This window comes from Phoenix dactylifera, chromosome 2 (genome assembly GCF_009389715.1).
Source record: "Phoenix dactylifera cultivar Barhee BC4 chromosome 2, palm_55x_up_171113_PBpolish2nd_filt_p, whole genome shotgun sequence".
NCBI lineage: Eukaryota > Viridiplantae > Streptophyta > Magnoliopsida > Arecales > Arecaceae > Phoenix > Phoenix dactylifera.
The window spans coordinates 762320-814561 of record NC_052393.1 but is presented as its reverse complement, the minus strand read 5'-3'; the positions used below and the strand labels follow the sequence as shown (position 1 = coordinate 814561).

At 39.0% G+C, this 52242-nt stretch overlaps 4 protein-coding genes across 7 annotated transcripts; 3 read left to right on the top strand and 1 right to left on the bottom strand.

Moving 5' to 3' along the window:
• Positions 1-4228: 4228 nt before the first annotated feature.
• Positions 4229-11459, bottom strand: LOC103708441 (protein root UVB sensitive 2, chloroplastic). Of its 2 annotated transcripts, none has more exons than XM_008793369.4 (10): positions 11154-11459; positions 10936-11061; positions 8534-8622; positions 8349-8433; positions 8050-8109; positions 7871-7964; positions 7651-7748; positions 7175-7354; positions 5015-5137; positions 4229-4940 (listed from the first exon to the last, which is right to left on the bottom strand). In XM_008793369.4, exons 1-10 carry the CDS (start codon positions 11166-11168, stop codon positions 4512-4514), a joined length of 1299 nt encoding a protein of 432 aa, XP_008791591.2. In that variant the 5' UTR covers positions 11169-11459; the 3' UTR covers positions 4229-4511. The 2 variants fall into 2 exon arrangements, with proteins under 2 accessions (XP_008791591.2, XP_026660974.2); XM_026805173.2 differs by having other exon boundaries at positions 10936-11050; positions 11154-11449.
• Positions 11460-18792: 7333 nt separating this feature from the next.
• Positions 18793-24560, top strand: LOC103708459 (actin-depolymerizing factor-like). Its single transcript, XM_039116521.1, has 3 exons — positions 18793-18964; positions 19582-19847; positions 24098-24560. Exons 1-3 carry the CDS (start codon positions 18935-18937, stop codon positions 24246-24248), a joined length of 447 nt encoding a protein of 148 aa, XP_038972449.1. The 5' UTR covers positions 18793-18934; the 3' UTR covers positions 24249-24560.
• A 2956-nt stretch (positions 24561-27516) lies between these two features.
• LOC103708440 (cryptochrome-1) lies at positions 27517-41558 on the top strand. Of its 3 annotated transcripts, none has more exons than XM_017843161.3 (6): positions 27517-27836; positions 28206-28627; positions 30963-31184; positions 32154-32866; positions 40026-40715; positions 41310-41558. In XM_017843161.3, exons 2-6 carry the CDS (start codon positions 28315-28317, stop codon positions 41373-41375), a joined length of 2004 nt encoding a protein of 667 aa, XP_017698650.1. In that variant the 5' UTR covers positions 27517-27836; positions 28206-28314; the 3' UTR covers positions 41376-41558. The 3 variants fall into 3 exon arrangements, with proteins under 3 accessions (XP_017698650.1, XP_017698651.1, XP_017698652.1); XM_017843162.3 differs by having other exon boundaries at positions 27943-28627; XM_017843163.3 differs by having other exon boundaries at positions 27517-27859.
• A 5284-nt stretch (positions 41559-46842) lies between these two features.
• LOC103708439 (phosphoenolpyruvate carboxylase kinase 2-like) lies at positions 46843-48254 on the top strand. Its single transcript, XM_008793362.4, has 2 exons — positions 46843-47657; positions 47913-48254. The coding sequence occupies exons 1-2, from the start codon at positions 46871-46873 to the stop codon at positions 47945-47947; spliced, it is 822 nt and encodes a 273-aa protein (XP_008791584.1). The 5' UTR covers positions 46843-46870; the 3' UTR covers positions 47948-48254.
• The last annotated feature ends 3988 nt before the right edge of the window (positions 48255-52242 follow it).

The window sequence follows — 52242 nt, the reverse complement described above, 5'->3', positions numbered from 1 at the left end:
TATCTTCCACTAAGCCTCCTCATGGTAGTCTTCCTTTTTTCTATAATCAATTTTGACTCGCTCTTTCTCAAAAAATTTTGACACATCAACAAGTTCCAACTGCTTTTTAGATATCTATCATCTTATAGTCTTGGTCTTTGTATCGATTATTGTTTTAAATGACTTTCACCAAACTTGTAGACTCTTCATGCCCACTTTCTCTTCCACTTTCACTTCTAATCCTCCAGTCTAACCTCTCCTACTTTCCAAAGATTTAGAGGTAAAGTAGCTGGTGTAATCGATGCTTACGACACGCCCAAGGCTGATAATAGTCATGGAAATGGTCGTCAGCATAAGAGGACATATGCAAATGCAAATAGACCAAGGAAAATTATAAAAACAGCAACATGCTCTGATTAAATCTCCTTCAATAATCAAAACTATAACTAACCATTGTAACCAAGCAGTTTTAAGAGGGTAGCCAATGATGTAAGAAGGGAGCCGGTATACTATGGCCCCATTTAGCAGAGCTGTTGGCGGTAGAGCTTTTATAAAAAAACTATTTGTTATTTGGTAAATATATTTCTAAAGTGCAGGGAGACTTTGATATGTATTTAGTAAACAAACTAAAAAAGTACTTTTGGTATGACAAAATGACTATAAAGGATATTGCATAGTATTATACTATAGTGCATACAAAAATATAATATGTATTAATACATAAATATATAATATAGTATAATATTACTGTAATGTAATATAATACTACTATAATATAGTAATATAATATTGTATATTTTAGCATAATAATATAATATAATTTGATATAATATAACATAATATATCAATGTATTATGATATAATGTAATATAATATTATATTTATAGTATAATACAATAATTAAGATATAAAAATATTATTATTATTATTATATATTAATATTATTATTATCTGTAATTATTATATTTTATCATGAGTATTTTGGTTTTAAAAAAAAATATAACTCAAAACAGCTTTCCGATGGAGCCTAAAAGTATTTTTTTAGAGATAAAACTTCTTCAAAAAAGTTGTTTTAGCTTTCTAGCAAAGCTAAAACATCTTCTCGATTTTTTTACGAAACACCCCTATTCTATCTAAAAATGATTTTAGAGGATCAGAGAGTACTTTTTGGCCTTCCAAAAGCTCTACCAAATGGGGCCTATATGGGAGGGAGGTGGGGACTATATGGCCAGGTGTTGGATCTATCAATAGTAGACATGGTTCCATCCAAAATAAATCTAATTGAGAAACCTTTTTTTCTTTTTCTTTTTGCTTAGATCCTAATCCAACTCTGTAACTGGTTATATTCTTATGTACTCGATCCAAATTCAAAAGTTGGATCGGATTCAAACCGAATTATTGGATTCTGTTGCGGGAGGGGAGGGGCCTTGAATTTAGTTCCACATCGGCTAGCAGCGGGAAGGTTCTGTGCCTTAAATGGGGGTTGAAAAACCTTTCCTCTCGAGGCGCCTTTTGAAGGGCAAAACTGTGAGGGCACTGGTCTCCCCCCGTCTGCACTGGACGCGCGGCCCAGAGCGCCCAAAGGGCAGTGGTCTCCCCCGTCGGCGCTGGACGCGCGGCCGTAGCGCCCAAAGCGGACAATACATCGGGAGGAACGCATTCCTCTTTCTCTGCTAGCTTAATATGAGCTAGGCTGTTGTGTGAGGCTCCGGCAGAATGCCGTCCCCGCAACAGATGGCGCGCCAGGTAGGGGCGCCTCCTCCGACTGTTGACTACCCCTCAGGACTGTGGAGGCTCAATAACCTTCCCACTGGGGGGGCTATGTTGCGGGAGGGGAGGGGTCTTGAATTTAATCCTACATCGGCTAGTAGCGGGAAGGTTCTGTGCCTTAAATGGGGGTTGGAAAACCTTTCCTCTCGAGGCACCTTTTAAAGGGCAAACCGTGAGGGCAGTGGTCTCCCTCCGTCTGCGCTGGACGCGCGGGCCGGAGCGCCCAAAGGGCAGTGGTCCTCCCCGTCTGCGCTGGACGTGCGGGCTGGAGCGCCCAAAGCGGACAATACCTCGGGAGGAACGCAGTCCTCTTTCTCTGCTAGCTTAATGTGGGCTAGGCAAAATGCCGTCCCCGCAACAGATTCCAAGCTTAACCCGGTCCAAAACCTTATTAAATAAGCTTACAGACTTACACCATGTAAGCCCAAGGCAATCTGATTAAACTTTTGCATCAAGTCACACCAAATTAAATTGAACACGTAGAACCCAGACCAAATCTAACTCTCGATCAGCTATGCATTAACTAAGCACTCATTCTGAACGCCAAGAACTCTCAAAACAGCCTTCCAACTTACAAATTGTTGTTTATAATGAGGGATGATTATTTTTAATAACTATGGGAACCAGATAAAAATCAAAATTAACAATAAATCAATAACACCGTTGGTTATAAACATTCTATGCTATGGTCCTCCTGTTTGATAATAACATGAAGATGATTAAGGTTTACCACTGAAGATTAACTTGTGACTGGTCTGGCATGCGCGGGAGACAACTCCAGTCAGAACACATGTTGTGGACTGGCTACCAATGTCAGAATTAAGTCAAAAGAAAGGGGGAAAATGCTACTAAGATTAGAAGAAGACCACCAAAATTTTTCATTCTTAGTAGAAGACTTAAAGATCACGCAACTTGAGACTGACAAGTTGAATGGATTACTGATTAGCTAGTCATCTCTCTTCTCCGGACTCCGGAGATAACAAAGAAAAACTGTTAATAAGAAACTTTTGCTTCACCAAAACCTACCCTTTTCTTTTACCTTTTCAGTGCCACCATTAGCTGAACATCAATTTCCAAATGCTGCATTATGGCAGCAAACTGCTGATTTCAAAGCCTATAATGACCGTTGAAACTAATCGACACTTATGAACCACTAAATGGTATACTCGCAAGGCATGTGATCTAAGACCGGTAAAAGGGCCAAAAAAAACAAACATATGGAGCAAAAATATCTCTACCTTCTTATTCTTTTTTTTCTTTTTGCTATAACGTGTAATTCATACTACTCTAGTACGAGAACATCCAAGAAAATCGGAAAACAACAAATTCCGAAAAACCTCCGGCAACTGCACTTCTTCGGTCCAGAAAAGAAACCATTCAATCCACGGCACTACACCGTTTGCTTTCTTGTAAATGTGCCTCGCTCCAAAAGAAACGCATCCTCTCACCAAGCTCTAGACGTCTTAAAGAAGGAGATGGATCCCTACCTCCCACGCACATCTCTCCTTTCAACAAAATAGCGTCAGTTTTCAATACACGCCTGCTTTCTTTGTCAGAGAACTTTAGAACGAAAATAAAACAAGATTCCTTTCTAGCATGAAACCCAATAAAGCCCATTGTTGAGAATGGTTAGGAGGGCTCTAAAGGCCTATTAAACAAGAAAGCTGTTTGTCTTACAATAACTGACCCACGATCGTGCTTACTTAAAATTTTGGGTACAATCCTTTTGCGACTTCCTATCTTGTCCAACATCAGGCAATCAAGAATTGATAATGAAAACAAATGAAAATTTGCCACAAGTCTTAAAGATATTTGAATTCATAGAACGGATGAAACAGAATTTGCACTTCAGAGAACAAGAATACATACAGATCAGCAACAATACTATTATAGACTGATTTCATGTAACACACTCATTGCAGCATCCCTAGATTCTAAAATGTTTATCACAAGTGCACAATACGAGCAAAACAAAATCAAAAGATGATGGGATTCCTAATACGAAACAATAAATGAACAAGAGCAAATGAGACTGGCATGACAGATAATCCATATTATATTTGTTATGTTTGATTTCAGCATAATGGGCATTGTCACAAAATTCATGATATCACCAAGCGACGGTAGGGAACAAATTATATAAAAATAATATACGGATAGAGAAAATGAAAAAATAAATGGTCTATGTATGTTGAGAGCCTGGAATAAGCATCAAAAGAAAGTCCTCTAGTATATGATGATTTGTAAAATTACTTATTTGACAAATTTGCATAAATTATGAATTGGTATCAGTTGGTAAAAAGTTCGATTATTTGAGAGTTGAGACAGTTTAACCAAAGAATTAAAAAACTGTGTGGAACTTCCATGATGTTTCTAATTTTCTTCATATTCTCACACACCCAGGCTATTATAAGAGCAAATTCAAAGAGAATAACTCAAAAAACTCAAAAAATTAGTAGTTCGTGAATATGTGGAAACATTTTTTAAAAGAGCTGAGTATTATTTTGTAACTATGGCAATGCTTCATGTATGAAAAGAAAATAGCTTCCATACAGTCAACTCAATATGTACATGTCCTCAAAATATGTATAAAAATAATTGCAGAATGCACAACATGGTGAAGTTACAACTCTCACCAGAAAAGGAGGATGTTGAGACCCTTACTAATGCCAAAACTGGTGTGAGATTAAAAAAACACACCTTAAACTAAAATGGGTTCCTAGCTTTCATCCTGAAACTGAAATAAGAAGATGGCACATGCATTAAAATGCAAATCTGCTGCCATTTCCATCTAAAAACTGATCGGTGTGCCATCCTCTTGTCTTCAGTTCAGATAGAAATGAAGGGAAGATACTCTCCATCTTCCCATAGGCCGCAGGGAGAACAGTCTGGCTAGATCCAAGGCCCAACTTCTCCATGTCCGCAGCAAAAGCGGCAACCAACCACCCCCTCAATGCATCCTCCCCTGTCGCACTTTGCTCCAGGACCAGATCCGTCCATTTGTTGTTGCAGCTGATCAGAAACTTCTCCTTTGGGAATATTTCTCGAAGCTCCTCAAGCTTTGAAGACTTATTCAAGACTTTGCGGAGTGGCTGCCCAACCTTCACACTTCCAGCTTCCTCTATTATGCGGTCAGGGAAGAGAAGATTTTCTCGGTATCTCAAGTCAGCTGGGCTGGAAACTTTTCCATTCTGATTTGGAATGCAACAGTAAGGATCAAACATAGACATGCAGAGTAGGTTGAATGAAAAGGACTGTTTTGCACCTTGGCAAAATCTGCTACAATCATGGCCGTCCTCTGGGGATTTAGTGTGTTGACAGGAGCTGCTCGCATCTCTTCTACTACGCTATAGATGTGTATGGCAGAAAGCACAGGACCCGCTATCAACTGTAGGTATGTCAAAACACAATTAATGGAACGGCATTGCAAATTTCAGATAGGAGTTCTCATAATGAATCATGATAAGTATCGGATTACAAGCTTCCAGCCAAATAACATCCCTGTAGTAAGTATGTTTTACTGATGGGCCTTTATGTAGTAAGCAGGCATCATCGACCACTACGACACTTAAGCTAATTTTATTCTTTTCCAATGTGAGTTGTTTGGCTTCATCTTTGACTTGCTGACACTGCTAAGTTTTCCACTTTATTATATTATTGGAACCCATGTGCTACTCAAGTCACCAATGTTCTAGTTTCCACGAAGCCAAAGCAATATAAGATCAATTGTTATTTTGTTTACCAATCACTTTCCTATAGTCTTGCCGAGAATATTGAAGCTTTTTTAGGATTTATAGTATCATATAATTAAATTCTACCAAATGAAATCTTGACCTAGAATGTGCTTTGTGTTTGAGGGGTGCCCCATATCAAATTTACATATTTCAGTGATATATGGACAGTACATACTTTTTCTATGTATGGATGTAACATATACTCATGTTAATGTTAAGTGCAAGTCTGGCCTTCTTCGCCTTATTGGATCCAGTTCATTACTGTTGCCATGCAACAGGCCATTTGCAATATAGTTAAGATACATTTTTTGCTTCTCTAGAGCACTATTTATATACCACCAAGCAATGTTTCCATAAGCTTCTTTCTTTCATTTCTGATTGGTTAATAACAGATTTCTTAACACAGAAAATTACAAACAAGAAAAAAAAATAAAGCATTATCATCCACATCCATTACAAAGTGATGTTGGTTGGAACTTTAAACACTGGACCATACTGGAGCAAAAACCTTCTGATCTGGTCTCAGGAAGAACAGGAGAAATTGTCAAAACTGCTACAATTGATTTGGTGAAATCAATTCCTTCAGTTTTATATTATCCTGTAGCTCAAAATTGTTTTGTTAATAAGGTCAGTTAAACCGCTAAACTGTAAAGGGCATCTAGCTGCTTTTTCAGTATATTCTTTGTTCATTTCATAAGTAATTGGCTAGTATTAAAGCAAGAAATGCCTCACTAGTCACTACAAACAAGGACCTTATAAGCTATAATATTTTTGATCCTTAAATATGTAGCAAAGCAAATACCATGATCTGTAGTTTAAGTTGGCAAGTGTACAATAAAATTTATGATAGACAGTGCATGCTATAGTACTCAAACATATGGTCCTTCTACCATACTGTATACATTGAAAAAATACATTATTATGATGTGACATCCATCTACAGGGCAATACATATATCTGATAGAAATAACAGTATTAATACATATTCATTATGCTAATCAAAGTAGCAAAGATTTCATGATAAGAAGGAAAAGTTCCTATCCGTGCAATTTTCTGTTTGGGCATAACATGAATCCTCAGGAACATGATTCTACAAGGACATTACAAGAGCCCTTCAACAAAATGCCGTTTTCTCTAGGAAGTTTCCTTTAAAGCAGCCCAATGCACGAGGCTTCCGTCGTTGCAGAGTCTAGGAAGGGTTAGATGTATGCAACCTTTCCCCCCACATATGGAAAGGTTGTTTCTGTGTTTCATACCCGTGACCTCCATGTCACGATGGAGCAATCTTACTGTCATGCCGAGGCCTTAGGTACATAAACAAGTACAATGTTGAAATCATTTTGCCACAATAGATGCCAAAATTTGAAATGAAGAGAACATGAATTTCCATATTATTGCACAATAATTGTTCATTTGACACACAAAAATGACAAGCTTCTTGTCCGTTACCTCCATAAATTAAACTGATTTTGAATAGCCTCCAATACAATAGTTCTCAATTAAACGATATTAAGGATAAAAGCAAGAAACAGATGCTATATACACACAGACATAATATACATACATACATGTATGTATGTATGTATAAGACAACTAGCAATGGAATTGGCATGTCTTTGATTAGATAATATCATAGATATCACTCTCTGGAGTTGAAAAACATAAATAAAGGTTGGTTAGAAAAAAGATACCTTTCCTTGGATTGATGAACAAACTGTGGATGCCAACTGAATGCCTGCTCCTAACCCAACAACGTTGAAAAGGGTTGAGATGGCCTCTCCTTTTGCAAATAAGTCGCTAAGATTACCTTCTTTAGCAAACGATGAATATATAGGCAACCTTGTTGCTCTTGCTGCAACAACTGCCAATCCCTGCAAATTAATATACAAAAGATTTTATTATCCACTACAGAAATACTAATGTGGGATGAAACTTGGTTTTAACTACAGAAAATGAGAGTTCTATATGATAAAATTGCAACATAATGTCCTTATGTCGCGTAAGTTATGGACCCAATGGGCTAAGATTAGTAATCAAAACATGGTAAAAGACCTGAACTTTCTAGAGACATAATGAAGAGATGAAGGCAGAGGTGCATACCAACCATTACCACTGAATATGATGATGATGATGATGCAAAACAATCACATAAAAAGAAAACATGTACCTTTGCAAAATTGCCTAAGCCAGCCATTTCAAGAAAAAGATGCGGGCATAATGGTGAAAGAACGTCCAGACCAGTGCCAAGATCATAGAGCACATCAGCTACAAGACCATAAGCAAAGCACTATATAGTCAGCAAAATGGGAGAAAAGCCTCAAGATGAAAAGGAAAAAGAATTGCATTGTTGTTATATTAATGAATATAGTTAGATCCAAATTACCCACCAAGTATTCTCCAGCTTTTTGGTTCTGAATCCATTCTTGCACCCATATTGCTACATATAAGCTTTCCAGCATGCTGCATCCCATCCTTCAAAATCTGGCAGAGAAACAATAGGTAATGGGATAGATTGTTGAAAAAGCAATTTAAAAATGTCTTTTTAATTCCATTATATATTTCTTACCCAACTCACGGCAGTTGCTTGTGCAGGAGTAGGTCGCAATCCTGCAGCAAATAGCAGCGACTGAGCCAGAGCCCACATTGGTTGTCAGTCCAAAGGTATGCTACAAAGCCATTAAAGTAAAGCTACAAATTAACTATTTTACTCTGCAATTTGATAAAGATAACAACTTGTTTGTATAGTTGATTTAAAGTATTTTGTTAGGATTTCACAAAAAGCTACCATGTGCATGACTTTCAAGTCACGAAGAAACAAAAACTGATTAGCATTATTTAAGAAAAAAAAGAAAAAATAGAAAAAACCTGAGTTGATAAGACGGATAGTGCAGCACTCGAGAAGTGCTGAAGTGCACGGAATTGCGTATAAGTCAGGTAGCCTTCATTCACACTGCATAGCAAAAACAAGATTAACAGGTAACAACCTTCACCTACTATCACACTACACTAATTCATGTTTATCAAAGGAAATAGCTAGAGCAAAAGATTACCTGTAAGGATACCCTGATGGAAAAAATTTGTTTAGGAAAGAATCAAGCATTCTTTGAACTATTGGTCTCGAATCGCACATAACCTTCACCTAAAGTTAAATACCACAACTCTAGTCAGACAAAAATTGTTCTTTTATTGCCCCTAGCCTATGTGCACATACAAAAAAAAAAAGAAAGAAAAGAAAAAATAGAAAGATTCTTGTGCAGAGAGAAGGTTTCATAGTCCTTCCATTTTGTTTCCTGGAGGGCCGGTTGTGATAAAAATTCCATAGGATTACATAATCTGTCATTTCCTTTTGTTTCTTGGACAATTGGATAGTGATAGAAACTGGATTTTATAAAAGTCTGACAGAACAGGGAAGGGACCTGGCATGACCTGGTAATTTCATGGTAAAAATTGATAAAAAAAACTGCATAGAGTCTTAAGAAATAAGAATGCGTATAAGATGTATATGTGTAAATTTACCTTTAGCTTGCATCCATATTTTTATTTTTCTCAAAATTCACAATCATATGAATCAGAGTTCCATCCCACATGCCGATTACAAATCAGATATCACTCTCATGGACCAAGGTTACAAGACCTCTAAAACGCTTAATGGAATATGAAAGTAGTTGCTAAAGATATGAGTCATTCAGTGGGTGATAACCATATTCCAGTAGTTGTTGAGAGCAATTTAATGTTCAGGAAAAGAGGAGAGAGAGAGAGAGAGGGTTGTAATTTTTCAGAAGTCATGCATGCATCAACCTTCATGTTGGCACTATGGAAAAGAAAAAGAATAAAACACAAACGCCCCACCAATTAGGAAGAAGAGATGTCTGGTCTTCCTATATCAGAAGATTATGACTAGCTCAAAAGTTAGCTGTAAAGAATTAGATTTCTCAAGGTGAAACTGGTAAACAGAGTCGAACCGAGGCATTAAGACAGTCCACCCAGTAATTCTCACATGAGGCATTTTTCGTAGTCATATATAAAGCTTGCAATTTTTTAAGAAAATAAAAGCAGCTGAGTTTTAATCTGAATTCTCTAATTTAAGTCTAGTATATTTATTTATCCCTTCTCTTTTTTTATAATCTATATAGGTAAATTGTTGAACAAAGAAAAGTTAAGGTGGAATAGTTTGATGAGCAAACTCCAGTTCCACTGCCAGATTGTTAAACTATCTAATGACTCGTTATCCAAGAAAGAAACTAAGGTGACTCCCTTTGAGGCCCTCCATGTAGAAAAGTACTCATTAGATCCCAACTATTTTCTAGCAAATAAGAACACATTACTGGAGCATTTCTAAACTAATGTCCTTGGACAAATATGAATCACATTCTCTTGTTAATTACAGTATCTGGGATAGGTCTCGATGCCTACTCTATCATTTCTTCACAGGATTTGCATCCATAGAAATATCAACCGATACACCTTCTTCGAATATTTTATGGCTATTTCAAAGACTTTTGCAATAGTGTTTATCCTCACCTTTCTCTTTCTGAAAGAGGAAAAGCTTTCAAGAAAAACTGATGTGTTGTTATCGTCAATAATTTTTTTTTTTTTTATGTAAAGGGAGGCAAAAAGGAGCCACCCGACTTTTACCGTCAATAATATTTATCCTTGTGTATTAGCAAAATTTTCAGTATATTTTGTACAGCGTCCAAGGTAGCACTGATAGGTAAATTGGAAAATCCGACTTTTGATAGGAATTATGCCCTCCCATGTGGATCTCATGCAATGTGAATTCGATCACACAAGAACAAGATAGTGCAGTATCACTTTGTACTATGCATGAACATTGTATTATGCATAATCTTGAATAGCAGTACCTTTTGTTTGCATTTACAATCTCTTTCTGCTGCAAGGACAAAGAGCCTCCTTAGAGGTTTCCTATGGGATATTTGAGGACAAAAATTCAAGAAGCATCTAAGGAAGTTGGAGGGACATGTAAGACCATAGGAGAGAAGTTTTGAGGTACTGGTGAAGAAAGAAGAGACTGGAAACAGTGAGATTGGAGATCACCTAAGACATTGCTAGATGGAGTTTGCCCAAATTCTAATTTGTTATACTTTAAAGGAATTAGAATTGAATTGAGACTTATGTATCGATACGCTTCCTTGCAAAAATTCTATGCCTACAATCGTTATCCCACAGCTTATCAGTTACTTCTTGGAATAACTATCACAAATAACATGAAAAAAAAAAACTCATAACTCTCTCGTAGCCCAAGCTTGACCTTGAACGAATACAAAGAAAACCCATAGGCCTTTCCATATGATCTCTCCTACAAAGAATCAAAGTCACCAAGAAACCAGTTCGACAACCACAGTAGAAATTTACAAAAAGAGAAAGAAAATCATCACCAATAACGAGTGAAATGAAAGAAGAAGAGGGAGGGGGTAAAAAGAGAAGGGTTTACAGAGAGGCGGCCATCAGCATCGAAACTGCAGAGGTGAGAGACGGAATCGGAGGTTTCGATCCAAAAATCGGGGCGCCGAACCGCCTCCTTCTCTGCTTCCTTCTTCTTCGGCCCTCTAATCACACCCTAGAAATAAGAAGCAAGAACGAAGGAAACTAATAATAATCGAGCATGAGATAGTTAGAAAATTAGGGATTCGAATGTGTTCTTGTTTTTACCAGTATGAAATCCATGGGAAGCCTCGTCTTCTGAGTATTCCCTGGAACAAGAAGAAAGAAGAGAGGCGAAGAAAGAAAATCCCGTAATAGATTTGCCGCTCGTAGTTTGGTCTTCAAGAAGACCTGATGGAGGGCCGGCCGGCTGGCTAACTCAGCCAAGAGTTTTAAATAACGCCGGAATCCACATCTTTCTACGGACTCCGGCTGCCGTTGCCTTCCGCCGCTATGGACATAACGATAGGTATTTGTCCCGGGGAAGCCCCGGAGAAAGGCGGCTTATATATGGCTTGGGTGGGCTCGGGGTGGGTAATACCATCAGCTGCACCAGTTCTGGATCCACGATGGGTAATACCTCTCTCCGTTGCCAAAACCTAACCCATTAAGATTGAGAAGCATTGACACCTCTATTTGCGTGGGTTTAAAAGGTTAGTTGGTGCAGTAATGGTTATTAGAATATTAGCACGTATTAAGGTTCATCACGCGGGTGTTATACTAGTATAATATAAATATGGTGCAGTATGAAATTTTTTTGGCATTTCGAAAATTAACACGCCACCAGTGCTAATATCGATATCGAACCGATACAATACGATATGTTCAGTACCATCCTATGACATATCATAAATTCTATTTTTTTTGATTCACTGTTTACTGAATTAATTAAAAGAATAGCAAGCATGGAATTTTAATTAAAATAATTTTATTAAGATGGATTGTGCAGATAAATATATAGAGGATTCTGAAAAACAAAAAATGTTATAATTTATTTAAACGGAAAACTAATTACGACTTCAGCCTCTGATATGCTAATATATCCGACCATAGGGGGAGTGATTGAGGACTCAAAGGCGAGGACCATTGGAAGAGTCAAGCTAGGTCTTTTGAAGTAGTCAATGCTTGCTACACTTCATTACCTTCAATTTATCTCTCTTTATCTATATTTTTAATATCACGCCCCGAACCCAGATCCGTGACACGGCCGTGCTATTGCCGACTACCACCCATAATAGCACACAACCTCATACATGGGTAGCAGGGTAGTCAAACCAGTCAAACTTTCATGTATTAAAGCAATTCTTAATACACATGCTCAGTGGTACAAAATACAGAGCTTCTACATATTTTATGTATACAAAAGTATATTTGTTTTACCCCAAAAGGGAGAAGCCCTGATACAAAAGAAAAAGTCTCTGGCAGCTATCAGTGGTGAGGATCTGAAAGAAAATACCAATAAAATGGTATGAGCTACACGGCTCAATATGTAATCCTACATAATCTTAACGGATCAATTAATATGCTGAACATGTTTAAACAGGATTTGAGAAGCTGACATGTATGCTGTCTAACAATTCATCATGATAAAATATTCATATTGAATCAATAATCATGTTATGTATGTTATCGAAAATCTTCATGTTATGTACGCTTAGCTTAGCTTCTACTGCCCTTTATACCCTGTAAGATCGTATATCGGCATGCCGTGGTTTACACCCTCCGATGCTACGGCGGAGTCGTTATCGGCCACTGGCGGGGCGAGCTTAGTTATTATATGGCCACTAGCGGGGCGAGCTCAGTTATTCTACAGCCACTAGCGGGGCGAGCTCAGTTACATTTAGCCCGTAGCATCTAAGAGTCCATACACAGTACTTCTTGCAAGTGGTCCACTTAGCTAGAGACAATTCATCATCATACACCATAATTACTATATTAAGTGCAATTATGGTAACGAAAAGCCAATCATCTTATATGCGTAATACTTTAAAATCTGTATAAGCATGATGTATGCATAACCATAATTTTTATGACTAAAACATACCACTTGTATACATGATCCATAGAAGATTAGGACAGGTTACTTACACTTATAATTTAGGTAAGAAAGTGTATTCATGATCCATAATAAGATTAAAACAAGTTACTTACTGTAATTCGCTTTCCCACGTTTGACCAGTCTAGATGACGGATCCTTAATCACCTTGCACAACATCATAGAGATCACATTATTATCTGTTTGTTTAATACATAATTTCTCAGTTAAAATTATGAGTTTACTTGTTTGGATCCCATCCAAGAATTTGGCCCAAGTCCAATTTACCCACGTTAGAGCCTTCTAATTTGGTCAATAGGCTTAATCCCAAGTTAAATTTTGGGTTTAGGTTCAATGTGGCTCATTTGGGCCTGTGTCAGGATCAGCCCTTGGTCAATTCGATCTTCTGTCCGTTGACTTGGGTTTGAATTGGGCCTGGTTCACATTCAATTGGGTCTGCTAAGACCCACATACTTAATTGGGTTCGGACCTGGCTCAAATTGGTTCAATTGGGTTTAGATTCCACTTAATTCATCATTTGGGTTCGCCCAAACAGATTGGGCTTGGTTCAATTGGGTTCCCTTAACCCATTTTAGCTATTTGGGCCTAATGGGTTTCGGATCCGAAACCGGATCCGACCCGCTAGGCCAGCCCGTTTAAGGGCTTCTTGTTTCTTCCAGAGGCTTCGGCCTCTCCTCGTCTCCCGCTCTCCTCTCTCTCCTCCGGTCACTCTCTCTCTCTTCTCCCCTTCGTTCTCATCGGATACCTCGGTTGCTCCGGCCGGTCCTTCGGCCTTCTTCTCCGCCTCCGACCGAAGCAACCCTCCGCCTCTCTCTCTCTTTTGTTCCGATCGAAGCCCTAGCCGTTTCGGCCGAACCCTCGGCCTTCTCCTCCTCCTGATCTCTCCCTCTTCTTCTTCTCCACTGGAACCCTAGTCGTCTTCTCCCCTTTCTCTTGTCGGCGATCGGGGTGGAACTTCCCCGGCCCTCCGGCCGAGTCGGGGTTCCCACCTCGGAGCAATAACAGCGAAAGGCCGACCCTTCCTCTTCTCCGAAGTGATGCCGGAGAGGGGAAGGGGGTTCAGAGATGGGTCGAGATCCGGATTATATTCGAGAGTCTCCACCCGCTCCATCCACGGCGAGGTATGGCCGGAGAGGATGAAGCCTCAAGGGTCCGGTGAGCTTTTACCTTTTATTTTATTTTATTTTTCTTTCTTTCTTTTCTTCCTTCTCTTGCTTTTCTTTCACGGTGGCACCACCACCTCTTCACCAGAGAAGAGGCGGTGGTCCGGCCGAGCTGGCGGCCATGTGGCCGCGCCGGAGGACCTAGGGCAACCGCGGCTCGAGCTGCGGTGCCCTAGGCGCCCGCAGGCCGAGTCCTGCTGGGCTCGGCCCGGTGGCACTAGGCCTGGGCCGAGCTTAGTTGGGCTCGGCCCAGCTCAGTTACTGGGCCTAGGTCGAGCTTGGGTTATACTCAGGCCGGTCCATGGCTTACCCGTGCGCATGGGTCTGGCCCGGGTTGAAATGGTCTACCCCCCTCCTCTTTTTTCCCTTCTTCATCCTCTTCCGTGCCGGTTTTCTCCTCTTTGTTTCACTGTTGAAACAAGGGGGAGAACACTCCACAGAGGTTTCGGGGACTCCCCCCTTTCATAGTTTAAACCACTTTCTTAAGTAAACTGGGTCTCACCTAGTTTCGGATTGGCTGTGCCGAGCAATACCTTCCCAAAACCCCTCCTCTCTCTCTCCCCGGGCTTCTGAGTTCCTCCACCTTCCGCTCCAAGGGGTCCGGCTTCTCTGGTATAGTGTTCTAGAGGGGCTTAGAGGGTGAGAGGGTACAGTAACTGGTTAAAGGTTGAGGACTTAGATTATTTCGTTTAAGGGATGAGACCTCTTTTGAGAGGTCCCATTCTCTCCTCCCCCTTGCGCCGGGAGCTTCCAGCTGCCCCCCTTGTCTCAGGCCGGCCGGGATTGGTTGCCAGCAAGGGTGAAAGGTGGCGGGCTCCCGTTTTGCATGATCGAGTGCCCCTAAGAGCTGGCTCTCCCTCTGCCGGCCAACTAGGGCACTGTCAATTCCTTCTCAGCATGAGGTGACAACCCTTCACGGTTGCCACCCTTGGCAGTAGGGCCCACAACACAATAATCGGGCCCAACACCCTTAACTATGCCTCAAAAGTATTGGGCCCAGTTGGTTTTGGGCCCAGACATTACATTTAGTTTCATAACATAATCGTTAAGGGAAATTCTAAAAAGCTCTTTATGTAATGCATCAAGAAACAAACATCATGATTACTCATTTGCTAGATAAGAAATGTTCCTTGTCACATCTTTTTTATAAAAAAAATTATGTAATTATCTTTGCCGGTAAGAATACCCTGCAGCAATAACTTTTGTCCAACTTTTTTTTTTGATCTTGCGACCATCTTGTGCTTCCAAAGGATGCCCTAGATCAATAATTTTTCCTTGTAAACATAACCTATTTAACTAGTTTAACACTCTCAGCTTTTTATTTTTTTGAATTGGTTTGTGACAGTAGTAAATCTTTTGTGACCTAGCTCAGGGACATAAATTTGCAGCCTCGTTTGCAAATATTTTTGCTTCTCAGTGACATAAATTGGTCGCCGGTTGCTTTTTGTATTTTTATATTTTATTTATTTGTGGGGTCCTACCAGTGGACTGCATCTTCTTCGTCTCTAGCTGTTCATGCACCTTTGCCAACCATCTCATAAGTCTCACCACCCCGAGAAAAAGGATAAAGCAGAGGTCATTTTAGTATTATTTATTTGTTTATATCACATGTCAACGATCTAGGTGGTGGCTGCTACAATTAAATACTATATGGATTAAAATAATAAAGACCAAACCTATAATACCAATCTCATAGTCTCAAGGATTGACACCAAATTATAGATTGATTACGGGGAGAGGGCCAACAAAAACTATATCAATATGAGTTAAAGACCGCCAAATATGACTATCGGTTCAACAGTTACAAAAATGGTCGTATTTGTATGGATGCATAGCGATAAACAGTAGTTATTTTGTCAGGGTGGTTGGGTTAGTTATTTTATTTGTCTATAGTGACTTTGTTTATGTGCCGTCATTTTGTATTAGTATAAATAAGTAGAATTATATTCTATAAAAATATTCAACAATCAATCCAATCGAGACATGTTTGGTTGGGAGAGTTGGATTCTAGATTGGGTATAGAAATGAGTGGCTCATGTTTCCATGGTTTGAGAGAGTCTCATTTCTATTTTGATTTCAGGAGAAAATGGGAATATACCCTAATCCTTCAAAATCCAATCCCTACTGTCCTTTGGTATTCAAATTTCATTCCGACACAAATTTCCGATCATGAACCAAATATATCAGGAGATATGACCATTTCGATTCTCATTTCAATCTATTCGATTTCGATTTTGATTCCGGTAGCAAACCAGACACACCCTAGTTTATCTTTATCTTTACCTAGCGTTTATCCTAGAAGAAAACGAAATTTAGCTTTCTACCATTTCTCAGAGCTATACTATTATTGTAGTCCGACACTATACGCATAATATAGTCTAGTGTTACATTTTCCACCATTGCCCACCATTACACCTCCATCCATTTCCATCTTCTTTCAATGGTGGTATGATGCGCTGAAAGTTCTTAAAAGTTAAAGCACTTAAATCCACACTACTCTCTATCTTCCGTCCAATCCGTACTTTACCTGCTAGCTTAATGTCGGTGGTACATTTCTACACGCATCCAAACCTCATTTGATCAAACTTGGTAGGTCGTCATTTACCTAGATCAACCGAGCTTTTTGAGAACCTTGAGTTTCCTAGCTTGTTTGGAATGAGATGGAAATAGTGGCAATAGTATTAAATAAACAAAACTAGGTTTGCAATTAGTAATTGGCATGCTAATATACCTGCCTTTCAACTCATTCATAATTTCAGTACTTGCCGCTAATTCTATCACTCAAAATTGATTATCAATAGTGATTTAGCAAGCAATCTACATTGTTTATTTGGAAACTAACGGCAAGTATTTCAAGGATGAAAAAACTTATAGAATTTGGGAAGCATTGCAGCAAAACCCATGATAAATAACATCAATATAAATATATACATAATATAATAATTATAACAGTTGTGGTAACAATGTTATTGAAACAATATGTTTGAATAATATAATTATGTTATAGTTAACAATGCATATGAACGAGAACTATCATACTATGAATAATGTATAATATTAAATATCTTATAATATAAATAGTATGAAATGCTAATGAAATAATGTATAATATTAGATACTTTATATTAACATTATAATCATGTAATGTTAAAATATTAAAATAATTTATTATCTTCTCATATAATATCAAGCAATTAATACAGTTTATATCAACATGACATAATATTATTATATTTTTATGTTAAAATATTGAATAAATACAATACAATATTTTATCTAATGGGTAATAAATATTAGACAATAAATTACTACAGTAAATTTTTAGTAGATGATAGATATTAATAATATAATATAATAAATTATTACAATATATGATTTTATTTTTTTATGAGAATTCAGTATTCCAATTGGATGCCCCAATCTATTATCTTTGGATAAACTATCTATCCAGCAATGTTTAGAGAGGCAGTTGGAGAGTGGATATAGATGCAAGCTGTTAGGGATTGCGCGTTCTTCTTAGGAGGAGATGTATAGTATTCTTACTTTTAAAATTAGAAGTAGCTTGTCCATCCATGCTAGTCCTTTCTAACTCTTTTCCATTTATTCAAAAAATATATAGCTAAATGAGTTATCAAATATTAAGGATTAGTTAGATTCAAACAAAAAGAAAAAAAAAATATGATCAACTAGAAAATAAAGAAAATTTGCAAAAAAACAAAAATTATTTTTCATAGAAATAAAAATTTTATATTTTATAAAAAAATAACATAAAAATAGTAAAAAATCCAATTTTCATCTGTTGAAAATAGAGATAATTTTTTTTAAAAAATATTTTTAATTTTTTAGATAGATTGGATAAGATCTTTTTATTTATTAAAAATATAGTAGGTATTTCACATAATTTTTCAAAAAAAATATTCAACAAAATATAATATTATTTTTGATGATTAACTAAATATATAAAAAATTATTTTTAAGATATTAGGTAGCTAGGTACCAGCTGAGAAAAAAATATTTTGATAAAGAATTTTTTTTATTTTTTTTTGCCAGGAATAATGTGAACATGAATCTACACGCGAGCCAACCAAACATGGACGGGTGCCCGTGCGGGCCGTCACACCATTTACGATGAGCAAGCGTTGCAACGAATTCAACGCTTCGCACGCCTGCCCCACCCATTTATTGGCCGCACAGTAATTACTATGCTCATGTCCGGACGATATCATATCCCGACGGAAAGCGACCGCAGCCAGCTGTCTCCTCAGCGAGCAAGTCTCCATCAACTGCAGAACACGTGGAACACGGGAGACAGCAAATCCAAAAAAGCCACGTTCGCATTCCCCGTTCCATTATCTACGTGTCACTAGTTCATCGCCTAATTTTGGCTATATCTCCGTACTCCAATCAGCCAACTGCCGCGACGCGACGAGTCGCTCGGTTTTTTAAGCGAGCGAAGCATTTAATCGCATTTAAAGCCGCCACGCTAAGCAGCCGATTGGGTTTATTTGGCGGTGTTTTTCTGGTGGTTTTGGAATTAACCACCGCCCCCAACCGCTCTCCTTCTCGGAGCTCAATTTTTTAATCTTTTTAATTTGGTCTTTATCGAAGATTAAAAACGAATAAAATATGGCTAAAATAAAGAGATATATTCCTTTCTTTTCTTTTTCCATGTTTGTTCTACCGTCATTCTTGTTCGTTTCTTGTGGCCGAGAATCTCAGTCCGGCTCATTCCCCTCTCCTCGCGTCTCTTGATCTCCATCCGTCATTCTTTGAGACGAGAAGGAGCAGCCATGTCGCTCAGATCTCTGTCGTTCCGATCGGTAAGCGCCGGAACGCTGCTGATTTTTATTTGTTTGTTAGATTAGGTTTCGCGAGGAATAGCGTGCTTCTGGTTTCGTTGAGATCTGATCGGGCCTTTTCCGGTCTAAATTTTGGTGTATCTAGTGTTTCAGGGCGATGTGAATGATTGATCTTTTTGTGTTATCTCTGTAAATTAGGGCCGATTTTGCGTGGATTTCTTAATCCGAGAGGCGAGAGCTTTGTTGCACGGAACCTATTGTCAGTGATCTGACAATATTTTCCTTACAATTTCAGTTTTATTTGTGATTTAGGGGGATTTTGTTCAAGATAATTTTAGTTTATTTCATGATTATACTTTTGATCTTTTTTTTTTCAAGGCAAATCTTGGTGGAGATTCTTAATTTTTAACCCAATTTGCAAATAAGGATTGTGGAGGGCTGTTAGTCTTCAATAAATTCTGTTGTCTGATCGTAGAATTTCATGATCCACAATTCTACTCAATCTTGCCTCATGGTTGATGAAGATTTCGAAAGATGGATTGCTGATGTATAGTTTATATGGTTAGCTAATGATGAATCGGCTATGTAACGCCCTTTTGGTTGAAAGTGTTATAATTACTGTGGGAATGGGTTTGCAGTCGAATGCATCTTCTGGGATGGGAGTGGCTGTCGATAGCAAGAGCACTTTCCTGGAACTGAAGAGGAAGAAGGTGCATCGCTATGTGATATTCATGATCGATGAAAAGAAAAAAGAGGTTGTGGTCGAGAAGACAGGTGGCCCGGGGGAGAGTTATGATGATTTCACGGCAGCCCTGCCTGGGAACGATTGCCGCTATGCTGTGTATGATTTTGATTTTGTGACTGAAGACAATTGCCAGAAGAGCAAGATATTCTTTATCTCATGGTCTGTTTTTTTCTGAAACCTATCTCTTAGCGTCTGTCGACTGTTACTTCATGCTGCTCCCATGACATGCTTGATTTCCATTTACCGAACCCTTGCTTCTCACATCTTGTAGGAAACTATTCTGAAACAAAACATTTCTGCTGCACATTATCGTTTTATATCAGTGACGTTAACATTATTAACTTTTCTTGCATAACCTGGTGGAGATGGCTTCGTAATTATAAAAATGATGATTCTTGGTCCTGGTTGAATGTGCAATTTGTTGCTTTGACGCAAGTATATCTTTTTTTTTTTTTGCTTTTTTTTAATACACTGCAACTTTCAGATATCGGTTTAGATGGTACCTTCTTCTTAAATGGTGGAAAATTAAAATTGCTTGCTCTCAACACTCAATCGCTTGGCCCTTAGAATGCATCCGACCCGCTCAGATACATATATGCAAATGAATCCTGCTTTTCAAGTTGTTTTATTATGTAACTTACCAGTGTATTTTAACCCCCTTTTCCATTCTCTCACACAAGTAGTCTAGCGGTCGAACCTGTCTGTCAAGCACGTATCAGTAGTATTACCGTGTTGCTTATCTATTTATAGATTCAACAAAGCTTGAATGGTACGTATGAGAAAACTCTATACGATGGAGCTTAATGTCTTACCAGCTAGCCAGTTCATTCAGTAGGCTTATGAGTGCAGCTAGGGGTGCAAATGGGTCGGGTCGGGTCGGGTCCTGAGTGACCCTGACCCGACCCGGTTTTTTGTTCGGATCCTAATTTTGGATTCAGACCCGACCAGGTTGAAGATCGGGTCGGGTCGGGTCGGGTCGGGTCCGATTCGGGTCCGGGTCCGAGTCGGATCGGGTTCGGGTCCAATTTTTTGTGCTTTTTGGAAAAAGATTTGGGCAAATCTAATTTGGTCATATCATAATAATGAGGTGCTGGGTGACCCATGACTCGAAAGACTTGCTAAGTCATGGCCTTGAGTCAGAACAGGTGACCCATGACTAACTAAGTCGGTCTACAAGCCAAATGTCATACCACGCTATGTTTTATCTATATGACTGATTGGACGGAACTTGGTGTCTCCCAGCTCCCCTCTCACGAGGACAAAAAAAAATCCCAGACCATCTTCCAAAATCCAATTCCATTGCAGAAAACTGGCACATGACCCATATTCAGTTCAGTGTTCCCTCACTTTCGCCCTTCAATCGTTAAAAGAAACAAAAGCCCAAAAACATAAGGAAAAAAAAAAGCCAGCTACCGAGACACCAGAGGTATCAACAGTGTAATAGACCGAGAGAGAATCCTGACGGGCCGAGTGTTCCCTCACTTTTCCTTCTTTTTTTCTCTCTCTTTCTCTTCGGGTCCATTCGGGTCGGGTTGGGTCCGTTCGATAAACCCAGACCCGACCTACAAAATGATTCGGGTCTAATTTTAGGATCCGACCCGGACCCGCGGGTCCTAAAATTCGGGTCGGGTCAGGTCTACGCGGGTCGGGTCGGGTTACGGGTCGACCCAACCCATTTGCAGCCTTAAGTGCAGCACAGAGTCATGGAATATAAAGTTTTCATTGTTGATTAGAAGGCCTCTGAGTCTTCCATTCGAGACGAGAACTATCTAAAGAATGTCTACCTTGTCGGAAACTATTTAAGGTCTATCATTTCATCTTCTGCCTTTTTTTTTCTCAAAGATTCATGAGTTTTGCAATCTTCAATTCTGTTTCTTATGCTTCCAAGGAATCCATCCATTGCTTATTTAAAATAATTCTTTAAGGAGATAGATTATGTCTTAAACGCAGGTACATGCATGGTTTGTGGAGACGCATTAATAGACAGATAGAGACTGACTTGACAGCCACTGATGTCCATTTGGTGCCTACAAGGTGGCATCCTTGTAGAGTGATAGGCTGTGTGACATGCATTTACATAAACATCATTGTAGACCCCAAGCTTGATGGACAAACTTTAAGTCTGCTGACTTTAAGTGTTTTGGGTATAAAATTGGTTAATAATGTTTTAGAAAGTTCTATTTTAAAACTAGAAATCCTTTCACTAGAAGATTATTGTTCATGGCATCCCTCATGCTGAACTACCATTCACAATGACGAGTGCCCAAATCTTTCCTTTTTTGTTTTTCTTGGGAGTCCAAGTTGGTCCATGTGGTTGATTGGATGTACGTTAAATCCTATGTTTGTAGAGTCTTAACGAGTGATAAGTAGGAAGACCTAACGGCCGTCCAGTTAAGAAGCAAACAGTACTCTCTTTAGCAACCCATGGTCGGGTCTTAAGGTTGCTTACTGATTTCATTAGGAGATATAGTTTCCATTTGTAGGACGCCTAGATTACTGATGAAGTCTTATAGGGGCCGTAAGAACCCTATGGCTAACCACTAGACAAAGGTCTATGCTGGCTTCTTCTCAGTGAAAGGAAAAAATGTTGAAGTCAGCTTTAGCCAACTGTTCCCTCTCTAATTTCTCTCTTTATCTCATTCATTTTCTTTTCCCAATTTTCTTTTTCTTTAAGACAATGTTATATGCTTCTTTACGTTCTCTGTTTTACCGCGATAAACCTGCTGCGAATCTATACATAAAGGTGGTCAACATTAAATTCTGCTGTGATTATTCCTTTGATCTTTTGTGCACACTTGTTGGAATCTTTATTCTCATATAGCTTTTTTGAACTGATCTGAAATCTGACTTTTATATGGGTTCTCATTCAATAGATTCTCCGTCAAATACCCAACATCAATATCCTAATTCAAGCCATAATTCACCCCTCTATTGCTACATGCACTATTCTCTATTTGCCAACTGTTTCTGCTTGGCACATTAAGTTTTCTGCACGTAAACTTCTGTGTCTTTTGAATTTCATTACAGGTCAGTAACAGACCCCTTCTATTGCCAAACTTTCATTTGAGGGTTTCTAGTGCGCTAGGGACTATGGATTCTCTACTTTGAAGGGCAGGTTAAAGTTGATCCCTTGGTTGCTCTTATTCTTCAAATTAAGTACTTTCTGTCCTCTGCGCAAGTGCTTTACAGCCTTTGTAACTTGAGGACATAGGTCACAACTTAATGCGAATATGATGCATATGAAAGAAATAAGTTTCTTTCATGATGTATATTAACCATCTTTAGGTTGATAACTTGTTATAGAGTTTCCTCAAACTTTGATGGATCATACATTTGTCCATTAGAGTTGACTTGATTTACTGGGGATAAGACTTGTATTATCCAGGAATTGTAAAGAATATCGAGCCTGAAACTGACACTGTATCTGATCTAGCCCAAAGTGAGGACAGGAGGCAAAACAACCAGCTGGAAGCTGCTTGACAGTTGCTGCAGATAACAACTGACAGGTTAAAGGGAAGGATGGATGTAGACTACCATACTATAGAATTCTAGTCTACATCCCTCCTTTTCTTTTAACATGTCAGCTGTTATAAGTTTGCCCTAGGAAGCAAACTTATGTGTGTATATTCCCATATTTGTGATTGAGTAGCTGAAATGAGTAATATTTCATGACAATAAGAGTAGAAAGATCATCTGCATTTTTACTTCTTCTGAATCTTTTGAGCTCCTATTCATGCAAGGCATGATTGATCCCAAGAAGAGTACCACTCTTGCTATCATGGTCTGATGGAAACTGCCTTAATGTCTGTGTACACATTAACATGTGTACGATAACATGTCAACCTCGAAATCATTCTTACCATATTAGAGTAGCATTGTTTGACCTAAAAGATGTGCTGCTGTACACATGAATACCTTACACTTCCAGAGGTTTTATTGCGGGTTCACTTCTTCCTGTATTATGTTGTTGAACTCCAGAAATGATGACGTGCTCGTGATATGTTTTAATGTGCATTATTTTTTGTCTTCTATTTTCACCGTCGCTTGTTACTTGTGTAAAATGAGTTCTTTTAGTCGTTTGAGTTCCAATGTTGCATATCCGTTTCTTCTAGTTTTCACTCATTTCACCTTTATTTACTTCATATACTGTTACATGTTGCTTCTACTATAACACTATATTCATTAATGATTCTCCATTTGCTCAGTTCTTTGGTTAGATTATAGTTTCATGTACCATATTAGCATTTCACTTGTTTTTGTAATCCATGGTGCTGCCAACTCCAACCAAATGAGGTAAGGCACGTTAATTTCATCATCATAATTTTTCTTGTAAACATGACAATGAACTGCATTAGCTACATGTTTCTTTTCTTCCAAATCTCGAATATCTTTATTTGCCTGCTGAACAGGTCTCCATCTGTCTCCCGCATCCGTTCTAAGATGTTGTATGCCACATCCAAAGACAGATTTCGCCATGAGCTTGATGGCGTCCATTACGAGATTCAGGCCACTGACCCTACAGAGATGGATCTCGAAGTTCTTAGAGACCGTGCTAATTAGGCATGTAGAACCCACAAAACTAACTTCATCGATCTCAATGAATAGCTGGGTTTCTGCCAACAGACGTCGTGTGGTGTCTTGTCCTGAGACATCTGATTATGAGAACATGTATGGGATCCTGAATAATAACTGTAGCTAAGAAGGCTGGTGGAAGAGATGAACGCTACCTTAATGACGCTTTTCAGTTAGAGAGATGTGTTTGACTAAGAGTAGTTGATAAAAGACCTGGGTGCTTTTATGAATCGGAAACATCTTTATGTACAACGTAACTTGGAGACCATATAATATATTAAAATTTCATCTGCTCTCTTATTTGGTGTGCCCTGTGTTAACTGTGTTGCCTCACTTGCATTCATGCGGTCACCATGTCGGTGTATGTCGGCCAAGTCTTCACTCTGCAAAGGTGCTTAACCGCTTTTCGGGTAGAACAAAAGAGAAAAAAAAAAAAGGGTACCAGTTCCGATTTAGGATGAAGGAGTTGGCTTCTGGAGTTGAGTCCATGCTAATTTTGTTATGCTGAGATTAGTTTTCATGCTCTCTCTGTTGTTCGAGTTGCATGGACGAACCAGCCTGTGCATGCTTGTTTTTGAAGCTGGTTTTGTTGTTTTCTGAAAAGGCTATTATTTGACTACGGTTCCTCAAGCTGCAGTTTTAAATTCTATGTTGCCCTAAAAAGCATTACAGTCAATATGCAGTTTATTATCCCGGAACCAAAGAAACAAGCTATGGCAATGTGAGCTTTCTGCATCTTCATCGGCTTTTGGTTTTTCTGTTATAAATACATATCTTATTTGTTTCCAATGGGTACACTTAGCCCAGGTTTTGAAGGCCAAGTAACTTGTTACCGTTGGTATTCTCAGAAATGATGCCGTAACATGCAAAGCCTACTCGGACGTAAGCCCTGCCAATGCTGTTTGTTTCTGTGAATTATATTCATCATGCATTCATTTTGAATCCTTGATAGAATGCACCACTATAAAAATGAGTGGGTGTAATTAATGGCGCGCACAGCCATGCGGTGCAGGTCCCGTAGAATACAATTTCTCCTTCGGGCGTGGCTAGTTAGTACGGTTTAGTTGGGCTTTCTTTCTCACCCCATCTGTGTTATTAGAGAAATTATATCCTAACCCAGTCAATCATTTCGGCTTTTTTCTGTAGGCTAATGAAAGAGACGAGTGTACGGTAAAAGATGTCTACGGGAAAAAGACTGAGATGATTGAGTCGTGCGCAGCAACGTGGTCCATACCGTGTGGCCAATAATTTGCCGTGCTATTGTGATAGCTTGGCTAGACCGTATCTGTTCCAAGCGCATCAGAGATTCAGAATATATTTTTTTCCTCTCTTACAAAAAAAATATGATGTTCTTGTAATTGAAATCAACGACGTAACAATGTTCTTGCAAGAATGCAGAGTGGGCATTTTAATTGTTGCCTATGAGCACCACAAATCTAGATTAAATGGACAGCCTGAGGTATGTACATCATTGAATCACGGGGAGAACGTTGCTAAGAAAGCTAAATCAGATGTGGTACAAAATCACGTGGTGTGTCTGGGTTGATGAGATGATCGCTGATATGACCTCCCATCCCAGAAAAGTAGACGAGAAGTGAGCGAAAGGTTTCCCACCCGCGTCCAACGCATTTCATGGGCCGGAGTTCCGCGAAGGTGGGGTGGTCGTGGGGCCCCTTCAGCATGGGCGAGGCTGTAGCTGTATCTTTCGCGGGAAAAGGCATTCACCGACACACACCGTTGGATCATCCACCAATGGCTTGGAGAGCTGTCCGACTGATGATCCAACGGTGGATTTGCCCCAAGGAAGTGGAATCCTTCTTTCGCGCGAGAAGAGCAAGAGACCCGAGAGCGGCAGATGCAGCCGCCCTCACGTGATATCCGTCCATTATGGGGCACGGCGGGACAATAAAACAATAAAAAGAAGCCTTTCCTCCTCCCCATCCCTCGTGGTTTTTTTTTTTTTTTTTTTTTTTTTTTTTTTGGCTAAAGCGGATAGATCATACCTGATGAGTATGAATGCACCAAAGAAAATCAGAAAACAAAATGCTTCGGAGTGCCCAGAGTAACTTCCCGTCTCCAGCCCACGAAGTACTATCGGAATGACTGCCACTTAAGCAGCCATCCAATCTACAACTCCATTGTTTTTTCGGAAAACATGCTTGAGCTCCCTCGGATCCAACTGATGACCATGGTTGAGTCATCCTCCAGGATAACAAAGATGGCTCGTAAATTGCACCGGGCATGACGAAGATCCGCCCAAGCAGCCCTCAGCTCCGCACTGAAAACCGAGACGTCGAATAGTCGACAGCCACCTGCAGTCACCACCCTGGCGTACGGGTCCCGTATAACAAAATCCGCGCCTCCGTCCAAGACAGATCCATCGAAGTTGACATTAAGGAAGCTCGGAGGTGGAGGCTCCCAGTGAAAAACATCATGTAGAGTGCTACCGGAGCAGAATGGGAACCCCAAATGTCCCGAACTGTCAAAGTGCCTCAAACGGGTGTGATATGACTGATTTCCGCCGCCTGCGCTCGGGTGCTCTCCACCATAAGCCTCGACGACATGTTGTGTTCGCCAAAGGTTTGGGTGTTCCTTGCCAGCCAAATATGGTAGGTCGTGCGAGTCGCTCTAACCGCTTCCTGGCAAAGCAGTGGAGACTCTAACCATCGACCCCAAACCTCTTGCGGGATCCCTGCCAAGTGCCAAGTCACACTCGCTTATGCATACTGAAATATCGCATGGTCTACCATCTCATCCACACCACACTCCCCACACTCCGAGGAAATCCTCAGCCCTGTCTGCTGAGTACTGCTCTCGTCGGAAGACAATCGACCACCTTTCAAAAGAAACAGTGCTACCCTCGGATGAAGTCTCATGCACCATATCCAGCCACAGCCTGGCCTCGGCTCATACTCTCGTCAAAGGATGTGGGAAAGATCTCCCACCCTGACGCCAGTCCTACTCGAGGTACTCCAAACTCGGATATCTGGATCTGCACACCCTGGTACCGGAAGAGATCGGACCTTGTCTGCAAGATGCTCCTCGAAAAGCTGAAACAACCAAGCCTCATCTCATATAGCCCTCTCGGGAACAAGGAGATCACATACATATATGCCCTTCATTGCCTCAACACTGGCTGTAGTCGGCCAATGCCGCAAGAGAAAGGCATCCACCCATGGGTCACCAGCCACATCAATACTCTGCCTATCACCTATTAGTTATTTGGTGTGAGCCAATACAGTAGGCAAGTACCTCACCGGGATTTAGGAAGGAAAGACATTTGTCGGGATTGTTGTCTCTTCTAGGAAACTCGGGTTTGGTCAGACGGTTTACAGATGTGGAAGGCTTGGGATTAAGATTTCACCGGGAATTGTGGGGGCTCATGGATTTGCATGGGCTAAGAAATTCCTGTCTTCGTGGTCCTGGTGATGTGAAGCTTCTTCTCTAATTCAGTAGATGTTTCTGGCTTTCTTTGATTGGTGGGGCCAAGGTGGGAACTGGTGTTAGGGTTTCCGAGGGGAACAGCTCGGTGTTGGAAGTGCAGGATTCACGGCAGGCTTGAGGCGAAGTCGGGAGGTAAGGAAAGGATTGTGATGAAGGTATAGGAAGAGGCTCTTCATCGGGACCGCTTTCTTTGCCTTTTCCAGTTTCAAGAAATTTTCTTTGTTGATTTCCTCTTTAGGTGGGAGTTTATATCCGGAGAGAAAGGGCGGTTTTTGAAGAATCGGAGCAATTTTGCGTATCGTTTCCAATTGATTTTTAGTATAGTCTTGGTCATCTATTTCCTCTTTCCTTTTTTTTTTTCTTTTTGATGGAACTTCAGACATGGTGTGGGCCTTCTGGTATCTTTTCTAGACATCTTTGAAGGCAGTTTAGGACTTCAATTACCAAACTTGGTCCAGCTTTTGATGCCATCCTTTTTTTGATGGAGAGCTTTTGATGCAGGCCACCTCAGGGAAGTGCTGCTAATTTTTCATCCGCCTTCAGTAGTGAGGTTTTGTGTTATAGTAGAGTTCTTGGAGCTGGTCATGGAAATCTGAGATTCATATGATTCATGGACAGCCCATCCAAGACCGTTGTTTGGTTTAGGAGGGACTTGAGGATTGAGGACAACCCAGCCTTAGCAGCAGCCTCCAAGGACGCATGCGTGCTCCCTGTTTTCATATGGTGTCCAGGTGAAGAAGGGCAATTTTATCCCGGTCGAGTGTCTCGATGGTGGCTGAAGCAGTCGCTTGCCCACCTCGATCGGTCCTTGAGGTCTCTTGGAGCCCCCCTGGTGTTGATCAGAGCAGAGAGCACTCTCGCATCTCTTTTGCAGTGCATTGGTGCAATTGGGGCCACTAGAGTGGTTTATAACCATCTATATGGTATGCTGACTCTTCCATCGTGATCCTGCTTCAGTGGTATCTTGTGTGTTTTGGCTGTGTTCTTTTGTGTTCAGTTGGTTGATGTAAGAGCTTGTTGGCTACTCATAGTTTTGCTGATCATACTTATTAATTCATTTCCTGAACTTAGGAATATGATCAACTATGCTTAGTTTTCTTAATACTGTCGATGCTTTATTTCTCTGTTAGTATTACTGTTCTGATACTGTTTCAGTGTCTACATATCAGCATGTTGCTGTTATAGTCTAACAATGTGCATTTATTATGCTTTTGCTTAAATTTGATGGTAGATTTTCAGCTATGAATATAGCGATAATCTTTTACAGCACTTGTATCTGTTACAGCTTGATCTTTTAATATTTTTCTCTACTGTAGGACAGTTTAAATCATTTCACGAGCCTGTTAAATACGGGAACCTTAAGGAGTTGAGCTTTTTCTTTTGGAAAGATTTGCAGCAAATTTAAGAAATGATGAGAACGGTTATCATAATCAATTTCAACAAGAATGCTTGTAAGAGTGAGAAAATGATAACCGACTCCTCTAAGATATGCGAATAATCTTGGTTTATTCTTTTGCATGTCAATATTTGTTCAAAAGGGAAAAAAAATGAACAAAACTCTAGATAAAGTAATACACTCAATCAAAGTGTATTGTATTGGGAGAAGTACATTGACATCATTCTGTAAGTAGACAACAATTCTGTGGGTTCTAAGGAAAAGAAAAGAAATTGTGAAAGAAACTAGATTGCAGATTACTAAGTCTGTGCCAACATAGTCATAATCAATAACCCATATTGCCGTCCATATATGCTATTCTGGCTTTATGAGCTTATATCTGTATGCATATCCACCTTGTGGCAAATTTTGATCCGTGCGAGCACCCTCAAATTCTCTCCTGGCTTTCTTTTAAGTTTTCATGGTTCTCCGCCTTATTTTTTCAGTGGCTGCTCTCACGGTATCTTAGCTATATGCGGCCATCAATGCAATGATTTTCACGACTCTGTTACTATTTGCTTGATTCTTAATTTTTTTTTTTAAGAAAAAATGCTTTGACTTTATCACCACATCCAATTGGCAACCTCATCTTGGTGATTGCATGTACTATGTATTGCCAAATACTCTTGTGACATAAACAAATTCAAACTCGACACCATCTATTTAATGTCTTTCTCTTCACATGACCTATCCTGCAATGATCATAGTCCTTGAAGTTAAAATTCCATTGTGTATATCCTCAAATTCTATAAATATATTTTCTTGTACCTTTTCATTGTTAAAGGGCGACCCAGTGCACGAGGCTCCCTCCACTATGGGGTCCACAGAGGGTCAAAATTCACATGTGCACAGCCTTTTGCCTATCTTCATGTCGTCTGGGGATGAATCAGGTCGTTAAGGACCCAAATTAAGGTATCCAATTTATTCACTCTTCATTGTTTTGTGATAAGCTTTTTTATCATCAATTAAGAAAAGAATGCGTGCTCTTTCTAATGAGTTTGTTTGGTTTTTGTTTTATTTTTCTCTTTGAAATCTATGTTTTAAATGATCCTTTTGCTCCTTTTTTAAGAAAAGAATGTGTGCTCTTTCTAATGAGTTCGTTTTTACTGGCACAGAGGTTTCACCTCCATCACGAATGGTGTTTGCCTTACCTTTCTCTTCGAAATTTATGTTTTGAATGACCTTTTTCTGTTCCTTTTTTTTCGAAGAAAAGAAAGAGCCTTTCTTTCTAATTAGTTCTTTTTGTTTTTTTCTCACCTACCTCTTTGTAATCTGTTGGAAATGATATTTTCTTTTATATCTATAGGGAATGAGATCTTTTTTGGGTACAGATATTATCTGCCTTCCGTTCCTCTTTGTTGTGATTCCTATTTTGAATGCTGTAAACTCTTCTTTCTTGAGAGAAAGATAGTTTTTCTGTCTAACTAAGTCTTGTTGCAGTATAAAGGCCCTAAGAGGAGAAATTAGTTGGTTTTCCCCAAGGTCACTTATGGAATATACCCTAAAATGAGAGGGCTTTATGAAAGGAATGAACATATGCAACCATTTATCAACTTGATCTCATTCTTCCGTGGGTTCCATGAACGATGTTGTGCATATACTTCTTTGTAACAGTTTTTCCAGGGTTTTTAATCTCTTTAGTTGCATTTGGATTGCAATGCATTTTTCTGGATACTTGTATATAAATGTATCGTCAGCTGGTAGCACTCTGGTTTTTCCTTAACTCCAAATTTTGTGGTGGCGATCCCTTCTGATGTCTGAAAGTTAATGACCTTTTATAATCTGCAAATAATCCTCATTTTAGCATACTGCCTTATTTGCAGATCCTGTTTCACTTATTCGGGATCATAAAATAAAAAATGAGCTGGCGGATCTTGGAATCTCTGTGCAAAGTTTTAATGGTGATCTGTTGTACGAACCATGGGAAGTGTATGACGAGAACGGCCTTGCTTTTACAGCTTTCAATGCATATTGGGACAAATGCATGAGCTTGCCAATTGAACCAACTTTGCCTCTTCCTCCTTGGAGGTTGGTGCCACCCGCAGGTAGTGTTCAGCCACATTGTGTTCATTCATTTATACATCCACTGTTACTTTATTGAATACTATCTTCAACATTATAATTTTTCTGGTAGTTAATTATCGTCACCACACTTACAATATTATTCTTTTTTGTCTTGACTATCATTGTTCTTATGTTTGAAAAAGTTACATTACCTAGGTACTTTTCACTACTTTTCGGTTGAAGTTAGGTTGAATGTTCATTGTAACATGTTCTGAAACTTTGCTTTTTAATAGCTTGATCCTGGTGGGGGTGCAAGAACTTTTGATTTAGGTTAAGCTCATCACCGTTATTAGGCTCTTGCTGTAGTTGTTCGAGGAGCATTTTGGATTAGTAAGTACAGCATATGCAAACAGAAACATGAGATGCCTTTTTCTAGAGAAGACCGTACAAGGAATCTGCTGGTTTGTGAGAACACTTTTTTATTTTCTTGGAAAGATAAGGAAGCCCTCTAATTGGTTGAAATTAATTAAAGTTTTATACTGCTGTCCAGTTCTTGCTGGATTAATCGTTACTTTTGCCCCTTGAGTGGCTAATTTTTATTAGGGGGTCTCCTCCTAAATTGGGGTGGGCAGGAAGGCGCCTTCACTTACAAGGAGCTGATGTGGTGTCATCCTTGTAGGCTGTAGCAAAGTTCATTCTTTCATAGCTGGATGATGTCCGCCTGTGTCTCCATGATCTATGACTTGTCCTTAGCTTAAACACATTAATTTAAGAAATATCAGGCAACGGGTAGGCAAATAGAAGGCATCTGAGGGTGCGCAGAGCTGCAGGTTTTGCATCTCTATGATTGCTGCTGCCATGGATATATCACGCATTCTATCAATAGTTTCCAAATCTCGGCTGTTCCCCTAATGGATTTTCTTTAGGAAATACTTGATTACAAGAGACTACCATATTTACTGTCTTACAATATATGTGTATTTGTCACATCATTCAATTTTCGGTGCCAGGGACAGAAAATGTTCAAAGTTGTTCACCTGAGGAGCTAGGCCTCGAAAATGATGCAGAGAAATCAAGTAACGCATTGCTGAGCAGGGGATGGTCCCCAGGTTGGGCCAATGCAGACAAAATGCTAGCTGAATTTGTTAATGGGCATCTAAGGGAATATTCAAGAAACAGAATGAAGGTGGAGGGCAACACTACTTCATTGTTGTCACCTTATCTCCATTTTGGCGAACTTAGTGTGAGGCAAATCTACCAAGCTGTAAGAATGAAGCAGATACAGTGGGCAAAAGAAGAGAATTCTGATGCAGAAGAGAGTATCAACCTCTTTCTAAGGTCAATTGGTCTTAGAGAATATTCACGTTATCTTTGTTTCAATTTTCCATTCACATATGAGCGGTCGTTGTTGGGAAACTTGAAACACTACCCCTGGCGTGCTGATGAGGATCAGTTTAAGTCTTGGAGGCAGGGTAGAACAGGGTACCCATTAGTGGATGCAGGTATGAGAGAACTTTGGGCAACTGGTTGGATGCACAACCGAACTAGAGTCATTGTTGCAAGTTTTTTTGTGAAGTTTCTTCTACTTCCATGGACGTGGGGGATGAAATACTTCTGGGACACATTGTTGGATGCCGACTTAGAAAATGACATCCTTGGTTGGCAGTATATATCAGGTAGCTTACCTGATGGTCATGAGCTCAACCGTCTTGACAATCCAGAGGTATGCCATCGCTGTACATATATTTGAGAAATCTTAAATCTGCAACCTCAATATGTCATATACTCATAGTTTATGCTTTTTCACAAAATCATTCTTTTCTATGTATTCTGCTTTCTTTTAAAGGTATTGGAAACCTTTTGGTGCTAAACTATTATTGACATCATTTTGTATTTCGTGTAACTGAGATTTATCTAGGGAAGGGATTTAATTTTGTTACATAGTATTTGGACTTAAATGGTAGTCAACAATGATGTACGTCTAAAACATTTGAAGTCAAACTTGCAGATGCCAATTCATATGTTCATCCAGCTGTCTATATAAATAAGTTCACTATATACATATTACAGCAGAACCACATAAAAGATATACTTTTGTTCTCTGACCATTGGATTGGCAAAAGTTGTACAGGTCATATTAGTAAATTTCATGACTTTGATTTTTATTTAATCATCTAGTATGCAAAACTATAACTAATCATATATTACATAGATTATTGTGTCTTTAATTAGTAAATTATTTAAAATTCAACTCAACTAGTATATAATCGCCTATAAATTTATATCATATTGACATTTTACTGAGTTAGCATGTTCTGTGTCGTATGAAAAGTTTGAAAAGTTTTGAGGTTAAATTCCAAATCTCGTGGCCTTCTTGCTCAAAGCCTTCACTCTCTCTCAATTTACTAATATGAAGACCATTAGACATTAGAATCTATTTTGACATCTCAATTTATCTTAAACATAAGTTTTGGTCTGCATGTGTCCCGCCCTTTTAGTCCCACCCATTTAGACTAGGTCTCAATCAGTCCTATGGCTATTGGATCTTCACTCAAAGGACAAACCTAATTTTTCTGGAGTCCAAAGTACTTTGAGATGATTCTTTAATATTGATACATGCTTTAAAGCTTTGCTATACATTTTGAGTTTGACTTTTACAATTGAAAGGTGTGTGCACACAACACACACACACACACACACACACACACACACTGTGAAGAGTTTCGCAGACCTTTTCCAAACACTGTCTCTTCAGAGCGTAAGTAGGAGCTGGAACGGAGCAGATCTGGTTTCTAGTAGAATATGATAAGAAACAGTAATGCCTAAAGAGTTGTAACTACCAATCAGGAGTAGTAATGCCCAAAGAGTGACAAGACTACTATTATACAGCTTCCTGTTTGAGAGTTTAAAACATATCTACTTCCTATAGAAGGCAATTAAAAGTAGCCTAGATGCCAAATAATATGTTTCCCTAGCATATCTAAATGTGCATTTGATTTTTCTGTTCAACATGTATCATTTGTTGCTGATGCATGATGAGCATTGCACTGATTGGTGCAACATGCTTACAGTGCTGACCCTTTATTGGCATAACCTTAGTGTCTTAATTTGATAGAAAAATGATGCCGTAACTGGTACTGTGCTTTACATGAATAAACCTTCATCACAGCAGGAATTCCCATAGTCAAGCCATGTTAGAATGTGTTCGATTCTTAATGTTTTGTTGCATTAGTCTAGTTGATGAAGTTCATTGTGTCCATATGTGAAGGCATCAAATCCATTTGCCCAGTTTACATGTTTTTCCTTTGTTTATTTCACAGTGTTTTTAATAGGAATTATTGTAGGAGTTACATGTCAAAAAAAGGACTGCTCATCACTTAGTTTACAACAATGTTTAGATCTTGTACTGATGGCTATACACTATCTCAAGATCTAAAATTTTAATTATGATGCACTTTTTAGCCTTTTGTTTAATATTTCAATCTGGTAGTTTTTGACTGAAACCATGAAAATACGAAAATTTTTATAAACTATAAACACTATAATAAATATGAAAAGTTAATATGTTAACATTTGAAACTTTCAATACTCCCTGAAATTGTTCATTCTTTCTCATTTATGACTATTTATTAACTAATTGTTTTTATTCGATAATAACAAGCAAAGCGTACACTATTTGTTAACTAGAAGAAATCATAATATGCTTCGTTTGTTTTTGTGGGCTACAGAAGAGCATAGCCCAAGGGTACATAACTAGTGGTTCAAACAAAGTCAGCCGAACCGGACCAAACCACCCGGTTCGGCTCATACCGAGTCGATGCGGTGGAGGACCGGGTTGGTTCTATTAAAATTGGGACTGGTCCCGAACTGGCCGAAATCAGTCCCAAACCGATAGAAAAGGGCTGAAACCGGTCCCAAACTGGCCGGTTCTATGTCGGGCCGATTTGGAACCGACCCTCCTCCCCCTTTCTTTGTTTTGTTATAAAAGAATGTTGGGAAGGCCCGAGAAGGCCTTTCCAGCGTTTTTTTTACTTCTCTAAACATCTCCTCCTTCTCCCACGACGAAAATCACACCAATTCAGCATGATTGATGGAAAATCCAAGCCTAAATAAGGTGTGCTTTATCTTTTTTATCTTATTTTCTCTATTTTTTTGCTCTCCAAAAAATAGCTCGAAATTTGCAAAATAAAAGATCATACCAAAATTTTCGATTTTGGCTTGATTTTATGGTATGTTGTAGATCTATGGATGATTTACACGATGATATAAAAATTTTTAATTTTTGGATTATATATAATTTTAAAAATTAAAAATATTTTTTTTGGATTAAAAAATATAAAAAATATAAAAAAATGTTAAATCAGAAGCGTATTTAATATCATGCAAGCTACTTTCTATTTAAAGTTTGATGCGATCATACGCATAGTGGCCTAAGCCTAAATTTGAAAAAAATTAAGAAATAAGTAGCCTTTGATGCATGCATACGGATCTAAAAAAATATGTGTAGCATCCATTGTTAGTTTCTAAATAGATCTGAGCTGAAATTAATTTTCTAACATATTTATATTTAAAAATTATTTTTAATTTAGAAAATAATTAAAAATATATAATTAATATCAAAAATTATGAAAAATTAGTAGTACGTAATACATATTTCAGAAGTATTTTTTGAAGTAAAAATTTATTTTTCTGAATTTATGGTATTTAAACATATTTTTAATTTAAAAATATTAAAAATATATAAATAAATTTCAAGAATAAAAAAATAGTATTATGTATTAGATAAATCAGATGTATTTTTGAGGTAAAAAATTATCTTCATCATAATAAAATTTTGCTATTTTTAAAAAATTGATAAACTGACGTACTTCATAAACCTATAGGAATAGAATCATCAAAGAATAAGAAGCCAGAGCTTGATATTGGTTGGATCATGGGCAGCGGGTCGAGAAGACAATGAAGGTTATCAGATCATTGTATGAAGTGCTTTAAGCCGTGGACAATAAGAGGTACCCTAGATGGGCTTTTTGTATCATATGATGAAGGGCAAAGATTCAGATCAAGGAGGCCAATTCGACGTATGCCTAGAAGTACATCAATATCGTTGAGCGGTGGTGGGAGTACCAGATGGGTAGAAATTTATATCTAGCATGTAAATAAGAACATTAAAAATTAGACTATTTCTGTACTTGTACAATTTTACTAAGATAATAACGAACTCTATCTGCAACATACTACCTGAATCCAATGTTTCAGTTCACTGTAGCTGAAATCGATATGGATGACGAACTTCTGGTCACTCTGCGTAATATGATTTATAAGATGAAGCTCGATCCAAAAGTCGTGATCCTATGTCTAGAAGAGATAAGTTAACTTAAGCAACATGTGCAAGTTAACTGGTATATTCAATTATTAACATATAACAATACAGTTTTTTTTCACAAACCAAAATATTTAGAGAGGACGCTGACAACTTTGAAGTTTCGGTAGCTGTCGTAAGTAAGAAAAGTATGAATCCAAGTATATTATACATCAGAAGAACATATACCTGGTGTTAGATGGTGACTAATATGATACTATCTTATATGTAATTTTTTTTCAATATTTTTATAGTTGAATGGTGGATTTATTTTGGTTTATCCGCGAAAAATCTTAAACGGCTAGCTATCCGGATCCTCTTCTAGGCGATCTCTTCGAGTGGTTGTGAGTGCAACTAGTCCACTTTCATTTTCATCCACAACAAGTAGAGGAACTGTTTGATACAGAAGTGCCTCAACGACCTTATAAATGTTCACTACAATATGAGGTTGAGGCTAAAGTGTATTCAGAAGAGTGGAGTTAGAGTATAGAATTCCGATCCATAGTGCTTTTATTGATGATGAGGATAATCTTAGGATCGGATGGTTTGTGAACCAGTAGCAAGAGCCGAAGCTTGATGAGTGAGGATTGCCTTCACGAAGGCCAATTTTGTAGCCAGCGAAGCTAGGGTCGATGTATGACAATGGGTAGAAAGCAATATTGCATGCATCCTTACAGCTGATCAACCATAACCAAAGAAGTCATTGGGGAGCTGGTCACCACATGACTCCTTGTCCGAGACATCCTCTTAGAAATATGATCGAGAGATACTTAGATGAGGCTACTACGCTAGTCGGTTGACTCGATCAGGAGGGCTAGATAAAGAGGGGCATGAAGGGTAAATAGACAAAGTGGCACGAAGAGTAAGCAATTAGCGAGTGGCACACAGGGTAAGCATGCAACATGGCATGAAGTATAAGTAGACAGAGAGTGGCACGAAGCGTAAGCTGGCAGGTGCTCAGCACACCAAAAAAGAAAAACAAAAGGCACCTACAACCCCATAGAGAGTGTGGAGAAGCCAGCTCACTCAGATTCAGAGATTAAGAGCAACCGTTCTGGTGGTCATGGATCTGCTGGCCAAGAAGAGAACAGAGGACCTGAGACCACCGTTAATAAGACAGCCGCAGGGTGGTCTTCAATTCATCGGTGAGCTCCAGTTTACATATGCTGCATAGGATAGAAACCACAGTGTACGATCTGGTAGAGTTTGCGAGGATACGATTGCATATAGGAGACAGGCTTCTTGAGATCATTTAGGAGGATATGATGCAGCTGCAAATGACCTTACACATGGAGTAGGATCCATAGATGTATCATGTTTCGAGTCGTAAACTGGATTCTATTATTCGCAGCCACAAGCAGCCTATGATCCATACGGATATGGATATAGTCACGAATGAAACTCAATTACTTGTGCCTGAAACAAGCCAGAGTGGCTATATGCTTGTTTGGCCACCTCATTTTGGTTTGTTAGGCCAATAATTCTAATCTTTTCTGGTGAGATTCTATGTTTCATATGGAACTTCAATTGAATTGACACCTCAAAAATCCCATGCTAGGAGACTGTACTTGAGCTTGAGCATAACATTTTGTTCTCATATTTACTTAAATAAGATATGATCTGTGGGAGCTTGTGTATAAGCAAATCACTAGAACTGCAATTTTCTTCAGTTGGCTTATCCAAAGGCCAATGAAGCTTATGGTTTACCAGTTACTCTAAATGATCACTGCTTTATTCTGCTAGTCAAATGGATTGCTAACATTTGAAAGGTTAAGAAGAGCTAGCCCTTACATTATTGATTTTTCTATTTCTCTTGGAAATTTGGAGACATAATCTCGCTAACATATCCCTCAAATGAGTAGCATCCTCAACATATTAGGAGGCATAAGAGATAAAACCACTTCTAGGTCATTAACAGTTTGAGTGATCCATTGCACAAGCCCAGCTGCTGGTGGGCCCTAGAAAGAGCCATTGGTTTTCTCTGTTTACATTTTCTTCATGGAAAAGTTTAAGAGTTTGAATCTGGTGCGGACTGTTGTTTGTACGTGTCTAAAACAAGTTGCTGAGCTAACGTGTTATGTCTTGAATTACATCTGATTCTTTGTTGAAGAACAACTAGAAGTTTCACAGCACTTGCTCTTCTTATGGTTTGACTAGCTAAATTTTTTTCTCAAAAAGACTAGCTTAACTTTCAGAAGGCTACTTCAATAGGAGTCAAGTTTTTGCTCATCTGATTTCTTTGACATTCTAGTAATTTTCTGTACAAACTTCTCATATTCCACTGATGAAGGAGATTTTGAAAGATTCCTATTTGGGACCTTCCTCCATGCTGGAGTTCTTGACAATTGACTAATAGTCGCAGTTCTTTCCTTTTGTCAGAATTTAAATACCCCATTTCACATGATTGATGGATTAATGCCTTTTGGCTTATGATTGTTTAGGACTTCCTAGAAGGTAGCTTTAGAAATAATTTCAACCATCTAGTATTCCAGTTACATCAGAGATATGGGTCTCGGTCCTTTTAACTAGGTTGCCGCCTTTCCATCCAGACAACATTATTTGGTGATATTCCTGACTTTAATGTAATCCCACAGGCTAGGATCATCTAATTTTGCTATGAAGACTTATATTGTCAATCTTTTAAACTAATGGAACTCTATGTTTCTAATTGGAATTTAATGTCCCCAACCACAGTAAGAATCCATTTCGTTGTAACAGGGCTTCCGTTCTCCATGCCACACAGTCCTTCCAAATTCCATTTTATTTGGTTCACTTCTTGTGTGTATGCTGGAAATACATGTAAATATAACGTATGTCTCCTCAAGCTTGATGTAACAAGTATATTTTTTATTTTTTTCTTTTTTGGTTAGATTGAAACAGCCAACTTGGCTGGAGGATACATACCATGGGCCTTCCTTACTGCCTTGGCCTCAATGGGCTAAGCTGCTGGTGGAGGAAAGGCCCAACGACCACAGAACAGTCCATTAAGGGCAACTTCAGACTACCCACCCATATTTACCAAGTATTATTCTTAATGCAGAAAAAGGCAAATTGAGATTCAGACTTTGTTTTCATTCAAGTTCTTGAGGTTCCTTCATGTTAAGGGCTAATCAGCTGCCTAAAATTTAAAATGCAATTATTTCTCCTTGATTTTGGTGATTTTTTACATTTTATGTAAGAGGCTAATTCGGTCCTGACTTTTGATCCAGCTATAGTCTCAATAATACTGGTTCAGTAAATACTCGTGTATCACACAAAGACCAATTTGACCATTCAATTCTTGCTATTTCTATATTCCTGAAAGAAAAAAAGAAAATGAAAAAGTTTTCAATGTGCTGATTATTTCATACCAATTTCACATTTCTTATGAGAAAGGCTAGCAGTTGCAAGTTCTTGTTTTCTTCTTTCTTTTTTTTCGCATCTAAAATATCCTATTTTTGCTTTTGAGAAAGAATTTTTTACTTTAAAATATTGCTTCATTAAAGTTTTGAGGTTTGATTATCATTCTTATCCTGGAATCTAGGATCAAGGTCGCAAATTTGATCCTGATGGAGAATATGTTAGAAATTGGATTCCTGAACTTGCAAGAATGCCAACTGAATGGATCCATCGTCCATGGGATGCTCCAAGATCTGTACTAAAGGCTGCTGGAATTGAGCTGGGTTTAAATTACCCGAAACCCATCATAGAACTTAATACAGCTCGGGAGCGCCTGGATGATGCTGTCACCATGATGTGGGAGCTGGACAGAGCTGCAAGAGTTGCAACATTAAGTGGTTCGCATGAAGTTGTGGCTGACAATCTGATTGGTATGAATAACTTGGACATTCCAAAGGCTGTTGTGAAGAAGGAGGTATCTTGCACAAGTTCATCTCTTGATCAAAGAGTTCCCTCTGTTCATAATCTTAAGGGCAGTTCATGCAACAAGGGACTGAAAAACCTAAACAGTGAGAGATCTAAACAAGTTGACATAAATAATCGCGTTGCCAAGATGGAGACATCAAAAAAGGACAAAGACCTGTGTTCTACAGCAGAATCATCAGCTGCTAGGAAAAGAAGCATCAGTGGGAGTATGTGTGCTGTTCCAGATTCATGTTTTTCTTTGTCAGAAGTAAACACTCTGGATGATAGTGGTTCTTTCAAGCCACATAATTCAAGTGGATCGCCTTCCATGCATCCATGGAAAGAAGAAGATGGCATCAGAGGAGAAAAGGTAATCTCAATTCAGAAATTATTAGATGAGTACAGCAGTAAGAGCACCTTGGCCAGCCCTAGTTGCACAAGCAATAGTATGATCCTTAAATGCTTGACAATGCTATACAGGCATGTTCAAGGATTTTCGATATCAGTAACTCATCAGTTCAATCTATCTAATTTACAATTGTCCTCCCATGACAATTGTTTTGGTTTTCTTCATTGAGGCAATGGTTGAGTACTTCTCAAGCAATTGGTTATCTAATCTGGCTCCTGCACAATAACAAATATTTATTTTCTCCAATTAAGACTCTCTTTTTTTCTGATATTATCACGCCTTTCTTCTGATATAAATTTGTTTTCCAAGCATTACATTTTGAACTCTTTTCTACACTTAAAATCTATTATATGTCAAGATACCGATACCAAAACATCAAAATGCATCTCATGAACATAGAACTGTTGTATCGGTAGCTTTTAATTTGCTTACATGCTTGTTAGCAAATATCTTCCTAAAGTTACCATAATGATATGTCAAAGCATGTTTGAACTCCATACGTGTGTGTACCTCTGTTTTTTGTGATATAAGATTAATTCATTGCTGTTTTTGTAGGAGGGAGATGATGTTGATGCTCAGAGTAGCATTGAGGGCTTGAGACCATGCAAGAGACCTTCATAACTTCAGACAAATGAAAAAGTTCACTTCATCTTGTGTTCATTGGTATCATGCTTATGTTTTACTTATATTATGTTAACATGAATAAAATATGCTTTGTACTCTATAAATTCTCATGTATAAACAGTTTTGTATTTTATGGATTCTATCTTCACGGAAATTAACAACTAAAATATTCGAGCGATACTTTTCTTTGTGCTGATGCATATAACCGCAGTTTGTTAATATATATCCATATCAAGATGTTTTAAATTTGCTATTTTGTTCTATTGAGCTTATGCATATATCACTCTATATTCCATGTATTCTCTGATTAGACCTAAAATATGCTGTCTGAGACCATGAACAATGGAGGAGAATGCCTCCATTGATGATGCACATATGTCGATATAGGAATCACCCCCTAAAAAATTAAATTGACATGAACTACTTACTAAATATAACAAATCTAGTTTAGGAAAAACAAACTTGAAGGTTAAAACTACAAGAAACTATAAGATTATCTGAACAACAAGGACATAATTTGGAAGAGTAGTGTACATTTGTGTGTGTATAATCAGTAATTTGAACTATAGAAGGCAAGCTATGCACATGGAGTTGCTTTAGTCGTCCCTGCATTGAATTTGAGGGTGTTGTTTCATTAGAGTCCGGGTCCTTTCCAGTTTGGATTTAAGAGGACTTGCATTTTGGAACAGTTTGCATAGGCTGTTGACGTTCTTAACAATGCCACTTTAGTTATTGCCTGATGAATCACAATTGTCCCAGTCTTGAAGGGGGGCAGCATCAAATATAAGTGGGCAGCAACTTCGAGAGAACTTGCATGTTGGTTTCTTCACTCTGCTCCCAAGGAAGAGACATGCTTAAAATCTAGATGCATCCATCCTGTTGCCTTCCACAATGCCTGTCTTTTTCTTTTTTTTGAGAGAGAGAGAATGTTGCGTTACACAGTCATTTTCACTTCAATTCCAGTTGTTCTCCATGTATATTTTCTAGTCTTAAGCTACAAACAGTTTCATAGTTCCCCTTTCAATCTTTTACTGGACTGGGGGAGAAGAAAACAAAGAGAGGTCTTCATCATCACCTTCATCAAAATGTTGAAGATAGGAATTGAGCCCAGGCTTCTGCTACGACCATCAAACGCTTGCCAGTTTGATAACTTGATACCTTTTGAAGGCTGCACTACATTTGATGAAGTTCTGGCCATCTGCCAGAGAAAAAGGAGAGAATTGATCTTGTAGGATTTTCAATAAATTCTTAGATTTCTTTTGAAAGCAGATGAATAATCATCTGCTTCTCCTGTTTTGTGAATTGTTAGGATATTGAGGAAGATCCAAAAAAAAAAAGAAAAGAAAGAACAGAACATCCAATATGAAACCACATGCCTAGGAAGAGGGTTCTCTTATTTCAAAGCTATTTTCGGTTGAAGAGAAGAAAGGCTTGCCTCTTTTTTTTATCAGTGCTGCGTGCTTGCTGATAGTGCTCTTTTTTGAGTTTTCTTTTATTTTAATTAATTATATCATATATGAAGAGCGTAATTCTCTTCATATATTGAAATGCCTGCCCGAACCGTGGGTGGAGCTTTAGCACGAATCTCGAAATTTGGATGAATCTTTTTATCCAAATTGCTAAATTAATGTTTATAGGTTTGATGAATCTTTTTATGCCCAGATAGTGTGATACACTGTGAGCGTTAGATTATTATATGCATGTATGCTTGTATACCTGTTGCTCGTTTATGAATTTAAGGTAAGAAAAGGAATGTCTAAACTGTAATGCTTTATTATCTCGATATCTCTAATCTTGGTGAACCAATCTTGAATTGAATTCAGTTGAAGCTTGACTTGAACTTAGTTTGATGTTGGGTCGAGCTTGATTAGTTTATACAAGCTTGATATTCGAATTGATTAGGCTCAATATGGAGTTAACAACTCGATTGAAAATTTCTATTGTCTGTCTTGATTTGAAATCAAGATTGGTTGAGCTTGATCAAATAATAAACGGGCTGAGTTTATTTCAAGCCAAGCTAGATCAGATCCAGTTTTGATCAGACCCGGCGCGGTTTTGCCACTGTATCTAGTTAACTTAGCGGAGCACTAAGGCCCATAATATACTGCAACAAGCCTAAATAACCATCCGATGTTTGAAATCTGGCCCTACATATTGATGCAATTCAAGGGATCAGCGCCATCTCCAGCGATACGAAATCAATACCCTTCAGACACGGTGGCTCTAAAGCTTATTCTTAGAGTGTCTGGCTTGGGAGAAATTATACATGCACTATACCAATCACATCGTCTCATTTCTGTAGACTCTATTCATCACGCACTCTTCTCGGTGATCGGCTCATAGATATAAGATGATGTGATTAGCACGGTGTATGGCCATATTGGTGCATATGGTATAGGATATAATATTTTCTGGCTTAAATGCCAAATCATTTTTTTTAATTGAATCACATTGAGAAGACTTAGTTACCACGTCTTGCCCTCCGAGCAAGGTGTTTCAATTCTAGGTAGACTTGGCCTCCCCTTTTCCCAGGTTGCACGATCAACATTGCTTGACTCCGCTCGAAGACTTGGACTCCAACCTTGGTTGGGCGTGTATATGGTGGCAGGTTGAGGAATATTAGTCCCTCGTCTCAAAACAAAACAAAAGACAAAAAGACTAAATTCCTTGGAGACACACAAAGTCACCATCTTCTCTAGCATGAACCATACGTTTAGCACTAATCAAACAGAACCAGAAGCCATCAAAATCAAAACTATATATCAAATCCTTGGAAAAATTGACAAAATGGCAAGCACGACAAAGTCCCATTAATCCAACCAAGACTTCACGATGAGTGCAAACAAAAGTTAAAGACAAGTGGTTTACTCTATTTCTGCTAGAAAGAGGCTCATGTTGAAACCTTGGAGGTGTTCTTCCAAAGCTTTTGGCATGGACAACTATGACCAACTTGCAAACGACATGTTATGTTAGTTAATTGCAATTAACTTAAATTTCTGGTATTCAAGAGATAGCTATTGTGGCTTAACAGGCTCAACTGCTAACCCTAAGCCCAACCCAATCAACCAACGAGTGGTAGTCAAAAGGACTTCCACGGGACCATGAAGGCCAAGTGGCTGCTGACGAACTGGCAAGTTGATAACAAATCTTGTTGATAGGGACAATGGGTCAGCCTTCATGGCCCAGCCCCATAAAATCCCCGTTCAATAAATTGAGGAACGTGAGGGCTTGTAACGTCATAGCAATGGAAGAATGTAAGAAGACGCCTATGAGAGGGAGGCTTCTGTGGACCTTTTCTCCTCCACTCTTCTTTCTTCCTCTCCAAGTACTTAGAATATTTGAACAATTCCTGGTCAGTAGTCTATACTGCCAAAGAGACCACATGTAGCGATTGATCCCGGTGGCCACAAATAAGACTATAAATTTTAAATATTGATATAGCTAGGCGTACTCTAATAGCCGAACATAATTAAATACTACAATTCGTTTACCTGTCCCTTTGCAACCTATTGAACATATAAAATAGCTATGCTTAATTGGAGATTCTATACTCAATAATACGCGCGAAACCTTGGACTCAAACTGCGGGCGTTGCGCCAGGTATCACGGCCTACGCATCCTTGTACTTTTTTAAATAGAAAGGGTACTGATGACTGAATTCTATAATTCTACTTTTTCTAAGACATAATAGTTTATGTGTGCAATTTCCATTTTTTTTCTTCTTGTTGGATACTGCACCGTCGTGGAGTCCACCATGGGTAGCTCCGCTAGCAGTTGAAGTAGTTAAAATAAATGGAATTAGAAAAAAGAAGAATAAATGGAGTTGCTTACTAGGGAAAGAGTGGAGATTTGAATATGCTTCGACTCATCTCAGCCACGCAATAATCATTCTTATACAAGCGTCCCTGTCGTGGAATCCTCTAAGGATAGCCTAGTCTATTGATTAGGGCCTGTCGTAGTCTGATTTTGGTATAGCTTATATACTGCGTAACCTAGTTAGGTTTGGGTTGCTAAACATGCAGACTAAACATGAACCTAATGTTAACTTGGCTTGAAGTACAATCCAATTCAAAGTGCACATGATTCTAACCCACCTTCTGCGAGACTCCTACTTTAGCTATCTACGCAGAATCCTTATCCAAAATGATCCAACTCGTTCAAAGTCAAATAAAATCACTTAGCCCAAAGTATCTGATCCAATTAACAAATATTCAAGTTAGAAATTATTGCCGAGCCTGGTATAAGATAAAAATCTAGGTGCGTCTTAGGCAGTTCCGGCCTGTCCGAGCTGCACTTCCGACAAGAACTAGCTTAGCTTAGTTTTAAAACAATATTTCCAAATAAAAATATAAATTATGTTAGCTCAATGCTTCATGGTAAGGGTAGTGCGTGTTTTCCGGCAAAGCCAGGGGCGAAGAGTAAAGCTGGATCCATGCGAAAAAATCGGCTTATCAAACCACGGCCGATAACTACGCGAACGTATCGCGTATCTCACACGGCTTATATGAATTTTTTAACTGCCGTATAAGAACCGGCCGGCTCCACTTTTAGTTTACTTCCCCACCTCGGAGAACAAAACAGAAACAAAAGGCCGGGGCGCCATCCATCACGTGGCCTTGTCTCTGAGACGTGGTCGCCATCCAATGGTCCGAATACAGCTAGCTTACCACGTGTCCTCATATCGCTCAGCCATATGTCTTTCGTACTTTCTCCCGTCCGGAATGTCCCTCCCGCCAATCGGCCGAAACTTTCTCCAAAGGCCGTTACGATAATAGCCTCTCACATGTTCTTATCTCCAACCCAGGTGGGACCGTCGTATCCAACCGTCCGTATCATGACCTGCTGTAACTGGGCGGTTCTGATTTCCGGAACCGTTCGCTCTTTAAAAGCGAATGATAACCGGATTAATTAACGAGACAAGCCCGACTCGGCATGATTACATCTATGGACCCCAGGAACAACTTAGCTATTTAATGCCGTTTCCTAAACTAATCCATCTTGCATTTAAAAGTTTAGACGATTTGTAACTCTTAAGTTTAAACTATTGCTCATGAATCATGATACCCATATAACTACCTTCGCGGATATTAGATTATTAGTTAATTGTAGAGTTAATCTCGGAATAATCAAATATCCGAACCAGAGAGGATCGGATCCTTAACGGAAAAGCAGCACTGAAGCAGAATTCTCGCCATTAGAATTTATTAACTTGTTAGACGGTTGTGCCCTCATCGATTACAGCTATTAGCGAGTAATCCAATTTACTGGGCTCCTAATTTTACGAACGGATAGTGGCAGTTTAGGTATAAAAAAGGAGTAAATTTGAACTCACCAGAGAGTCAGGAGCCGTCGGATCGAGGATCTCAGTCCGTAGAGCCGTCCCAGCTAGCCAGCGAATATTCGGTGGAATCGCACGAACCCTCTCCTATATAAAAGAAGGCGAGGCGAAGTAAGATCCAAGAAAAGCAACCGGTTTGGTTAGGGTTTGAGCAATGACTGCGGACCTGAAGAGGGACTACGAGATCGGACCAGAGATCGGACGGGGGAGGTTCGGCACCGTGTACCGGTGCGTCTCGACGGAGACCGGCGAGGCGTTCGCCGTCAAGTCGATCGAGAAGGCCCTCCTCTCCGACGCGGTTGACCGCGAGTGCGTCGAGCGGGAGGGCAAGATCGCGCAGCTCGCTGCCGCCGGGAACCCGCACGCCGTCCAGGTGCACGCGGTGTATGAGGACGAGGCGTGGCTCCACGTGGTGATGGAGTTGTGCCCGGGGCCGGACCTTTTCGACCGGATCAGCGGGCCGGGGGCGCCGCTGTCGGAGGCGGAGGCGGCGGCGGTGATGGCGCCGCTGATGGAGGCGGTGGCGGTGTGCCACCGCCGCGGGGTGGCTCACCGGGACATCAAGCCGGACAACGTGCTATTCGACGAGCGGGGCCGCCTGAAGCTGGCGGACTTCGGGTCGGCGGAGTGCTTCGGGGACGGGCGGCCGATGAGGGGCCTGGTGGGGACGCCCTACTACGTGGCACCGGAGGTGGTGGCCGGGAGGGATTACGACGAGAAGGTGGACGTCTGGAGCGCCGGGGTGGTGCTTTACATAATGTTGGCCGGGGTCCCGCCCTTCTACGGCGACACGGCGGTCGAGATCTTCGAGGCGGTGCTCCGCGCCAACCTCCGCTTCCCGACGCGGAACTTTCACGCCGTCTCCCCGGCGGCCAAGGATCTTCTACGCCGGATGCTCTGCAAGGACGTCTCGCGAAGATTCTCGGCGGAGCAAGTCCTCGGTGAGTCTCCGATCCGATCTTTTTTATTTTTCCTTCATCCGATCTCTTTTTCTAGTATTTCTTCTCCGATCTCGCTCGTTCCTTGAAAATCTTGCTTTTGGAGCTTTTTTTCAAAAAATAAAATTCCTCTTGTGATTTTCTCCTTTTTTGCATATCTTTTCCTCCTTTTTTCCGCGATATTTTTAGATTTTCTTGTGATATTTTTTTCCTATCTCCGCCTTGTTTTCGTTCTTTAAAAACTCCCCAAAATTTCAGGGCATCCATGGATAACCAGTGGAGGGGGAGCATGAGGCCAGTGGAGGAGCCAACCGAAAAGGGAGGAGAGCGGGCTTTGCGTACAGAGATCGTATGAATACCACTGTATATATACGCCTCTTTTTTGTGAAGACGGCTTGCTCTGAGAAGTTTCTAGAAGGACTCCGGAGAAAAGATTTCGAGTCTTAATGCGGGTTCTTTTCTTCGGTTGCCTTCCGACCTGTTTTCTTGTAGAGTGTGTATATATAATAAAGCATCGGAACGTGTCCTCTTTGTGTAAGTTTGTGGTCTTTCGTTCATGGAAGAGATGCCAGAGATATGGAATTTGCTTTTATTTGCGTAAGATCTTCTTTAATTCGGTGGAATTCTCCTCCTTTTCGCTTTGTCCTGCTTTTGTGGGAGGACAGGGGAGAGGAAATATGGCACATTCGATGGATTATGCTATCCGTCTCTCTTTGTTGCTGGGCTGGACGGCTTGCGTTTTATTGTCTTCCAAGGCAGAATAGGAAACCTGATGGGATGGATAGCTTGACTCTCTTACCTCGCTACTGATAGGCGTGTGCGCTTATTATTTTCAAGCTTGAGTATAATTTTTGAAAGGGTATCCGTATACTCTCCACATAATTGATATTTTCACACAAATCCATATTTATACAAATTTATTTAAATCTAATCACAAGCTCTATAATTGATCCGCGATCAGCTCCAATAAACTTGTACTGTGGTCTTCTCTAATTCACATAAATCATGGGTTATATTTACTCTGATACTATTTGTAATAATTCAAGATCTTTCAAAAAAAAAAACTAGCCAGATGGCATGAATCCTCACGCAATACAACTTTAGGCTATATTTGGTTTGGAAATATTCCTATAAGAATAGTATGCCGAGTTACAACAATTTTTGTTTGGCTAAAACCGTAAAAAGTAGGTATCAGAATTGTTTTTAAACCTAGGAATAATTATGAGAGGTTTCCGTTGGAAGAGTTAGATAACTATTCCTTGGTTCCCAAGTATCCTTTCCCAAGCAAAAGTTTTACTCCAGGTCTTATACCCGCCTTGAACAAATCGCAGCCTTACTATTCTTTGAAAATGGCATAAAAAATTGTTAATTGTTTAATGCCATGTAAGTCCACCTATGGGCGCCTTGACGTAGAATTTGTGTGCTAATATAATCATATATATTTGGATTCTCAAATCGCATGGTAAGAGGACTATGCGTCAAGCACACTCTTATGAGACTTTGTTGCTTATCCAAATTTCTTGCTCAAAGATTGCAACTGTATCACCCGGGATCCCGCAAAAAAACGTTACTAGAATCCAAAAATGAGAGCAAAAAAGCCTTGACTTTGAGTAGACTCTCAAGAAATTGACTTCCAAGAAAACAGAAACTAAACAATTATCAAAGGGATGATGAATGCCATCAATCATGACATAAATTCCATGTATCAAAATAGTATCCTTTCATATTCATCATAGTAATTAACAATAAATGCTACATAATCCTTGAGGTCATGCCCATCACATCTGTGGGACACAACGCTATTCTACTGATCAACTCCAATCAACCCTTTTTTTTCGAAATTGTTACATAACAAGAACCCCACATAGTATATAATCTCCACTCTCCATGTCATACAAATTTCTCCGCATCTTTTTTTCAATGAAATGTGAGATTAGTAACCACTATTGTGTTTGGAAAAAAATAAAATTGCCAGGAATATTTTACTAAATGGTGAACTTGCTAGGTTACAATATTAAAATTTATATGTATTTTGCTTCTTATGCTGTACCGCTATATTCTCCGTTCCATTCTCTCATCTAAATATGTTGATAAGTACCTCAAGCCATGCGAACTATATATATTACCTAGACCCCAAAACTTGCACCAATCATCTTCCATCATATTTAACAGAGAGAAGAGCAGAGAATATAGTTGTGCAGTGGACTGTTATTTAATTTGTATCATTTGCATATTTATAATTTGGAAATACGACTGTGTAGCATATTGTTATTCCATATTTTTTTTAAGTAAATCAGAAAAAAAAATATACCACTCTTGCATAGATACATTCATGTGAATGAGAAAACAAAATATTTAAAAATTGAGGGGGTAAATCAACTATGGAATTCTATAATATAGAACCAGACTGGTTGGCTACATGAGATGTCATCTAATTTGCTGCCCCATTGGCTTTCTGCTGCCGATATGTGACACTTCAAAAGAAGGCAATGTGCGTATCACACTTTAATGTTACAATAACCTATATGAGGATTCTTTTTTTGTCCTGCATCTGTTAGGGCTAGCTTCAGGTATCCTGCATCTAAATGGAAGCAGTCCGGTGGTCATCAGTGACCGCACGTGACAGTAGGGCCGACCAGACCATGCAAGATTCTCCTTCTGGTTTTTTATTACATGATCAATAAGATTCTAGGATTACTCTTGTTTGGTTTTTCACCAAGCCATGAGTACTTCCATGGTCTTGTCGTGATCTGTGCGTGGCATCCAACCCCTGGAGCCTTGTTATATGTCAACTACATCCTAATTCACGGAAGTTATTGCATCCAATCACCAAACAAAATAAACGTTTATTTCAATGCTTGCATCAAACAGTTGCCAAGAATTAATAATGTAGTTTTTAAGAAAAGGATGGGGAGTTTTCTGCCGTAGGGCCCTCTAGCCCTCGAATAATGTTGCATGATACAAGCGTCCAAAAGTGATGCTTCATGGCCATGGGGCCATGATGGTCATAAAATGTGTCTTTTGTATTGGCCAGTCTCAGAGTAGTACTTGTAAGGAAAGAATACGATCAGGGCTCAGCTTCGGCCTACGGTGGTTGGAACCATTCAAGCCAAGCATATATTTAGAAAGGCCAACCGAGCTATGGCCTAGGTGGCTATTTATGTGGCCAACCACTTTGGAGATACCCTATGGGCTAAGGAGTTGTTTTCGGCACTCCGTGATCTGTTATTTTCTGATTTTGTTGAGTATATCCGTACTTGTATTGTATGACATACCCCCTTTAACAAAAAAAATAAAAAATTAATTTTTTTATAAAAATAAAATTTTTATATTTTATAAAATAAATTATATAGAACAAAAAAATATTAGCATCCAAATTGAAAATTGAGATAATTTTTTAAAAAAATAAACTTTAAATTTTTAAATAGAATTAATAAACAAATTTTATCAAAAATATAATAATTTTCATAAAAAGTTCATGCTCAAACTAAATATAACCTCAGTGCCAATTTTTTATAATCAACCAAATATAAAATAATATTTTTTTTAAATAATATATATATATATATTAAAAATATTTTAGTGAGAAAAAGTTTTCTCACGAACTTAATAATGAGTCCCAAATATTTTTTATCACTCATCATATTCGAATTTTCATGTAATCTAAGCCTGCACAATTTCAGGACAATCCTTAAAGCAAATTGTTAACCGTCACGGCATCCTCCAAAAGATATCCGTAACAAACCAATCAATAACATCTATTCCTAATCTTCGCCAACTTTCAATTTTTAAATCAAAGCAGTGGAGGCTCACATGATGATGTCTCCTCTCCTCCAAACCCCATGTTTTTATATCGTACGGTTGTCGCTCCAAGGAAAGGTGGCCAAAGGTTTTCATGCGGTTGCGAAGTGGGGACGCGGTGGGTTCCCGAATCGAGGGGCACAAGTTGTAGCGGTTTCGGGTGGCCCCTGCTATATCTAGAGATAAACTAGAGTTAAAATATTAGGGCAGGACAAAATAACAGGGCCTCTGCATTGAGAATGGCTTTGTTCCGGACACGGGCGGACACTTTCTGCTCCATGATATTCGGAGGATGATGAAATATTGTGACTTTTTCAAAACTATTTATGTTTATCGAAAGATGAATATGGCAGCTGACTAGATGGCCTCCTTCGCCGCACATCATTTTGAGATTTCTTCTGGGTGAATGAGGCGAATGTTTCCTACTCACTTCTCTCAGCTTCTTTTTTCTGATTTTATTAGTTGTACTTATATGCGTATAGTATGAGAAATTGGTGTATCAAAAAATAAAAAAAGTTGGATTTTCATGAATCATCAGAAATTATACTCTACACCAGATATTTCTTGATACATACCATTCACCGAGATAAAAACAACTCACTAACATAAGATATGGTAATTGATATGGTGCATGATTAATGTCTCGTAATTCATGTCTACATCCATTTAAATTTATTTATTTTTGCTTACTAATATTTTTTTTAAAAAAAAACTTTATATACGAGGGTGTAGCTCAATCCTATGTCTACATCAGAAGAGGTTATAGATTTAAATCATGATAGTACAA

Bases quoted from the DNA above. Each gene is read 5' to 3' on its own strand.
- LOC103708441 (XM_008793369.4), bottom strand. The intron at 7,355-7,650 runs GTACATGTTTTC...ATTAATTTGCAG, and splicing joins GCTTAGGCAATTTTGCAAAG to GGATTGGCAGTTGTTGCAGC. The intron at 5,138-7,174 runs GTATCTTTTTTC...ACATACCTACAG, and splicing joins GTTCATCAATCCAAGGAAAG to TTGATAGCGGGTCCTGTGCT.
- LOC103708459 (XM_039116521.1), top strand. From the start codon at position 18,935: ATGTCGCTCAGATCTCTGTCGTTCCGATCG. The intron at 18,965-19,581 runs GTAAGCGCCGGA...ATGGGTTTGCAG, and splicing joins GATCTCTGTCGTTCCGATCG to TCGAATGCATCTTCTGGGAT. The intron at 19,848-24,097 runs GTCTGTTTTTTT...CCTGCTGAACAG, and splicing joins AAGATATTCTTTATCTCATG to GTCTCCATCTGTCTCCCGCA.
- LOC103708440 (XM_017843161.3), top strand. From the start codon at position 28,315: ATGGACAGCCCATCCAAGACCGTTGTTTGGTTTAGGAGGGACTTGAGG. The intron at 31,185-32,153 runs GTAGTGTTCAGC...TTTCGGTGCCAG, and splicing joins GAGGTTGGTGCCACCCGCAG to GGACAGAAAATGTTCAAAGT. The intron at 32,867-40,025 runs GTATGCCATCGC...CCTGGAATCTAG, and splicing joins ACCGTCTTGACAATCCAGAG to GATCAAGGTCGCAAATTTGA.
- LOC103708439 (XM_008793362.4), top strand. From the start codon at position 46,871: ATGACTGCGGACCTGAAGAGGGACTACGAGATCGGACCAGAGATCGGA. The intron at 47,658-47,912 runs GTGAGTCTCCGA...CCAAAATTTCAG, and splicing joins CTCGGCGGAGCAAGTCCTCG to GGCATCCATGGATAACCAGT.